The sequence below is a fragment of the Monodelphis domestica genome, chromosome 4 (genome assembly GCF_027887165.1).
Source record: "Monodelphis domestica isolate mMonDom1 chromosome 4, mMonDom1.pri, whole genome shotgun sequence".
Taxonomy (NCBI): domain Eukaryota; kingdom Metazoa; phylum Chordata; class Mammalia; order Didelphimorphia; family Didelphidae; genus Monodelphis; species Monodelphis domestica.
The window spans coordinates 403,234,334-403,306,422 of NC_077230.1; the positions used below are offsets into that span (position 1 = coordinate 403,234,334).

Genomic DNA, 72,089 nt, shown 5'->3' on the forward strand with positions numbered 1-72,089 from the left:
TCATAGAACACTTGTGATGGAAAATCCAAAACATGGACCAGCCTCTGTCTGCAAGGACTTTACATTCTTTTCAGGGGGATAACAGGGCCTAGGGAACTTAACTAGATAACATGTACCTCTATGAAGGGCAAGTAGGTGGAGCGATGGATAGAGCTCAGGAAGACACTTGTCCTGAGTTCAAATCTAGTCTCAGGAACTTCCAAGCTATGTGATCCTGGTCAAATCACTTCACCTTGTTTGCCTCCATTTATCCTCTGTAAAATGGACTGAAGAAGGAAATGGCCAACCGCTCTAATATCTCTGCAAGAAAATCCCAGATGGCATCACAGACACAACTGAAATGACTTAATTGCACACACCCACATCTACGTATATATCTCTATGCCTATAAAGTACCCTATAAATGTTAGCTATTTTCATCATCATTGATAATAATAATAATAAATACTAATGTGTCCTTTATCATCTAGGGCATGCCTTTGCTGGACATCTCTGTTCTTGTCTATGCGGCAACTGGGAAAGTTAGAGGGAGCAGTTAGAGCATTGAACCTGAAGTCAGGAAGATCTGAGTTCAAATCCTACTTCAGATACTTTCTAGCTGTTCAACTCTGGGCAAGTTGCTTAACCACATGCAAATTATAGGAAGAGAACCTGGATCTATGATTTTATCACCATAGATAACTCCCAGATGAGGAAACTCTCCCTACCAATTCATGCTGGCAAATTAAAAAATTAAATAAAATAAAAATGAATAATATGGAAATAGGATTTGAGTGATAATATATGTGAAATTTCTTATCAACTCCGGGAGTGGAGGGGGAGACAACATGAATCATGTAAGTATGAAAAAAATAAAAAATAAAATAAATAAAATAAATTCATGCTGGCACCTTCACTACCATTTGCAGAGTTCCCTTGGGCACTTAGAGGTTCAATGACTAGTCCAGGGTCACTCAGCTGGTATGTATCAGAGGCGGTACTGTGATGATGGGATTAACTTGCCCATTTTTAGATTTAATTACCAGAAGGATATACACCCCACTTATCCTTAAGTGGGGGAGGTTTGTGACAAATCAGAAACCCACCAACTGTCCCCTGGGCAGTCATAAGCAAAGCTATAGCTGCAATTGGTCCACATAAAGTGGAAGGAAGGCACAGGAAGTGATGAAAGGAGGGTCTTTAAAAGTAGCAAGAACTTCCTGTGAGTAGCTCTTTCACCTTGAAACTTGACCTTGAAGGAGTTCTGGCTGGGACCTAGGAATACTCTTGGATTTTCCCTTAGAACTACCACATGGGTGAGTGAAAAAGGTGGACTCTTTTTCCTGGCTTTTGTAAAGATTAAAATTTAGGGGAGACTGAGGCAGTTAGAAATTAGTTTCCCTCTGCAAGTAGTACTATTTTTTATGAGGTTTATTAAAGGTTAAGGACTAAAGAAAATACAGAATAAGAAAGCACATGCCTAGGCCAGAGAGGCCTAGACAAGATAACCTCACATCATGAAAGAGATGCATCTGCTCCAAAACAGAAGTCCAAAAGAGCCTGAGCCTATTCACAACCAGGTTTAAATACCCCATCTCGGCCCAGGTGATAATTCAGTGAGATTAGAGGGCATTCTGGGGAAGTGGAGCAAGGATTTCTGGGGATTGAAGTTCTGGATTTGAGTCTATTTTTACACTTTTCTGGAGGTACTAGAGAGGCCCCTCATCTTAGAGGAAGCCTTGTGGCTAGAACCCTTGTTTAATTAACTCTGAACCCCTTTGCTGGGCTTCTGAAGCCCTGCCTGATTCAGACTGGGCTGGAGTAAGTATTTACTTTCTCTCATTTCCTTATTTTTCCTCTTTCCCTCTATTTTATAAATAAATTGCTATAAAATCATTCTGATTTTAGTAATGATTTCTGGTGACCACACTCATATATTGAGGGTTTTTTCACTTTTTAACCCTTTTTTTACCCTTACAGTACTTGAACTTATATCTTCCTGCCTTCAAGGCTAGTTTTCTATCTATTAGACAGCTAGGTGACTTCATAATGCACAAAGGGCTATACCTGGACTCGGGAAGAACTCAACTCAAATCCAGCCTCGGACATTTCCTAGCTGTGTGACCCTGGACAAGTCACTTCACCTCTGTCTACCTCGGTTTCCTCACTTATAAAATGAGGATGATAATAGCATCTATCTCCCAAGGTGGTTATGGGAATTAAATAGGATAATATTTGTAAATCACTTAGTAGGCACTATGTAAATACTAGCTATTATTATTAGGCTAAATATACACAAAATGAATACATAATAATGGGGGGCTCTCTGCAGATGGGGGAAGTGACAAAAGTTTCCAGTAGAAGATGGCATGTGGGGAAGATGTAAACTCTAAGCATGGGAGATAGAAAGAAAAGAGAATGTTGTGGGTGAGGAACAGCTACGGAGAAGATGGTTCCAACATTGGTGTGGGAGGGGGGCATTAACCATAGTTGGCCAAGGTACCCCCTCAGCCTAGAAAGGGGTCACCAAGCCCATGTTCATTGGCCCACGTGCCCCTCTTGCCCAATGGTGAGACCAAACAGACCAAGGGCACAAGACTCCAGAGATGGAAGACAGATTTCATTTACATTTCTGGGAAAAGGTGACATTGTCTTTGATAGCTGGTGAAAGGAGAAGAGACTATTCTATGGGCTAAGCCTCCAGGACCAATTTAATTAGGGCATGTAGTAAAGCTGGCTGTGCTACCTCTTCGGAGGAGAAGGTCCATGAGTCACTCAGATAGAAAGCCAGAGCTGGGGGGAGACTGCCCTTTCCAAAGGGTGACGGGGAGGTGGGGGAAACGCTTTTATTAAGTATTCGCTTGACCTACAAATTCTTTTCTTTTCTCCATGGTCCAAAGAGAAGAGAAAGGTATGACTTGGAGGAAGTGGGGCTGAGTGATTTAAGGATAATAATGATAATAATAATAATAAGCATTTGTGTTGGCTTTCAAGGCTTGCAAAACACGAGGTTTTCTTCGTTATTTGTTATATACATTGTATATGGTATATGTACCTATATTTGTTTATGCATGTATATATGAATTAAAATATATATATTATATATATATATATATGTACATAAAAATTGTATTTGATCCTCCCAAAGACTCTGGAAGATAAGTGCTATTATGACTCCCTTTTTACAGGTTTTAGAGAAAATGGAGGCTGAGAAAATCTAGACAATTTTCCTAGGGTCCCATAGCTAATAAATGTCTGTGATGGAATTTGAACTCAGGTCTTCCTGAGTTTTAGTACTATGTGCCAACCATTACCACTATCGTTTTAAAAAATCTTTACCTTTTATCTTTGAATCAATACTGTGTATTGGTTCCAAAGTGGAAGAGCAGCAAGGGCTAGGCAATGAGGGTGAAGTGACTTGTTCAGGGTCACAGATCTAGGAAGTATCTGAATCCAGATTTGAACCCAGGACCTCCCCTCTCTAGTCTTGACTCTCATTCCACTGAGCCACTAATTGCCTCTTGTATCCAGCATTTGATCGAATCACTATGGATTAGGAAAAAAACCATTCTTGCCCAGGGGAGAAGACTCTTGTCCTTTGGGCAGAACAAGAGACTCATTCTGATCCCTAAAGCTATATAAATTCAATTAAATGAGTCAGATCACTTAAAAAAAAATCTTTCCCCTTATCAACCAAACCCAACAAAAGTCTGGTAGCTCCTCTTAAGACCGGCACTATATATACTGACCTGAAGAAAAATGGTTCCTGCTTATAGGAGGAAGAAGGTTGACAGCAAGGTAGTCCAGTGGATGTGATATGGGACTTGGAGTCAAGAAGACCCAAGCTCGAATTCTGCCTGATGACCGTGATCAAATCATTTAATCTTTCTGGGTCTCAATTTTCCTGTCTGTGAAATGGGAATACTAATAGCATCTACATCATAGGAGTATTGTGATGATCACATGAACTAACATATAGAAAGTGCTCTGCAAACCCTTTAAGTATGACATAAATATGAATTTGTTAGCATGAGTAATAACAATATTATCATCGTCAATAACATTAATAATAGTAATAAATACTAAGTTGTTCTTTATCATCTGCGGCATCCCTTTGCTGGGCACTTCTGGAAGCTAGGAGAGTTAGGTGAGTTGATGTTTAGGGGACTGGCCCTCGAGTCAGGAGGTTGTTGTTGAATCATTTGTGTCCCCATTTGGGGTTTTCTTGGCAAAGACACTGGAGTAGTTTGCCATTTCCTTCTCCAGAGGATTTTACAGATGAGGAAACTGAGGCAAGCAAACACTGGCATAGTTTGCCATTTCCTTCTCTGGAGGATTTTTACAGATGAGGAAACTGAGGCAAGCAAACACTGGGGTAGTTTGCCATTTCCTTCTCTGGAGGATTTTTACAGATGAGGAAACTGAGGCAAGCAAACACTGGGGTAGTTTGCCATTTCCTTCTCCAGAGGATTTTATAGATGAGGAAACTGAGGGAAGCAGGGACCCTGCCTCAGTTTCCTCATCTGTAAAATCCTCTGGAGAAGGAAATGGCAAACTACTCCCGTTATCTTGAGCCATGTAGCTGCCCATGCAAGACATTTACAGTGATCTCAAATGCCACCTCTACAAGGGGCATTTTTCTGATCCCCCTCATGCCAAATGCCTTCCTTCTGGGATTATCTCCATTCAAATGTGAGCTCTGGAGGGCAGGGACTATACTTTGATCTTTCTTTGTATTTCAAGCTCTTAACACAGCCTTTGGCACATCGTAAGCCCTTAAAATATGATTATTATATTATTGTTATATTATCGTTATTATTGTTGAAAATGATGATCAATCACCATCTTCCTAGTTTTCCTAATGAGCCATGGTGGGAAATCTGGATCTCAGCACAACAGAAACAAATGAGCTCCCCAATGCCAAGAAAGCTTGCAGCCCACTTGAGGCTACCATTTGCCCTAACTGGTGTCGGGTTTTGTCCCCGGCTTAGATTCTCTATGTTCTATCCTGTATCTACACTACTAAATTATGTATCTATGTGAGACTGTTCCTAACACAGAGCCCCCAGACGCAGGGCTTGACAACTCATCAGTTCACCTTGTAAAAGGAAAAACCCAACTCCACTGGCTGCCATGGTGTGCGTCAATCTCCCGGGGATTCATCCATCAGCCGACTCACTGCCCTGGCCACTGCGACCAGCGTCTGACCTGTCCTTTGGGTCATGAATTATCTCGGGCAGTTACTTTTTTCATGCCAGATTTAGAAATTTCCCCGTTATTCTCCTTTGATCCATTCTGTCCACTAGGCAATATGATGGCAAATTTATTGTCGGTCTGTTCTGCTGTCTTGGGGAATGACATCAATGCAAAGTGGCTATTTGGGCATCGTGGCCAATAATGCCATTTTGGGGGGCTGGGGGGCAGGATGACATTGACGAGGTGACGGGACCTTATATAAAGGGGGATGTCGAGAGAGAAAGAAAATTCGAGTTCCGATTCCTCTCCTACAGCAGCCAAGGAGGACGAGTCCTCAGCTTGCAGTCGGCATGTACAAGCTAATATTCTCCTGGGTATTTTTTGTCGGCTTCTTAAGCCCGCTCTTGTCTCTTCCCGTCATCGATTCCAGCGAAATGGTCTATCGGCTCTCAGGTAAGAGATGTCGATTTCCTTAGCTATGGTGGTTCTTAGGTCGTTGGAGCTATGGAAAGAGGTAAGTGGAGAAATTCTTGTCATTACATTTTTGTGATTAAATTGTGATTTCTTCCAGCTACCAAAAAATAAATAAATAAAAATTCTAGGTTCTTTAAAGGACTCTTTCAAAATTAATACCGGAGGACCATTTCTCCGTAGCCTTGGAAGATAATGGGAATTTCATCCCATCTTCACAATTTAAGCTCTTTTGCCTTGGTAAAATGGGAATAGAAATGAATGAATGAATCAATCAATCAGTCAATCGTTTATTCAGTGTTTACTATGTTCGGGGCTGTCTGTGGGTCTAGTTCTGGAGATTCAAAGTATGAAACGATTCCTCTGTTCCAGGTGCCTCCACGCTCCCTTCCAAATATCCCTGAGATCATGGATCACAGATAGACTTTAGAGATCACCTGTTGTAATCCCTTCCTATTGCGGAAAAGGAAACTGAGGTCCAAAGAGATTGGAGGGAGAGGGGACAGGGAATAGGCAAATATGCAAAGAATAAACACAAAGAGAACAAACACAAAGTAATTAAATACAAATGCAAAAAGAGGGTTGCAGCAGCTGAGGGGATGCTCTAAGGCTTTATGCCCAAATTGCAGCTGGAAGGAAGAGCTGGATTCTATGCACCAGGGATCAGGAGGAAGACCATACACACAGGGGACAGCACTATTAAAAACGAATGGTTATATAGCACCTACTAAGTGCCAGGGGCGGGACAAATGACATCACATTAAATTCTCACAACTTTGCGAGGTAGGCGCTGTTATTACAGTCATTTAACAGGTTGGGAAACTGAGGCACAGGCCATTTAAGCTCAGGGGCATACCTACAGCTAGAATCAGAATTTTTCAACTGCATGAGACAAGCATTAAGTTTATTAAATCTTGACTGTTAAAAGAGGAACAAAGACTAGAAGAGTAAATCAAGAGAGTCTCCAAATAAAAATCTTATTTTAGACAAATGATGGACATTTTTACAAGGATTTAAGAAGTCCTAGACGCGTAGATAAATTGTGGTGTTTCTCAGTTGTGTTCAACTCTGTGTCCCCATTTGGGGTTTTCTTGGTAAAGATACTGGAGTGGTTGGCCATTTCTTGCACTAGCTCATTTGCCAGAAGAGGAAACTGAGGCAAGCTGGGGTCATAGTGGTTTTTATTATTCAGTTGTTTTAGTTATATTTGACTTTTCATGACTAGGGAGACAGAAGCAGGCTAATAACCACCCTCCCCTTTCACCTTCTCTTTCTAAAGCAGATGATGAGGATACAAGGCTGATGTTGGAAGACCTGGGCAGAGCTTCCATCCTGAAGACATTGCCAGAGATTTTGGATGCAGAAAGAGAGAAGGATTCCAGGAAATTTGGTAAATAATAATAACAATAATTTTGTACTCACAAGCTGATTGATGCTCCCTGGCCACGGTTCCCCATGCCTGATGGGGGGAGATCATTTCGGAAGGAAGCTTAGGCAACCAACATGTGTTCTTGAGAATTCTCTGGCCTGACTTGATGGCTCTCAGTGCTCTCAATATTCAGCTCCATCCCTATCCCTGACACTGACCCCTAAATCCTGCTCTGTTTCACATATCACCTTCCTCTTCCTACCTTAGCTCTTCCTTTTTTATTCATTCTAAAATTTTTTAAAATAAAAGATAAAGGAGTTTGGTGGTTATAATAAAAAAATCAATTTTACTTTCTATCTTAAAATAAATACTAAGTATTGGTTCTAGGGCAGAAGATTGATAAGAGCTAGGCATTTCAGGTTAAGTGACTTGTCCAGGGTCATATAGTATAGGAAGCATATGAGACAAGATTTGAACCCAGGACCTTGCATCTCCATGCCTGGCTCTCTACCCAATGAGCCAACTAGGTGTCCTGACAATTATGATTTTAAAAATAATTTGGTGGCCAAAATGAAGCTGAGCTTTACTTATAAAAGAGACACATCAAAACTGGAAATCATAGGTTTCACATATAATGTTTTAATTATGCTATTAGTTGGGGGAAATATCATATTGTTTAACATCTGAAAAAATTAATTTCAAAGAAATAGGGATTGTTGGGGCTTCCAGCCAGGAGGTCACATTTCTAATCCCTTTATGTGACAGCTGGAAGAGCCAAGGTTCAGAGATGAGAACTGAGCTGGCTGATATCACATAGCTAGTTTATGGCCTAATAGGGTCTAGGACCCCATTCCCCTAAATGCGCCTTCCTTCCTTCCTTCCTTCCTTCCTTCCTTCCTCTTTCTTTCTTTCTTTCTTTCTTTCTTTCTTTCTTTCTTTCTTTCTTTCTTTCTTTCTTTCTTTCTTTCTTTCTTTCTTTCTTTCTTTCTTTCTTTCTTTCTTTCTTTCTCTCTCTCTCTCTTTCTTTCTCTTTCTTTCTTTCTTTCTTTCTTTCTTTCTTTCTTTCTTTCTTTCTTTCTTTCTTTCTTTCTTTCTTTCTTCCTTCCTTCCTTCCTTCCTTCCTTCCTTCCTTCCTTCCTCTTCCTTCCTTCCTTCCTTCCTTCCTTCCTTCCTTCCTTCCTTCCTTCCTTCCTTCCTTCCTTCTTTCTTTCTTTCTTTCTTTCTTTCTTTCTTTCTTTCTTTCTTTCTTTCTTTCTTTCTTTCTTTCTTTCTTTCTTTCTTTCTTTCTTTCTTTCTTTCTTTCTTTCTTTCTTTCTTCCTTCCTTCCTTCCTTCCTTCCTTCCTTCCTTCCTTCCTTCCTTCCTTCCTTCCTTCCTTCCTTCTTTCCTCTCCTGTCCTTTCTTTTCCTTTTCCTCTCCCCTTCCATTCAACCTCCTCTCATCCTTTCCTCCAGATTCTGAGTCTTCCTATACCTCTCACTCAAGTATAGTGGCATCTCATGAACTGATTTCCACTACTGATGAACAAAGGAGTTCTGACCTCCTCTACTTCTGAACTAGGAAGGGAACAAGTATTTGTAAAGCACTGACTAATGCCAGGCAAGGTGCTGCTCAGAGCTTTACAAATATGATCTTGTTTGATTTTCATGACCTTCAGAGGGAGGTGCTTTTCTCATTCCCATTTTATTATTAAGGAAACCAGAGGCACACAAAGTTAAGTGACTTGCTCAGGGTCACACAGCCAGATTTCTCTTTTTTTCTCAAGCTCATTTGACAGATGAGGAAACTGAGGCACGCAAGTGTTTAAGTGATTTGCCCAGGGTCACACAGCTAGATTTCTCTTTTTTTTCCCTCAAGCTCATTTGACAGATGAGGAAACTGAGGCACACAAGGTTAAGTGACTTGCCCAGGGTCCCACAGCTAGTAAGAGCCTTAGGCTGGATTTGAACTCAGGAAGAGGAGTCTTCCCCACTCTGGGTCTGGTGTGCTATTTGTTGCACCATCTAGATACCACCCACGACAACTTTTGTTGAGCTCGTCCCTCTTCAGTGTTTCAGATTTTGCTGTCTCTCTATTTTGACAAGCATTTCACAGGAAAGAGCATCCTTGGAGGACTCATCTCCGACACCTCTTGTCTTACAGATCTAAGCTCTGCTGTGTTGGACCAGAAGGAAAATGGGAAGAAGGTAAGTGGCTGTTTGGGAGATTCTCTGGCACACAGCTATGCTGCACCAGGCACTGTGCAAAGGGCTGCGGGTGCAAACAAAGACAAAAGCAGCCAGTCCTGCTCTCAAGGAGCTCCCGGGCCACGCTGGATCTGTGCGGCCTCAGTGGGGGTCCCGTCCTGACCCATTAGGGTCTCAAAAATGCCTTCTACACAAGGGAGCATTTGAGCTGAGGGTGGAAGGAAGCCAGAAGGCAGAGACGAGGAGGGAGAGCACTCCAGGCACACAGTCAGGAGTCTTGGGGAAGGACAAAAGTGGACATCTTATTACCTCACTCTATCAGATATCTAGCTTCAGAATGACACATGTTGAGGTGGAGAAAGAAAAAAAGGTTTTAAACAAAGTCCAAAGGAGACAAAGGAAGTCACAGCAGACTGTCATGGCTGCCAGGAGGCACAGTAGATAGAGAACCAGGTCTGGAGTTAGGAGATCCTGGGTTCAAATCTGACCTCAGACACCTTCCTAGCTGTGTGACCCTGGGCAAGTCACTTACCTCCCATTACCCAGCCTTTACCACTCTTCTGCCTTTGAACTGATACACAGCATTGATTCTAAGACAGAAGGTGAGGGTTAAAAAGAAAAGAAGAAGACAGAAGAAGGAGGAGGAGGAGGAGACTACATTATGCCACTGACGATGGGCAGTGGGGAGTGAAGAGAACCAGGAACTGAATAGTAGCACGTAACAAGGAGGAAGTGGTGCCATGATGTTGGAGGATGGAGAAGCCAAGTGGGAGAGGCAGAAGTGACAGGTCTTTGGGTTCTGAGGAATGTGATCTATCAAAGATCTTCTAAAACCAGTGACTCCATCGGAGAGGCATGCGCAGGCTGTGCTGATGCTGTCTTCAACTCAAGGCAGAACAGAAAAAGTCCAGAGAAGGATGCTTCAGTGAAGAAAGGGATGGAGTCGCTTCTGAACAAGACTAGGCTTGGGATAAACCGAAATTCATGTCTTTTTAGAAAAAATGGGAGGCTGAGATATAAGCAAGGCTTATAGAATCATGAAGGGCATCGAAGGGAACTGAAATGAGGAGCTACCCGTTGAGGAAGGCAAGTTTAGGACAAATAAAAAGGACTGTTTTACACAGTGAGTAGAAATGCAGAGAACTTGTTACCCTTGTTCGAATCTGCCCTCAGACGCTTACTTAGTAGCTATGTGGTCTTGGAAAAGTTACTTTGCCTCTGTTTGCCTCAGTTTACCAATCTGTCAAATGGGCTGGAGAAGGAAATGGTAAACCACTCTGGTGCGTCGGTCAAGAAAATCCCCAAATGGGGTCGCAGAGAGTGAGACAAGACTGAACGCCAACAAAGAGCTTCTATTGCAAGGGTCAAATGAGAGAATGATGACAAAGCGCGTAGCGTGCTGCCTGACGCAGCGAGTGCGATACAAATGCCTAGGGTTGGAGAAGAATTGACCCACAGAGAGCCAAGTTAAAGAGATCTGAGGGTGACATCATGGTGGACCATTCTTTGGCAGCATGAGCTTAACCCAGGAAATTCTTGCGCCAGTTTCCTACACCAAAGCCATTCATTTCCCCAAGACCAGGTTTAAGAAATCATCCTGAGCCCCCTGGAAACGGAACTGTGTATCACAAAGTACTCAACCGACTGGAAGAACGCAATGTTCTGGAATGGTACATGGAATATTTATTTTTTTAAAATTACTTGAAATATTCCCTTTCTTTATTCTAAACGTGTCATGCTCAAAGAATAGCTTATACTAGCTCTGCCTTAAAGACTACTGGTAAGTTAAATAAAAATATATGGCATCTTGTTTAATACAGTAGGGCACAGAATGCCTGGAAGATGCCTGGGAGATCTCCTCATCCATCCTCCCTCGTTTAACAGATGAAGAAACTGAGGCAGGAGGAAGTGATTTACCCAAGTGGCTCCTATGTGGCAGAGCTGAAATTGACCCCAGGGTCAATGCCCTCCTTGCTACAGCTTGCCATCTTCTTGTATGAGAAAGTTTAGAAAAGAGAACCGACAAGAAGGGAAAATCAAAGCTACAATCCCCCTCTATTTGGGAGTTCCATCAGGGCAGATCCAATATCAGATTTCATTTTACAATTTCCCAGGGTTCTATCCTGTGGTGTTTTTGCTGTATCCTTTTCTACAACTCGAAGATCCTGAAAGAACAGAGACTTTAGCTAATATTGGATGAAATGCCCTTGATCAAGATGGACATTTAAATTTTTTTTTAATTTAAGAAATTAAAAATTTTAAATTAAAATATTTGAGTTTGGATTTTAAAAAATGATTAAGTATTTTTTTTCTCTCTCCCATTGAAAAAAAAGCAAAAAGAAAACCCTAGAAACAGTTGTTCACAGTCAAGTCAAAGAAATTCTCCCATTGACTATATCTAACAATGGATGGGCCATGCACCCCGAGTTCATTATCACTGTCCCTTGAGGTGGGTAACCTGCTTCCTCATTGGACTTCCAGAATCAGTGGATTGATCAGAGGCCTAGAGAGAATTAATTTCTGTTCATCCCTAGCCTAACATGCCATTCCATTCCATTCCTTTCTTCATTTGAGGCATCATTCTTGTAAAAATGGAGATTTGAACCCCAGACTTCAATCACCAGAAGTCCTTGGCACTTCCCAGAATCCCTATAATATCACGAGAGTCCTCACCTGGGCCGAGAACAAAATGGGTCTTTAAACTGAACTGTACCGCTTACTTGCTCTCTGCTTCCACTTCTAAGTACACAAGTCTCTCTACTAGGCAGGCAAGATGTATGCATGTGTTTTTCTTACTTTGCATTTCTTTATTTCTTAATTCTAATAATTTTTAATAAACCTCTAAAATATAATACTTTTATTACTAGAAACTTATTTTAACTGTTACAATTCTCTTGACTTTTCCTCTTTGTGTAGTCTTACAAGTAGAAGACAACAATGAACACGGTCGGCATGGTTCTATTTAGCATTAGTGCCTGGTTTTGGATTTCTGCCTCTTTGATAAATCATCCCTCAGAATTCAGAGGACTAATTCTGGACCAGCTCATTCTACAGATGAGGATACTGAGGCCAAAAGGGGGAAATGTCACACAGTTAGGAAGTGTCTGAATCCAGATTTGAACTTAGGAAGTTCAGTTGTGCTGATTCCAGGTCAGCGCTTCATGCACTGCGGGCACTCAATTCATCGTCCTACCCTGTTGCCTACTAATGTACCTTGTTCTTTTTTATTTTAGGCTTTCTATGAAAAAGACCCCAAAATCTCACTCCTAGGTCACCTTCTGGCTGGAACCAGGAAACAATTTAAAAAACGCGGGCCCCCTTCTGAATGCTTCTGGAAGTATTGTGTATAAAGCGAGGTAGCTTTTCTCCCCAACTGCTTAATTTATCCTATTTATGACCCCCTTGGAAATTGTAAATAAAGTTGTTTGGTTTAAAAGTAATGGCTTTAAAACCCCCAAGTACATAATTTTTATTATTTAAAAATAAATCCTCTGTTTTGCAAGTAATTAGGTATTTTTTCCTTTAAAAATATATGTATTGTGTCTCATTTCCTTTGTATTAAAATGTGTCCCTTCCACTGACATCCTGATTTATAAAAGTGACAGCAATGAAAAATGATTCAGACTTAAGAGTGGTTTCTAGAGAAAACTTACTAACCAAAAAAAATGTAATTACAGGTAAACAGGGCCTAATTAATATTGAATACTTCAAAGCACTTCATTTTGGTAAGTCCACCTATGTTGGCATTTTTTGTTTGTTTTTTTACTAAACAATTCAATTGACTTGAGCCAGAGCCTCTACGAGTTCTGTCTCAGTTTGGACCATGATCTAGCTTTCCAACCACAATGCCAAAAGGTCCAAAAGTAGGGTTTTGATTCTAGACTATTCTAGGCTCTCTCTCCTTTGGGGCCATTTGTGGAGTTGGGTGTTCTATTCAGCTAAATGCTGAGAATCCCACATTTTGAGTAGCTCAAATCTGGGCATTTTCAGATTACTGACCAAATGACTTGGAGTTCTAAGAAACACACTCAGTAAATTTCACAAATCTGACAGGCCATTATGTACATACCAAAAAGACAACTAAGTACCTTCCTGGGACTCCAAGCCACTCCAAGCCATATTTTAAGAGAGGACTAAATACTTTATCATTTTCAATGTACAAAATACTTATACCCTATGAAATCTCATTGTTTAAAGATGTAGTCAGTGTCAGTGAAAGAAATTTTATGAAGGCTTCAAAGAGGTTCACTGCTGGTTTTATTTATTTTTACTTAAAAAAACCCCCAAGACACCTGGTCAGAATATTCATATATAGTAAAAACAAACAAATCCACACAAAGCTAATTACAAATTCAGTTGAAACATTAAAAAAAATTCAAATTCTGATTTGCCTTGCGATTTATAACCAAGCCTCATCTTTGCCAGAGAATCATTTCATATACATAGCATTTTATTTTCTTTTTTTTTAAAGAAATTCTCACAACACATCCAAGGAAAAAACTGCTGGAGCAGCAACATTTGTGTAAACATTGAAAGAGACAACATATATTTTCAAACAAATTTCTGTAGGTGAGCATGTAACAAATTCATAAAAACACCAAGCAAAAGCTCTAGATTGGGTGGAGCCCCCTTGGGGGGCAGTAACTACACATCACTACTGAACCAACACACTCTTTACTTTCAGCAGTAGTAATTTCACAGAGATAAAAAATCTAAAAATACTATCTAACCTAACACTGAAGTTATCAAAATGTGTTCATTTATAAATGGTTGTAAATATATACGTATATATATATATGCTCCTACATCTGATGCTACACTTCTTTCAGATCAACACACACACACACACACACACACACACACACACACACACACACACCATCCAGAGCTTTCAGTAAACTGTATTCTAAGGCAAATAAATCTGCAAACTTAGATAAAAGTGATCCCAGGAAATAATGAAAAGGAAGGGAGAGACTCCTATTACTATTAGAGCAAGTAAAATAATTGGTTTTTTTTTTTAAACAGCATTCTGTGGAGTACTTGACAGTGTTCATTGTCACAAGGAAATCACACAGTAATGGACACATCCCAGAATGGCCTTTTTTTTAAAAAATAGGAAAAAATTTATGCAACTTTACAAACGGAATGTATGTTTCAGAAACCATCCATTCACTGTAGAACATCAAAGTTCTCTGCTAATAACAGATTTGAATGGCACAGGAATCAATTTTACCTATCAGTGGCTCACCAAAAATCAACAACCTTCCAGTAGGATTTAGTGTTTGCCTACAAAAGGACAACAGCTTATCCTTGTTTATTGGCCTAAACCAATGAGGAAAGTCTCTCCCAGGTGCCACTTTTTTGAGTCATCAGAGGTCACATGCGTTTAAAAATCTAAATAAGGATCACTCTCTAGAGCACCAGGGAATTAGCAAGCATGTGAAGTAAACAGACAATATTTCAGATGGGAGCGACCTAAGAAATCTTGGTTTAGGGCATATTTTGTACTCAAAGTAGAGCTCAGCTGTTTCCCTCTAAACCACGCATCTTCTCATTTCCACGGTGCTGTTCTCAAATGCTAAGAAGTGGACTCTGGTGCTCAAGGAAGGCTCAGAGCTGGTAGGGAAATTGCCTCCAACTCTTATGAAATGAACCAAAGGGGAAAAATGTTGAGACTGACAGTGGCTTAAGTCTGGGAAGGCTAAAACTCAAGAGGATGGAATCTAAAAAAATGCTGATGCTCATGTTCCCACAAGGACAAAAAGGCTTGTCCGTTTGTCTACTAAGGTGTACTAATGTTGACTTAACTTCTGACTCTTAACTTAACAAGGCAAAATTAGTCTGAATGTCTTGCTTAAGCACAAATGTTGGCAGAAGCACCTCTTTGGGATGGAGGTGTAATTTGCCCAATGTGGAGCCTAGATAGGCTGAATTCAAGAGAACAAATATTCCAGGCCCCAAGTTCAGTCTCTTCAAATGCTCCAAATTCAACCAGAAGGGATAGATTGAATGCAGGGAAGGCTCCAGGCTGCCTGGAGTCCTACTCCTTATTGCATCCCCTGTGGGCAAGACTGATTTCATGCTCTGCCATCCACATGCTGTAATCTAACCTCTTTGGAATTGTGATGGCTGAAATGGGAACAAAATGCAACTGATGGTTTCAAGATACTAGGAACATATTTCAAATTTAAGAGTAAAAGATTCTATTTGGAAACTCATTCTATTTGAAAAAATAAAAGTCTATCAAAAATTGAGGAATAAAACTTTTGGATAGCTCTAAGCATTTACTATTAACTGCAAAGTCACTGAAAAGGCAAGATTTTTAGAAGATATGCAAGGCTTCATAAGTGTCCAAAGCATCAAAGCTTTCTGTCTTGAAAAGGCTGTGCAGGTAGATCTTCCTGATCAGTCACCCAAATGTCTTCTTCCAGACTCTTCTCATAAGGCAAAGGCCCAACACCTAGTGAATGTTTGTTGTCACATGTGACACAGCCCTCCAGAAAGGAAAAAGAACAAGGCAGTTACATGATGTTTGTGCCATTATGGTCTAAATGGCAATAAGCTTTTTTTCCAAGGACTTAATTTCTCTCCTACCAACTTGCCATATTATCTAAGACTACAAATCAATTTAATATTCATGTAAACAAAACTACTTAATGAAGTGATACCATTTCATGATTTAATTTTACTCTCAAGAGCATTTAGAAGAGAAGGACTTTTAGAGACATGGAACGGTAAATTAGGCCAGCCTGTTTCCAGAGCTCTACCTAACAACAGGCATCCACCCATTTCTTGAAAAACAGAGAGATGTCTGTCAGTGACTCTCCCAAATGACCCATTCAGGTGATACAATAGATACAAAAAGCCTGTTCATGTGAACCCCCCCCCCCAAACTACAGGGATTTAAATGCCTGCCTGACAGCACCACTGGCTCCCTTGAGCAGGCCACCCTGATAGAACAAGGGAAGCCTTCCCACGTGGGAGGCCTCTGCCAACTCCTCCCCATCTCTGGTGGACTGTCCCCTGCCTCCTTATTCCCATGCATGACAGGGGCTGCTTACGTGGGTATCTATTTCTCGAGGGACCATCTGGCTTTGAATCCAAGGGTGCACTTCGGCCAACTCTTCTTTCTGTCCATCCGTGAAACGAGGCTGGTGCTGCCTCATACTTTCTAGCTTCTCCAGATCCTCTTTCAATACGTCTTCTTTAACCCTTCAAAAAAGTCCCAAACCTTTCATCTGCTTGTCTTTTCATAGGGAAAGGGATCTATTCCAATAAGGTGGACAGTTCTAATTTAAGGACATTCAGATGGAACTTTTTAATATGAATGAAGCCCTGATAATCCTTCCAATCCTATGATAATGTAATAAACCAGTGAGAGTTACTCTTTGTGGGCCCAGGACATTACTTCTCTGCTACCAAAGAATGAACTTGATACACTTCCTAAGAGTATGTTTTTTAATTTTTAATTTTTTTTAAACCCTTACCTTCCATCTTGGAGTCAATACTGTGTATTGGCTCCAAGGCAGAAGAGTGGTGAAGGCTAAGCAATGGGGGTCAAGTGAATTGCCCAGGGTCACCCAGCTGGGAAGTATCTGAGGCCAACTCAGGACCTCCCATCTCTAGGCCCGGTTCTCAATCCACTGAGCCACCCAGCTACCCCCAAGAATATACTTTAAAATACTTTAAAACCAATAACATTACAAAATTACTTCCTGCCATCCAAGTTTAAATAGTCACAAGTCCCTAAAACAATGGAATTCTTTATTGTCTTACCTCTCAGGGACCTGATAAGTCATCAGGACACATTCAGGAGTCTGCTTTATCATTCCCCAGATGGCATCTCTACCTGATTTGTGAGGTGTTTCTTTTTCCTCTGATTTCTGCCTGTTCTGGGAAGTTTCAGAGGAATAGTCGCTGCTTGCAAAGTATTTGCTGCTATCGCTGCTTCCTATGAAAAACCCCCAAAAAGAAGAAAAGATTTGGAAGCATTTCTCAAGGACTGATTTGGCCAAGTGGCCCAGGTGAGCTGGCAGATCACCTTCTCTGGGGACAGCTGCCTTGAGGTGATCTTGCCCAAAAATTTCAGCAAAATATTGTAAGATTTAAATTTAAATAAATAACTCCAAGCTCTTATTTTTCATAAAATTTATTAATAAGCACTTGAAGTAGAAGAAATAAAAAAATTAGAAGTTCAAAGCCTAATATTCTAACTTAAGTATGACCACACATGTAGATTCGCCTGCCTGGCTTCTAGCCAGCTTCTGCAGTCATGTTCAGGGAAGATGAGAGAGCGGGGCAGGGTCACACCAAAATGTTACTCTGTATGTTCACACGGTGTAAGCACGCAATTGGGATGCTGGGTAAGAGTCTTGGGGAGTAAATTCTGTCCCCACAGTATAAACTTCTCGGTTTCCTACCTGTGCCACAACCAGATGTGCCATGGGAGAATGAGCCGTTGGCGTCGGAGCCTGAGGAGTTTGATTTCACAGACCCACTACCTGATGCCACAGAACCAGCCCCAGCAGGAGAGTCCTTTTGAAGTAACAGGGTGAACAGCTCCTTGGCCACAGAATTATGGCTCTTTTTATTATCTCCTGCCTTAGACTGCTAGGAAGAATAGACACAAGAAGATACACCTTCACTTCGTATTTCCAGCATCACATTCTAACATTTTTTGGTCTGACAACTGAATAGCTTCTTATAGCAAATAAGATAAATGACAGAAACGACAGTTTTTCTTCCTACTTCTAGGAAGGTTGCAAAGGTTCCTGCATATGCACAAAGCATCTCTTTGTGGTCTCAGTCCCAGTTACTCACCTTTCTATTTAGACACCTGCATGTTTACAAAGGGCTCATTTGATGCGTGACCTTGTCTGGCCCTCACAGTAAGCTTGTGAGGTGGGTTGGCAATGCAAGCATTATTGTTCCCACTTTCTAGATGAGGAAACTGAGTCTCAGAAGTGATGTGACTTGCCCAAGGTCATATGGCTTTAAGTGGTGAAGACGGGATTTGAATCCAGGTCTTCTGATGCCACGTCCTGGGCACTACTACATCATGCTGTATTTTTGCTTTTAATGCATGGATTACTTTTGTCAGGCGAACTAAACAATTGGGATGCAAAAAAAAAAAAGAATTTTTTTTTATTCTGATGAGATTTCATCAGTTAACATGACTGCGTATTACAAACATGGGGAAAAGCTAAGGTGGAGCTTGCTGTAACACTTGCAAGCCCTCAGAGGATCTGCAGCTGAACAGTTCACTGTTCCAGCCTCCTGGTACCACAGCTGCCCAGCTCGGACTGACCCTGGGGTTCTCAAGGCCTGCTTATGCTCGTGGCGGGCCTGGCCATGCAGGCAGGAGGTGCCCACTCCAAGAGGACTGTTAAGAAATGGTCTCCCGAGGAGGAGCCAATGCCTGCCTCCAGCCCCCTCCCACAACCACCTGTAGGGCTGCGTGCACACATGTCAGAGGCACTGGGCCTTTCCTCTTCACATGGACAGCAGAGGCCCATTTTAACGTCCACTTCAATGTCTGAATGAGCAGAAGCCAACTTGCCACGGATGAGACAGAAAGCATGGCCCCACCCCCAGTGTAGCTGCCGGTGGTGCCTGGCATGAAGCCCCCGCTGGGAGGAGTGGCCATTACTCACATGCTGGGCTCCTGGGTCTGCCTCTGATCCCGTGTACTGCAGAGGCTCAGGGGCCCCCGGCATTTCTTCCTGGAGCAGGTTTAGCTGTAAGGGGGAGCTGCTCCTGGAATGACTAAACAAGGGGTGCTCCTGCTCGCTCTGGAGCGCCCATTCTTCTTCAGCCGATCTCTGGCTAGAGGTGGGGGACGGTGGCTCTGGAAGGTCCTCCACAGGCAGCGCTGGTGACGAGGGTGGTGGGGGCGGTGGGGGGATTTCAGATGAGCCAGGCACACATGAGAATGGACAGGGGGGGGAGAATGGCTGACATGTCTGGGGATAAGGAGGGGGATTGTGTAAAATAATGGTCATAAAAGCACCCACATAAGGAGAAGGGAATGCTGGAAGCGGCTGCATCCTATAGGAAGGGTGCAGTCCAGGTTGAGGCCCCAGTTCAGGTGCAGACGCTGTATACTGTGTTCTCAGAGAAGACATCGAGGGCAAGGCAGGGAAACCAGTCACTGGGGAAGGGGCCTGCATGGGAACTCCTGCTAAAGGAGGGTGCAGCAACCCACAAGGGTGAGGAGGGGTCAAGTCTGAAGGCAACCAGGGTGGTCTGCCTGGAGGCGGCTTCCCCAGCAGAGAAGGAAAGTTCTCACGAGAATCGCTGCTACAAGATGATATTGGGAGCTTCTGGCGTTTGTGTTTTCCCTTTTTACAGCCAGCAGATGTGGCCTGCTTGGAAGGAGCATCCCCTAAACAATGACAACATACATGGTGGTGTTTGCCTGAAAAGCTCTCCAGACCAAGAAGAGCCCTACTTCTAGGCACACTTACAAAGAACATAACCCACAAATGCAAAGTCCAAGAGAAAAAGGCATTATGCCAGAGGCACAGCGGTGTTAGGACAATGACTTTTTTTCAAATGGAAATACTTCCACTATTAAAAAGATAATCAATTCCATCTGATAGAGGGCCAACAGGAAAACCCTAGAAAAGGGACCCCTGAAGTATTTTGTGACAGCCTGATGCCTCCATCCGCCTGGGCTCCCAGGGCCACCCCTAGCACCCAGCAATTCCTTCATGCTCACTGTAAATGACATTGCTGTGTAACCAGGAATATGAAAGATGTAAAAACAACAGCATCGGTACCTTGGATGGTGGCATATTTCATCTTGCTTTTGCCATCTGGCTGAAGGTAGGAGCAATATGGAGAAGATAGGATCTTTTCTCGAAATCTGTCCACATAGTTCTTCTCTTCCTTTTGTGTATGAGCAGAGAGAACTGCCTTTGTGAGTCCTACTTGCTTAAACTCCTCTGGGGCCACTGGGAAAGTCTGGAGACTCAAACTCCGGGCCTCAGCCTGCTCATTTCCTGCAATAACATCATCTCCAGCAGTCACCTCTGTCGAGGAAGAAAAAGGAGGCATTAGTTTCATTAAATTCTTCACCAAGATTGTGACTCTTTTATAGACTTAAATGTATTCTTTCAGAGGCATAGAATACATTATTACAGACTATTCTGATGCAACCATGAGGATATAAAACTAGGAAAACTATTTCTAAAAAAGTGTTTTTTAAAAATGTCATTTTTCTTTCTGACACTGTTTATGGTTGAGCTCTTTAATCTGTATGAATACTAACTTCACAAAATACACATCTGTACAAAATGTGAACATTGCCAAGACATACAGAAACACAGATAGAAATGTGGCAACATGATACTTTGTGATAATATTCATCAAGTATAGTTAATGATATGCCCTCATGCTGAATGTGTGTTGGGTAAAAATGTCAAAATCAAAAATGATGAAATTCTGTCTCATAGTCAAATAATTTAAATGTTATTACTAAGGTTCAAAAACATTGAGAATAAGAGTTTAAAATATTAATACATCTAACCTTTTTGGGATGAAATAATAAGTTTGAAGCCAGGGTTACTTGTAGTCATTTACCCGGAAACAGGGCAAGAAGGAAAATAGAAATATGTGCCTGGCTGTGCCAACAGAGGGGACCAGGCTGGCTCTCCCAGTTTATCATAACCACACTGTAAGTGAGCATCCCAACAGCTCCCACTCCCCTGTGGACTGAGCTGTCAGGTTTGAGTCCTCTCTTCCTTGGTGAGATATAGTGGATCTGCGTTTCATTCCACCAGCCTGCACTGGTTACCCTTGGGCACTAGACAATGACTATGGCCTGTCTTGGCAATCTGCCTGTCTCCTCACATCCCTCCCTCAGTGAACATTACTCTGGAGGCATACATGTTAGGCCAGGCAAAAGTAAATGAAATATCCAAACAATCCAGAACCTTCATTTTAATCATTAACCTCAATAGCCTCTCCAACCAAATTATTACTTTTCCCCCATTCTCAGACCATTCTGCAATAAACACAACTAGTAAAAAAGCTCAAAAGGGATACAGGAAGAGAAAGGACCAGCTAGAAAATTGGTCCTCCAATAAACACTTCTATTGTCAAAGGAGGAGTAACTTTTTCATTTCTTCTATGCTCAACCACCAATAATATTCTATTGTCCTAACAAAAAGAATTTTATGCTGTTCGGCTAAGGGACTCAATGTGACCTTTTCTTTAAAGGTCAGTGTTAACAGCAACTCAAACCAGACCCATCAATAAGAGAACCCCAAAAAACCACAATTAAAATGAATACTCATTCTCCTCCCAGAAACCTTAAAAATTAAGGATAGTTAAAGATCCTTATAACCCAGTGGCCTGCAAGATGAAAACAAAGGTAGCTTTAGTGCCTGAGTGTAGCAATTTGAGATTCTTGCCCAAAGGTGCCTACTCCCTACCTGATTCAGGGTGGGGAACGTGCACCAGGGTGCTCCGGTAGCTGCACTGGCTTGTGGCAGAGAGCACACTCATGGCTTTGGGGGAGAGTGCCAACTCCTCATTGTCAGCCCTTGCAGGTGTGGCCAGGACTGGAATCTGGGGAATGGCTGGTGAAATCAAAGAAACACTGGTGAGAACACCACCTGTCAGCACACCTGCAGACACCAAATAATTGACCTGTGCACCCCAGAAACGCTGCAGAGGTGAAACTGACGGGCTTTGGCAACAGCTTGGGTGGAATGGGGAGTGAAAGCGTGGGGAATCCAGGATGACCGAGGGATTGGAAGGAGAGTGCTGCCCTCCACAGAAGTTTGAGGGAGAAGCACCCTAAATTCAGTTTTGAACATGTTGAGTTTTCGATGTCTAGTGGACATCCAGGGTGAGATGTCTGAAAGGCAGGATAGAGAGAATGGAGGTCGGCAGAGGGTCTGGAGCAACAAAGGTAGACTTGAGAACCATCAGCACAGATGATAAGCCAGAGTGCAAGGGAATTAAGGAGTAAAAGAAAAAAAGTGGATTTAATACACAAAGTACCTATGACGTCTCTAGCATGGGGAACTCTCCAATCTCCCAGGCTTAGTAGGTAGATACTAAACAGTCCCCTGAGATCCATGGTCACAAACCTGGCCATGGCCTAGCTGGGCTCTGAAGCCAGATCTTCTTGACTCCATGTCCAGGACTCTATCCATTATACCTGTGTCATCTATAGATGCCAGCTTTAACTTTTAACCTTCTCAGACCAAATCTTTCCCAAAATGAAAATGAAAGCTAGGTGAAACTGGGGTTATTATGAATCTGTGAAACTGAAACCCATTTACTATCACAACTATTTCCATTCTAGATAAAAATGGGATTCTCCTTACATTCTAGTGCCTGGGCCCCAGCCGGTCTCTGACTGATGTGGTCTTCTTCAGAGGAAGAGGAAGTTGTGTTGGTGCAGGAGATGCACTTCCTCTTCAAGGCAGGGATGTTGTAGCTCTCCAGATACCTGCATTGGGAGCAGGTATCTTACCATATATATGGACACATATCCATAATATACACACACTCAATATACCATTCCAAAATCTAAATTCTCCAGATCCCTGTGGACATATCATCTATATTTTTGTGCAGATGGTCTACTGCTGTTCAAGACTGAAGAGCTGATTTCTCCACAGCAATATAATTAATACTTTTCCCAAGCGAGATAATCATTTATGAGATACCAACAGGATCCCTACCTACCATGAAGTACTTTTTCCTACTATGGAAGAACTGCCAGAAGGTGAAAAATAGTAAAGATTCCTCAACACATGGCAGAGTTCAAAAATCCAGTGCGCCCTTGTGTTCCTTCACAACTCTGATAAATTGTCCTCTTTCCCAATCTGCCATTCTTTCTGCACTGACAATCCTCCCAGCCAACCTACCTGGAAGGGTCTCCTATTGTTCACCACAGAACTCTCATTTATTTTGTTATAAGTCACAGCAAGGAATATGTTTTTTCATTGTCTTCCCTGACTACCACCAACATAATATGGGCTCTAGGCCTTCAGGGAATGGGGCAATAATCAATACAGCCCTAGTCATGACCAGACATCTTGATGTGACCAGATACTCTCTCCATCTCTTATCATTACCCTGACCGATCGCTTTAATTTTAGATTGTTTAATTTTTCACGTTTGTCTCATTTTCCCAAACTAAGTCAAACTGAGTTGAATCTTGTCTTAAGCTACTTTAGATTCCTCTGGCACCTAAGGAGCCTTCAAAGCAGATAGTGGTTGATAATGAAATTAGGGCAGAAAATGTTTAGGATGTATGAAGCCTACAATTATCACTTATTTTTACTTTTATTCCAAAAACTTTTATTCCTCACCTGATAATACTGTCCACACAATTGATCTGTTGATATGATGGAACATGCTGATCTTTTCTTAAATCATCACAAGAATCAGTACCCAAACTACTATTTCTCAGTTCTTGAGATGAAGGATGAGAAGGCTTTTTGTTGCCTAAAAAAGAAAAACCAAGAATTTCCAAAGGTTATTTCAGCTTTTTTTTTCCAGATTATTTTCATTTCAGATATTTCCATTCTTGGACTTCTGTGTTAGGACAGAGACCAGACCTCTCAGAGAAACTGAATAACCAAAAGCATGCAGTAGCTTTTGTTCTCTACAGCTGCCTGGATATAATCAGATGACCAGAGAAGCCTGGTCCTGATGAAACAGTCTCTGGCTCTGACAGGTGGGAGGGACACTGCTGGGCTAGCTAACAGGATGAGACCCTGAGTTTTATCTAGTCAAATGAGGAAATGTCCTTTTGCTTCCAATGTTCTATGGGATGAAGATGAAGCAATTAAGAAAAAAGAGTTGCCTATAGCAATATATCACAAGGATTATTCACTATGACCAGGTGGGATTTATACCAGGAATGCAAGGCTGGTTTAATATTAGGAAAACTATCTGCATGATTGACCATATCAACACAATCAAGCTAACAGAAATCCCATAATTATCTCAATAGATGCAAAAAAGGTCTTTGACAAAATATAACACCCATTCCTATCAAAAAACAATAGAAAGCATAGGAATAAAAGGGTCTTTTCTTAAAATAATACATAGTATTTATTTAAAACCATCAGCAAATATCATCTGCAATCCTTCTCAATAAAATCAGGAGTGAAGCAAGGATGCCCATTATTACCACTATTATTTGATATTGTACTAGAAAAGCTAGCTTTAGCAATTAGAAAAGAAAAAAGAAAGTGAAGGACTTAAAGCTAGGTATTAAGGAAACTAAACTATCACTATTTGTGGATGATGTGATGGAGAATCCTAGAAAATAAACTACAAAACTAGTTGAAATAATTAATAACTTTAGCAAAATTGCAGGATATAAAATAAACCCACATAAATCATTAACATTTCTATATATTTCCAAAAAAAAAGCTCAGTAGCAAGAGTTAGAAAGAGGAACATCATTTAAAATCACTTTACACAGCATAAGATACCTGGGAATCTATTAGCCAAGACAAACACAGGAATTATATAAACACGGCTATAAAACACTTTTCACATAAAGTTAGATATAAACAATTGGAAAAAACATTAATTACTCATGGGAAGGCCAACCTAATATAATAAAAATGACAATCCTACCTAAATTAATTTACTTATCCAGTGCCATACCAATCAAATTAAAAAAAAAACTATTTTACAGAACTAGAAAAAATAGTAACAAAATTTATCTGGAAGAACAAAAGATCAAAAATATCAAGGAAACTAATGAAAAAAAATTTCAAGGATGGTGTCCTAGTGGTACCAGATCTTAAACTGTACCATAAAGCAGTAATCATCAAAACAATCTGAGAAATAGAAGGGTAGATCAATGGAATAGATTAGGACTAAATGACCTCTGCAATCTAATGTTTGCTAAACCCCCAAATCCTAGCTTTTGGGATAAGAATTCATTATTTGACAAAAACTGCTGGGAAAATTGGAAAAGAGTATGGCAAAAACTAGATTTAGATCAATATCTTACACCCTATACCAAGATATGGTCAAAATGGATATACATTTGTCCCTTACTATATCATGGTTCACTTATGGCAGCTTCTCTGTATCACAGGTTTAAAAAAAAATCTAATTTTGTATTGTGGAGTTTTTGCTATACTGCACGATTTTGCAGATGAATACCAGTTTGCCAATGTGAGATTGTACACAGCTGAGCACAAAGTGGGTATTTCTGTATTGGCTAATGGAATGAAAGGCAACCAACCACAGCAGTGTGTTCTGAATCCTGAGCACTGATTGGTTCAGTGTTTATAAGTGTGTGGGAAAAGTTTATAAATCTAGCTTTAAAAAAAAAAGAAAAAAAATATATAAAAATAATAAAATAACTATAATGTCACTACTTTGCAGATTTTCACCTATCACAGGGGTCTCTGGAATGTAACTCTTGTGACAGACGAGGAATCACTGTGTATTTAAATATAAATAATGATATTATAAGTAAATTAGGGGAACACAGAATAGTATATCTGTCAGATCTATGCAGAATGCAAGAATTTGTGACCAAACAAGAGAAAGAGAACATTACAAGTGGTCAAAGGAATAATTTTGATTATATTAAATTAAAAAGGGTTTACACAAAACAAAACCAATGTAACCAAGATTAGAAGGGAAGTAACTGGGAAAAAAATTTTATAACAAATTTCTCTGAAGAACTTATTTCTCAAATATATAAAAAACTAAGTCAAATTTATAAGAATCCAAGTCATTCCCCATTTGTAAATAGTCAAAGGATATCAACAGGTGGGTTTCAGATCAAGAAATAAAAGTTATCAATAATCATATGAAAAAATGTCCTAAGTCACTCTTGATTAGAGAAAGGAAAATTAAAACAATTCTGAGGTACCACCTCACACTTATGAGATTAGCCAATATGACAGAAAAGGAAAATGATAAAGGCTGGAGGGGATGTGGCAAAATTGGGACACTAATGCATTGCTGGTGGAGTTGTGAACTGATCCAATTATTCTGGAGGACAATTTGGAATCATGTCCAAAGGGCCATAAAGCAATGCCTAACTTTTGATGTAGTAATACCACTACTAAGTCTGTACCCCAAAGAGATTTTTTTAAAAAGGGAAAGGACCTGTCTATACACAAATGCTTATAGCTGCTTTTTTTGTAGTGACAAAGAATTGGAAACTAAAGGGATGTCCCTCAATTGGGGAATGGCCAAACAAAATGTGGTATGTGATGGTAATAGAAAACTATTGTAATGAACAGGATGATGTCAGAAAGAAATGGAAATATCTACATGAACTAATGCAGAGTGAAATAAGCAGAACCAGGAGAACATTATATACAGTAATTTTCTGTGATATTGTGGAATGATCAAATGTGATAGACTTTGCTACTAACAGTAACACAATGATCCAGAACAATTCTGAGGGACTTATGAAAAAAGAATGCTATCCACCTCCAGAGAAAGAACTGCTGGAGTAAGAATGCAGATGGAAGCATTTATAAATCATCACTTGTTTATTTAGGCATATGTTTTAGGGTTTTGGTTTTACAAGATTATTCATTTATAAAAATGAATAATATGGAAACATGTTTTCCATAATACATGTATAACCCATTGAATTGCTTGCCAGCTCCAGAAGATGGGAGGGAAGAAGAGAGACAATTTGTATTATATAACTTTGGAAAATTCATGTGGAAATTTATTATTAAAGTTAAAAACGTTTTTTTAAAAAAAAGAGAAGAGCTAGTCTGAGGTTTGCAATAAGGAGGAAAAGGTCATCATATTAGTTAGATTCAATAACATATTCCCCTAGTCCATAAGTTACATGAGGATAAGGAATGTGTCTTGACTAATCTTTGTCTTTGTATTTCCCCTACTGCCCAGTCTAATACCAAGTTCTGCTAATAACTGGCATTTGGAAAATGTTTGCTGAATTGAATAATAATCAAGAGAAGCTAACTCTCTCAGGTGGTGAGAAATAGTTTATCATAAGAGATACAGGAGAGTGGAGCCAGACTGAAATCACAGAGGTGAGTCTAGGTCAGTGCTGGTAAAGACGTGGCACACGTGCACAGCCAACAATTGGGGAACTGCACTGTTCCCCTTCTTCCCAGTGCCCGAGGACATTTTTTGTATGCCCCACTCCTCTGTCCAGCCACCCAAAGCAATCAATCTCTCCCTCAGCTCTCCCCTATAATGTGGAGAGCTCAGAGACAGCTTGAACTTGCCCTCTGGGCACTTGAACTCAGAAAATGTTTGCTAGTGCTAGTCTAGGTGGAGAGAGTCAATGGTCCTTGGTGAGACATAAGGCTGAGACAGGGTGCTAATAAGTGTTTAAGGAGGAAAACTTGGTAAATTTTAGATGTATAAAAGAACTGCAACTGAGAAATGTCTCATTATCAAGGGAATCCAAGAGATATATTATAGGGAAAAAACTTGGCAGGATATAGTGAGAAAGCAAATTAGATAGTTCTAATGGAGATATATTGCCTTAAGAGACAGTGACAAGGGGCAAAAAAACAAACAAAAAAACCCCAGATAGAATACAAGGCCTGGAGTTAGGATGTTCTGGCCTTAAATCTGCCTTAAGACACTTCCTATCTGTGTGACCCTGGGCAAGTCACTTAACCCCCTCTGCCTAGTCCTTACTGCTCTTCTTCCTAGAACTGATACTTCATATTGATTCTAAAATAGGTGTGAAGATTAAAATTAACTCTCCCCGGATTATGAAGATTAAAATTGTAACCCCCTGCCTATTTTTTAGATTTAATCACCAAAAAGTGTAAATATCCTACTTAAAAGTTGAGTATGGAGAGGCGGAGTCAAGATGGCAGCTTAGAAGCAGCAAAAGTTCAGACCTCTGAAAACCCTTCCTTACCGATCACAAACTGAATGCTCCTAGGGTACTGAAATTCAAACTTAACAACAGGACAGAGGCAGGGAACCCTCCTTCTGGACTCAATTCAAAAGGTACACCCCCCCCCAAAAAAGCTGGAATCCGAGAACACTTGGGTCTAAGGGGAAAGCAGAAGGAAGGTCCCAGGGCCCCTACCCCCAACCCAGAGCGCGGAGCCCCCAGCAGCAGCGGGAACCTCTGGGCGGGCAAAGGTGCTGGTCTGGAGGGTGTACCTTGAGAGCAACCTGGGCCAGGCTCAGACCATCCAACACAGGCAGCAGGGAAGCAGTTAGAGAGAGACCGAAGAGCTTGCATCCCTGTGGCTGAGTCCTTCCATCTGGCTCTAGTCTCACCAGAGGTTTTTGCCTCAGGGCACATCCAGACCAACCCAGTTGAACCTAATCCCACCAGGAGTCCTCAGAGCTCAGGGAGGCCAGGACCCCTCTCCACCTAGAGTGCAGGGCCTCCCGGAAGGACAAGAACCTCTGGGTAGGCAAAGGCACTGGTATACCTTGTGGACAGTGCTGTGCCAGGCTCAGAGGGTGGAACACAGGTGGTGGAGAAGCAGCTGGAGAATTGGAGAGAGCCTGGGGGGCTGAGACCTTTCATTTGGCTCCAGCCTTCCAGGAGTCTTTTGTCCTCAGAGCACATACAGCCCAACCCAGTTGAACTTAATAAGAACAAAAGCCTCCAGAGGACAGGGAAGCCAACATTCCTCCCCTGGAGACTGTACCAAGAGATATGACAAAGCTTCAAGAGGGGAGACTGACAACCCCAAAACCAAAAAAAAAATGAGAGGAGCAAGAGCATAGACAAATAGGGGAAGCAAAGAAGGGGTAAACACGAGCAAACAACAGAAAAAGAAGAAAGAAATTACAATAGACAGCTTCTGTACAGGTAACGAGTAAAGAGCGAATGAAACAGAGGGGGAGGGATCAGCAAAGGAAAAATCAGAAATCCCTGCGAATTGGATACAGGCTTTGGAAGAACTCAAAATGCAATTCAAAACACAATTATGAGAGACTGAAGACAATTGGGAAAAAAACTTAAAAACTAAGATAAATCATCTGGAAACAGAAAATAGTATCTTGAAAGCCAAAATCAACCAGCTGGAAAATGAGGCAAAGGAGATGAAAGATGAGAAAAAGGAGATGAAAGACGAGGTAAAGAGGATGAAAGATGACCTCCAAAGAAAATCAGACCAGAAGGAAAAGGATGACCAAAAATCCAGGGATGAAATCCAGTCTTTAAGAACCAGAATACAACAACTAGAATTAAGTGACCTCACAAGGCAGCAAGACATTATAAAACAAAATCAAAAGAATGAAAAAATTGAGCAAAATATGAAGCATCTCATTCACAAAACAGAGGATTTAGAAAATTTAAGAATCATTGGGTCTACCAGAAGACCATGACAAAAGAAAAATCCTGGACATCATACTGCAAGAAATTATTAAGTAAAACTGCTCTGATATCCTAGAATAAGAGGGAAAAGTAGAGATTGAAAGAATCCACAGATCACCTCCTGAACTTAATCCCCAACTGACAACACCCAGGAATGTTATAGCCAAATTAAAGAACTATCAGACCAAAGAAAAGATATTACAAGCTGCCAAGAAGAAGTCATTCAGATACCATGGAACCACAGTGAATATAACGCAGGATCTGGCTGCATCCACACTGAAAAACCAAAAGACATGGAATATGATATTCCAGAAAGCAAGGGAACTAGGTCTACAACCAAGAATCAATTACCCAGCAAAATTGACTATATTCTTACAGGGGAAAGTATGGTCATTCAACAAAATAGAAGAATTCCAAGAATTCGCAAAGAAAAGACCAGACCTGAACAGAAAATTTGATATCCAAGCACAGAACTCAAGAGAATCATCAAAAGATAATTAAAAAAGGAATAAAGAAAAACAAAACCAAAAAAAATTTTTTTTAAGAGACTCAATAAGTTAAAATGATATGTATCCCTATAAGAAAAGAGGTCATTGGTAACTCTTAAAAACTGTTATTCCCTGGGCAGCAAAAAGAAGTACAATTAGAGGGAACAGTGACAAATTGTATAGGATGAAAGGACAAAACATAAATAGGTATATAGATATATTCATGCATAAATAAATATGCATGTGTATGCGTATATATGTATATATACACACACACACATATATATATATAATTAGAACTAAAAAATAGGTTAATATTAAAAGAAATGGGAAAAGAAACAAATGGGGGCAAATTTATATGTCACAAAGAAGCTCATGGTAGGAGGGGGATGAACATCAATACACTGGAAGGGTAAAGAGGTTGGAGATAGGAAATACTCAACTCTTATGTGCTTTGAAATTGCCCCAAGAGGGAAGAACAATCCAATCCATTGCGGCAGAGAATATATTTGTGCCCTATACGGGAGTAGAAGGGTAACAAACGGACTGGTGAGGAGGGAATCAGTACAAGGGAGGGAGGGGGCAGGGGGTTAATTTTAGAAACACTACAGGGAAAATAAAGGGGGAGGGGGACAAAAAAGGGAGGGGAGTAGAAAGGGAAGTAAAATAAGGGTGGGAAGTAGGGGGACTGATTAAAAACAAACACTGGTGTAGAAGGAAATAGTGAAAGAAGAAAAGGCAGGAACAGGAGTAGAAATCAAAATGTTGGGTAATACACAGCTAGTAATCATAACTCTGAATGTGAATGAAATGAACTCACCCATAAAACGCAAGCAAATAGCAAAGTGGATTAGAATCCAAAACCCTACCATATATTCTGTCTACAAGAAACACACATGAGGAAGGTAGATACACATAGGGTGAAAGTAAGAGGGTGGAGCCAAATCTATTGGGCATCAACTGATAAAAAGAAGGCAGGAGTTGCAATCATGATATCCGACAAAGCCAAAGTAAAAATAAATCTAGTTGAAAGAGATAGGGAAGGTAATTGCATCCTGATAAAAGGCAGTATAGACAATGAGGAAATATCTGTACTCAACATGTATGCACCAAATGGCATAGCATCCAAATTTCGAAAGGAGAAACTAGAGGAGCTCAAGGATGAAATAGATAGAAAAACTATACTAGTGGGAGACCTGAACCTTCCTCTATCAGAACTAGATAAATGAAACCAAAAAATAAATAAGAAAGAGGTAAGAGAAGTGAACGAAATCTTAGAAAAATCAGACTTAGTAGACATGTGGAGAAAAAAAAATAGGGACAAAAAGGAATATACCTTCTTTTTCAGCAGCATATGGTACATTCACAAAAACTGACCATGTATTAGGGCATAAAAACATTGCAAACAAGTGCAAAAGAGCAGAAATAATAAATGCAACTTTCTCAGATCACAATGCAATGAAAATAATAATTAATAAGGGAACATGGAGAGGTAAATAAAAAATTAATTGAAAATTAAACAATATGATTCTCCAAAACCAGTTAGTTAAAGAACAAATCGTAGAAACAATAAATAACTTCATTGAAGAAAATGACAATGATGAGACATCCTTTCAAAACCTATGGGATGCAGCCAAAGCAGTACTCAGGGGGAAATTTATATTTTTGAGTTCATATATTAACAAATTAAGAAGGGTAGAGGTCAATGAACTGGGCATGCAAATTAAAAAATTAGAAAGCAAACAAATTAAAAATCCTCAGATGAAGACTAAATTAGAGATCCTAAAAATCTCTAACCCATTTCAGCAGCAAGAATTAGAAAGAGAAATACCATTTAAAATCACCCTAGACAATATAAAATACTTAGGAATCTATCTGCCAAGACAAACACAGGAACTATATGAACACAACTACAAAACACTCTCCACACAGTTAAAACTAGATCTAAACAATTGGAAAAACATTGATTGCTCATGGGTGGGACGAGCTAACATAATAAAAATGACCATCCTACCCAAACTTATATATCTATTTAGTGCCATACCCATTGAACTACCAAAAAACTTCTTTACTGACATTATAAAAAAACATAACTAAGTTCATTTGGAAGAACAAAAGATCAAGGAAGGGAAATCATAAAAAAAAATGCAAAGGAAGGAGGACTTGCAGTACCATATCTCAAACTATACTATAAAGCAGTGGTCATCAAAACAATTTGGTACTGGCTTTGGGACAGAAAGGAGGATCAGTGGAATAGACTTGGGGTAAATGACCTCAGCAAGACAGTCTATGACAAACTCAAAGACCCCAGCTTTTGGGACAAAAATCCACTATTTGATAAAAAACTGCTGGGAAAATTGGAAGACAGTGTGGGAGAGATTAGGAATAGATTAACATCTCATACCCTACACCAAGATAAATTCAGAATGGGTGAATGACTTGAACATAAAGAAGGAAACTATAAGTAAATTAGGCGAACACAGAATAGTATACATGTCAGACCTTTGGAAGGGAAAGATTTTAAAACCAAGCAAGAGTTAGAAAGAGTCACAAAATGTAAAATAAATAATTTTGACTATATCAAATTAAAAAGTTTTTGTACAAACAAAACCAATGTAACTAAAATCAGAAGGGAAGCAACAAATTGGGAAACAATCTTCATAAAAACCTCTGACAAAGATTTAATTACTCAAACTTACAAAGAACTAAATCAATTGTACAAAATATCAAGCCATTCTCCAATTGATAAATGGGCAAGGGACATGGATAGGCAGTTTTCAGATAAAGAAATAAAAACTATTAATAAGCACATGAAAAAGTGTTCTAAATCTCTTATAATCAGAGAGATGCAAATCAAAACAACTCTGAGGTATCACCTCACACCTAGCAGATTGGCTAACATGACAGCAAAGGAAAGTAATGAATGCTGGAAGGGATGTGGCAAAGTAGGGACATTAATTCATTGCTGGTGGGGTTGTGAATTGATCCAACCATTCTGGAGGGCAATTTGGAACTATGCCCAAAGGGCGATAAAAGACTCTCTGCCCTTTGATCCAGCCATAGCACTGCTGGGTTTGTACCCCAAAGAGTTAATAAGGAAAAAGACTTGTACAAGAATATTCATAGCTGTGCTCTTTGTGGTGGCCAAAAATTGGAAAATGAAGGGATGCCCTTCAATTGGGGAATGGCTGAACAAATTGTGGTATATGTTGGTGATGGAATACTATTGTGCTCAAAGGAATAATAAAGTGGAGGAATTCCATGGAGACTGAAACAACCTCCAGGAAGTGATGCAGGACCGAAAGGAGCAGAACCAGGAAAACATTATACACAGAGACTGATACACTGTGGTGCAATCGAACGTAATGGACTTCTCCATTAGTGTCAACGCAATGTCCCTGAACAATCTGCAGGGATCTAGGAGAAAAAACATTATCCACAAGCAGAGGACAAACTGTGGGAGTAAAAACACTGAGGAAAAGTAACTGCTTGACTACAGGGGTTGAAGGGATATGATTGGAGAGAGACTCTAAATGAACACCCTAATGCAAATACCAACAACATGGAAATGGGTTCGAATCAAGGACACATGTGATACCCAGTGGAATCATGCATCGGCTATGGGAGGGGTGGTGGGAGTGGTGGGGAGGAAAAGAAAATGATCTTTGTTTCCAATGAATAATGTTTGAAAATGACCAAATAAAATAATGTTTAAAAGGAAAAAAAAAAGTTGAGTATGGAGATCTGCCCATTTTTAGATCTAATCACCAAAAGTATAAACATCCCACTTAATCACTAAGTGGGAGGTCTGTGACCCATGTGTGCAATAGTGGGTGACAAATCAGAATTAAACTAACTGCCCCTGGGCAGTCTTAAAGCAAAGCTTCAACTGTGATTGGCAGACGTAAAATTCGGGGAAGACACAGGAAGTGATGCAAAAAAAAAGCATCTTTAAAAGGAGCTGTCACTTCCTGTGAGAGATAGTTCTTCATTCTTTGAAGTGGAGGCTAGACCTGAGACCAAGCTGTTCTAAAAATCTCTTCCTTTTAACTGACACATGGTGAGTGAAAAGCTGACTCTTAACTGCTGGATTTTCTGGGAAAAAAAAAAAATCCCAGCCTCAGGAGAGTCTTCCCTAGGTCCTTGGCTTTGCCAAGGCCTAAGGACTAACTCTCTCTGCCCAGGTTGAGCCATGAGTTGGAAGTAAATTACTTAGTGCTTAGGCTATATATATATTACCCTATTCTCTCTCTGATTTTCTTACTTTACTCTTTCTATATTTTGTAAATAAATTATAAATAAATCTCTTTGGAATTAATATAAATTCCTGGCAACCCTATTTTAAATATAACCCAGTCCAACTTTTTTATAGATAACCCCCCCTTTCTCCCTCAGAAAAGTAAGAGTTTAAAGAAAAAGTCAAAAGATAAAAAAGGCTTTTTGCCCATTATATCCTTGAGTCTTAAAAAAACACTAAAACTTCAATTCACCACCTAAAACAAATAGTTGAGCCTGGAGTGTTCATGCAAAAAAAATGGGACAGTCTTAGAGGAAGCAGTGCTATTATCATTAGCTAACCACCTGTCAAAGGAGCAGAGCCTCCTATATCATGTCCTGATAAAAAGTGAGCTGGTATTGCTATCTGGGTTGTCAGAACTAATTCAAAAGAGTTAATTAGTGTAAAGTGCTTTGCCAGCCTTTGGGCACTAAGTTCAGGCAGTTTTTAGTCATGTCTGACTCTTCATGTTCCCATTCTATATTTTCTTTTCAGAGATACTAGGATGGTTTGTCATTTTATCCTCCAATTTCTTTCATAGATAAGGAAACTGAAGTCAATAGGGTTAAGTGACTTGCCAGACTCACATAGCTATAGTATGTGTCTAAGGATAAATTTGAACTCAAGAAGATGAACCTTCCTGTCTCCAGGCCCAGGGCTTTATTCATTATGGCACCACCTAGCTGCCCTCTTTAGATGTTAGTTCTTGCTATTATTGTGCCAGGAGAAAAGAGTGTGCTCCTGCCATTTTTAAAATGAAAGTTTATGTGCCATACAAAATGCTACCAAAGACAATGCTTTCATTTTCATTTCATTTCAAAAAATGTCTTTCAAAGACAAAAACAGTCCAACCTCCAGAGATTAACATTCTGTTCAAACAGAGAGTGAGTTAAAGTACGACCAGGACACCAAAATTAGAGATGGTGAATAACATGCAATTTGAGCACCTCATTTTAAGATTTTTTCCTACTATATCAATGAGTAGCAACAACAATGCAAAAACAAGGGATACCCCAGAATCCATCACCTCACCTCACATCAAAATGGCAGGTTTCACACCCAAATGATATGGTAAATATTCTGATTGTCTGAATTTATGGAAAAGAACAACTTTATTCTTTTCATACTGAATATGTATTTTTTTAAATTGTATTCTTACTGTATTATTCTGAAGCATGGTCTAGAAAAACTGGGTTTCAGTTTGTAGTGAGCAAACTATCAGAAAAAATATCCTCAATGTTCTATAAATTCCTTGGCAGTAATTATTGGCATTTGTCTATTTCCAGAGTAAAAATATCACAGCAACATAATTGTGACTAAATTCTAATATCAGCAAGGTTGAACAAAAAATTATTTAAAAATAGACAAGAGCTTTTAGCCATATCTTAAAAGATAAAGTATTTATTAACTTTATCTATGAGAAATAATGCCAACTCACCTTGTTGCTCTGTATTTGATATTGTAAACTGTTGGTTTGATAATTTGGTCCTTGATTCAATATATAGCTGTTGACCTAGATTTTTGATTCTGTTGACAGTGGCACAGACCTGTTGCAATGTCATCTTGGGAGGAAAAGGGGAAACAATAGGAAAATTCATCAAAATATATTACAGAAAAAAAATCAGAGCACGGACTGATTTAAAGCTAGAAAGGTCCTTAGAAGTTGCTGAGTTCAATGGCCTCATTCTACTGGTGAGGAAAATGAGGCAGGCAAGGTGATATACCCTTACTCAGGGTCACATACATGCTATTAAGTATTTGAGACTGGTTTTGAACTCACACCTCTCTGCCCCAAGGCCAAACACTCTCTTCCCCTGGATTACTATAGGGTATCTACAACCATCTAAGGACCCAAGCACAGGGTCACATGGCACAAACCAATTCTCAACAAACCTAGTTACAAAAACATCCATCTGTGGAAGAAGCCTCAATAATCAGGCCAAACTGGTGTCATCTTGGGTTTTATAGGTCTGTTTCCAAACCTGATTTCACTCACTGAAGTCACTAGTCACTGAGGGAGCCACAGAGCACAGGGTTTGAGGGGCAAGCTGCTGGAGTCAAGAAGACTCAGACCCAGCCTCAGATACTGACTGTTTAGGTGAGCCTGGGGAAGTAGTCTCTGCCTAATTCAGTTTCTTCATCTGTAAAGAGGGGATCATAAAAGTCCTTGCCTACCTTTGGTGGTTATGGGGATCCAATGAGATAAATATTTGTAAATTGCTTAGCCTAGTACCTGACACATAGCAGGTGCTTAATAAATGTTAGCTATTATTGTTATTATGAATTAACCTGGCTACTTCAGCAGGTGCTGGGCTCAGAACTGACACTTTAGTTTGTTCCAATTTAAATTTATAAAAGAAAATTAATTTGAATAAAAATATTAAAGAATGAACTTACTGGCTCCTTCTGGATTTCCTCGACACAGTTTCCACTAGATTCACTAGATGATGCGATGCTAATGTAATGCTCCTGTGATCCATTGCTTCCCAAGCTCCCATAGCCACTGGACCCACCAACATGAACCGGCTGCAAGGAAAATATGTCCCTGAGCTCTTGGCTGAGAAGACACAGTGGAGTACCCAAGTATCCTAACTGAGAGAGGGCCCACCCCTCAAAAAACTTAGGGATCAATTAAGTTCTCCTCTCAAATTCAGTTCATGATACGGAAGGCTTCCCATCCTGTTAGATCTGGTTTAGAACATTACTGGGATGGCCAATGAGAAGGCCTTTGAAGCTTCCTGTGTTACAATAACGGCAATAGGCTGCAAATGAGAACACAACCACCCCCAACATCTCTTTGCAAACTTTCTATTAGTTGAAATTAGTATTTCACGTTTTAGTCCTTCTCTTCCATGGTTCTGGTAAATTTTTATTCCTAGGGAATGTCAATTTGACTTGTCATAAGTAAAGAACAAGACACCCTCCAGACTTTTCAGGAAAGCCTCTTTCTGCTATATGTTCCTAGGGCCACTGGCTCATGGCTCAAGTTCAAGTCCACCAAACTGCTTGATAATTGAGAGATCCTTACAACAATAGCAGCCTTAGGCTCATGGGACCATTTGAGAGAAAAGAGTTGCCCAACAGAAGAGTTTCTAAACCCTAAGGTTGTTAAACCTTTCATTACAGAGGCCCTTGACCCCTTGGGCTGTGTTAAAGGAGAGCTGAGAAGCATCTGAACAAATTAAAACAAAAAATGACCACTTTTTCCCAAGGACCTCAAATAATAGTTTTAGAGCTAGAAGGGATTATAAAGGTGATATGGTCTAATGCCTTGACTTTGCTACTTGTATAACTTGGAACAGGCCATTCAATAGCTTTCTGAGGCCTTGATTTCCTTATTTGTTAAGCCTTAGGGCTTTGGGAAAGTCTGAAAATCAATGGGCAGTGTAATGGTTTCTACTGTATAAATATTTATATCAGAATATACATTGCAGAAATAATTTTGTAATTCAAGAAATATCTGATTCTAGAAATAGGTGCTTTTAATAATTCACTCTAAAGCTTAATTTTACCCTTCTCAGTAACTAGCAAGGGTGTGGAATTTCATATTGCCAATAGACTTTTTCTCTTAGAATTATTAAAAAATACTTAAGTAAAATCCATAAAATCCAGAGGTTGAATGCATTGGTATGCATGGGAGTAAGAGAGAATGAAACACAACCTCCAAGTTATACATAGAATGAAAGGTCGACATCTGATGAAGATGAACTGTAATGAGTTCTCATGAATATAAAGAGGCTGCCTGCCAAGAAAAAGAATAAAAACTATTCACCCCAACAAAAAGCTGCAAAGCTTTTCTGGGATTGACAGAGAAGGGTCACCTCTTGACCATGGTAGGACATGATAGGCAGCTTACTGGAGCTTAGGAAGGCCAACTCCACTGAATCTGCCCTAAGTCAGGATGAGAACCCCTGAGCAAAAAGGGCATCCAGGCCTCCTGGGAAGAGCAAATAGAGCAGCCTGGGTGGTCAAGATTTCTGTACCCATGGCAAATGCGGTGGGGTCAGCTTAGTGGGAGAGCTTGTCTCAAAACAAAACAAACCTCACAGGGATCAGGAGTAGAGCACACTTTCTAGATCTTATTTTACCTGCAAGAGAAGTTTGTAAATTTGATCTTGTAATTCCATTATATCTTTGTCAATACTGCTCATGTTCTTGATTCTGGTGGCAAAAACATCTTCATTTAATGGACTCCTGTAAAATGCCAAGTGAAAGACAGTTCAGGCCAAGCTGGATGAAATCCAGTTCATTAAAAAAAAAGTGTGTGTGTGTGTGTGTAAAGATGGCTCATATGGTTCTTGCAGAAGACTGTACTTTGATTCCAAGAGAGAAAACAGGAAATACAAATTCCACATGAGGATGTGTTCACAAATACTAAGAAAAAGTTGCAATTTTTTTTTCTCATTTCAGTGATTCATGAGGGACACTTAAAATGTGAAGTCTCACTCACAAAATTTGGTCCCTGAAAATCAGTTCTGGCTTCCCAGGTCCAGTTTGCTAACTAGACCTTTTTCCTTCTTGAAGTGAGTCTGTACATTTCTAAAGGGGCTTCAGGGGTAAGAGTCCATCTCTTGGGCTCTCTTAACTATAACAATAGCCAGCATAAACTCTTTATATTGAACAAAGTGCTCATCTGACCCTCCAGAGAGGCAGGCTCCCTTATGCATTTTCCTTGGTTCCTTGTTATTCTGAAATACAACTCATATTTTGGTTTCCAATTAATTTTTTTCTGTAGCCCTTTGTAAAGTGTACTTTTTATAGCATTATGGTCTAAAAAGCATTTAGTATTTCTGCTTATCTGCATTTACTGTAAGGCTATTTTATGTCCTATTATGTGATCAATTTTTATGAAGGTGACATATACTGCTGAGAAAAAGGTATATTCCTTTATATTCCCATTTAGTTTTCTCCAGAGGTCTTATCAAATCTAACTTTTCTAAAATTCTATTCATTTCCTTAAATGCTTTCTTGCTTATTTTTTTGGTTTGATTTAACTAATTCTGAAAGGGGAAGATGAATGTCCCCTAATAATATAATTTTATTGCCCATTTCCTCTGATAACTCATGTAGCTTCTCCTTAAGGAATTTAGATGTTATGCCATTTGGTGCATATGTTTAATTTCGATATTACTACATTTTGTATAGTATCTTTTATCAAGATGCAATTTCCTTCCTTATCTCTCTTAATAAAATCAATTTTCACTTTTGCTTTGTCTGAGATCATAGCTGAAACATGACAGATTCTGCTCCATTTTCTTACTTTTATTCTGTGTGTCTCCCTGCTTTAAATGTGTTTCTTATAAACAGCATACTGTGAGATTCTGACTTTTCATCCTCTCTGCTATCCTCTTCCATTTTATGAGTGAGTTCATACCACTCACATTCGCAGTTATGATTTCTGTGTTTCCCTTCAATCTTACTTTCCCCTTGTTACAGATCATACTTTTATCTTATTTGAGTCATCCATGTTAAAGTAAAATGCTTCAAGATAATTTAAAAATAAAAATAAATGTTTTGTTTCCCAAAAATTATTAAATAAGTATTCTACAGTTAATTATGATTCCACCATAATGAAGACAATTATGATAACATAAGGAAAAATAATCACTTCCTATTTCTAGTTTGAAACCACAGGTAATTAAAAAAATGAGGACTAATCCAGAGAATTAAGGATCAAAGTATCACTGTACTTGGATTTTTCTCCCCTAGTAAAAGCATAATAAATCCTTTATTGAAAGTCCAAATGACCATGAACCTGATAACCCTTAGTGAGCATTGTATATCAAGGTCCTCAGGAGGAAAAGTCTTAGCTTTCACACATTTTAGTGTAAAAACTTTGCTCAGAACACTCAACATCTCCACTGACTTACGTTCGGACTTTATGCCGGCCAATGATGAAGGAAACTTTCCGGCTCCAGGGGTTCACAAAGCTAGACCAGCTGGAATCCAATATAACATAATCTCCATTCTGAGTACAAAATCTGATGGGTGAATGTTCAAAGGGAGGTTGGCCTGCATATTTTAAGACTACAAAAAGCAACAAAATGAAAGCACAATTAGTTTAACATAAAGATACTGGTCAAGAAAAATTATTCGTTTTGTACAACAATATTCATAGCCGTACTCTTTGTGGTGGCAAAAAATTGGAAAATGAAGGGTTGTCCATCGATTGGGGAATAGCTGAATAAATTCTAGTATCTGTTGGGGATGGAATATTATTGTGCTCAAAGGAATAATGAACTGGAGGAATTCCATGTGAATTGGAACAACCTCCAGGAATTGATGTAGAGTGAAAGGAGTAGAACCAGGAAAACATTATACACAGAGACTGATACATTATGGCACAATCAAATGTAATGGACTTTTCTACCAGTAGCAATGCAATGACCCAGGACAATCCAGAGGAACTTATGAGAAAGAACGTCATTCACATTCAGAGAAAGAACTGTGGAATCATAAATGCATTAGGAAAAATATATGACCGACCGCATAGTGCGATGGGGATGTGATTAGGGTTTTGATGTTAAAGAATTGCTCTACTGCAAATACAAATAACATGGAAATAGGTTTTGAACAATGATACATGTATAACTCAGTGGAACTGCTTGTTGGCTCTGTGAGGGGGTAGAAGTGGTGGGGTCACCATAAACTGTGAGATTTAAAATGGTTGAGGTCTTAAACTGTAGTGATTAAAATAGTGGAAGATATAAATTGTGATAGATATAAGAGAGGGTGAGTAAATTTTACCACAGAAATATGTTTCACTACAGTGTCTTGGGTTTAAAATCAAATATAAGATGGTCGCCAGGGAAATATTCCCAATTATTCAAATACCCAAGTCAATTGGGTTTTATAGAGATTTTAATTAACAATACAATGAGTAATCAAAAGAAAGAGAGAGAGTAAGAAAGGAAAAAGTATGAAGGGCCTCAAAGCCAATATGGCCTAGACCTGAGTCTTAAAAGAGAAATCAGTCAGTTTTTTATAACTCACCATAAGATCTAAGTAAGGATTTCTAATGACACCAGGCCAGCAGCATCTCAGCTGCTTTCACCAGCTCCCTCCTCCATCTGAATGTTTCAGAATCAGTCTCCACAGAATGAGTCTCTCCAATCTGAATGTTTCAGAATGACTCCTCAGCTCTTCCCTGAGCTCTTAGTTTTAAGGGCAAAATCTCCTATGTCACCACCCCTAAGTCCTTACATCTACCAATCACAGTAGACGTTTTTCTAAAAGACAGCCCATTTTTAGTCCACACCTAAGAAGGTGTGGATTTTTGAGTAATTCACACCAGGAAAGCTCTGAGTAAGTTTTCCAGTTCTTGGTTCCTTGTAAATTCACAAGTTGCTTGACCTTTATAGGTACTTAGCTTAAGAAAAGTATGGGTTTAAGTACTTTTCATTGTTCAGAAAAGAGTTTACAACTTTATCTTCCCCTAGGGCAGACCCAAGTAGGTAAAGTAGAATTCTCACATTCCTGCTTTAAGTAGAGTTCACTGCCCAAATGGGGAATGGTCTTAATCCAATCTTATAAAGTAGGGTCTGGGAAATTTTAAGGTTTACAGGGGGTAGGAGTGGTGGGGTCATGATGGGATCATGAATCTTTGGAAAAATATTCTAAAGAAAAATTAAAAAAGAAAAATTATTTGTCTATTCTGAAGGTATTTATTCTTGAGTTTTCTAGTACACTGCCTTTAAAAGTATAATAAAAATGATTTGAAATCTTTTATATAGGGCTTATTTATTGCTTATTCTTCTTAAAAATAATTATCTTCAATTGAACTCAAATAATTGGTTTTCAATAAACTCCAAAAGATAAATTACCTATGAAAGAACTCTCCGTTTGATGAGAATTATTGGAACAATTATAAAGCAATCTAGCAGAAATTTATTTAAGTCAACATCTTATACCAAACACCATAACAAATTCAAAATCAGTAAATGAGTTAAATATTAGAAGTCTGGGGCAGCAAGTCAGGCTCAGAGATGGGGAGTTCTGGGTTCAAATTTGACCTCAGATTCTTTCTAGTTGTGTGGTCCTGGCCAAGTCATTTAACCCCATTGCCTAGCCTTTACTGCTCTTTCGCCTTGGAACCAATACACAGTAATGATTCTAAGATGGAAAATAAAGGTTTTTAAAAAATCATTCCATTGAAAATTAAAAGAGAAACAAATCATATATTTTTTCAAGTTATGGCCAAAGGATGAATTCTTAATCAAAGGACAGACATAATTACAAAAGATAAAATAGGTAATTTTCATTCATGAAATTGAAAATAGTAATCGCTAACCTTTATATAGTACCTATTATGTGCCAAGCATTGTGCTAAGCACTTTACACTTTTGATCCTCATGAAAACTCTAGGAAGTAAGGGATGGTATTATCCCCATTTTACAGATGAGGGAACTAAGCAAGTCATAGATCAAATGACTGGCCTATGATCACACTATCTCAGGCCAGATTTGAACTTAGGTCTTTCTGACTCCAGGTCCAGTATTCTATCCATTGAGCCATCTAGCTGTTTCCCCAACCCTCTGGTGGGGTAGCAAAAAGCTTTTGTATGGATAAAACTAACACAACTGGAGTAAGAGGAAATGCCTGGGTAGGGAAGAATCATTTTATTAAATACATACTTAGGAGCTTCAATCCATGAGAAATAAATGAAACCAAAAACTATTCCTTTAAAGATAAAAGGATATAAACAAACAAAATTCTTAAAAGGATTGCAAGCAATCATATGAAAGAATGTTTCAATGACTAATTATAAAAGAAATCAAATCAAAACAACTCAGAGGCTTCTCTTTACATCCAGCAAAAAAGCAAAAATACAAAAGATGGGGAGAGTCAATGTTGGAGAGGCAGGCAAAACAATGCATGGTTGGTGAAACTGTAAACTGCTTTTTTGGAAAACAATTTAGAATTATGTAAAGAAAGTGGCTAATAGGCCCTCACACTTTGTCCGTGGGGTTCCACTGCAGGCATAAATCATAGGCAGAGATTAATGCAAAAAAAATCCTCATAAACCAAAATATTTACAATATTGTTTTCTGTAGTTGCCAAGGATAGGAAACAAGTAACATTCACAGAGTGAAGGATCAGCTCCACAAATTGTAATCAATGCAGGGGAAGCAGTATGGATGTGTAAGAAACACTGAATGGGATGGGCTCCAGGAACACATGGAAGACCTAGAGAAACTGGTGTTGAGTAAAGGAACAGATTGAGGAAAACAACAGAAACAATCACTAGAATAATGCTGATGTGAAAAAGCACCACCACACACAATTGATACTGTGTGAGGAAAAATGGAGATTAGAGCGCTTAGCTCAATGGAGAGACAGGAGAAGGCCCCTGCTGCCACCTCTTCTTCACAGAGGCTGGAGACCAGGTATGTGGAACATTGCAGAAAAGCTTCAGCCTTTTTTGATATTTGGATTAATTTTGCTGAATTTTTCCCCTTCTTCATTTTAAAATATTTATTCATTTTTTTCAGTTACACAAAGAAATAATTTTTGACAATCATTTCTGACATTTTAGGATTCAGATTTTTTTCCTCTCCAAGGCAGTAAATAATCTGATATAGGTTATACCAGTTTTTCCCTTCACTTTAAAGGTTGAATTCTCTGGGAAGGGGAGAAGGGAGCAATACAATGGGAAATGAAGGCGATAAAAAGACAAGAGGTCAATTAAATTGTATTAAAAAATAAACAGCATGATCACATTGATAAGATAGTTGGAATTCAGGACACTGCTAATCAGGCTGAAGGCCAAAGTATAATGATCAGAAATAGGGTAATAGAATCAATAAATGATGTAGAGTCCATATGAAAAAAGCCTTTTTCCTACACATACCCATTCACTTACTTTTTTGGTGGACAGCAAACATCAGAGGACGATCTTCTGGATGCAGGTACATTAAGATAGAGGTTCCAATCAGGTCCTGAGGGAGGTAGCCCAGCAAAGGTACAGCTCTGGGTTGGACATACATCACCATAAAGAAAACATTTGAGAAATGATATTTGTGAACCCTTTCCAACCAAATCTAATTCCCAGTATTTTTTCCTCAAAGGTAATTTTAATTGACAAAATTAGTGCAGAAAACTGTCTATGATAATGGTTATGAGCTAAGACTTTAAGGGAACAAACAAAGATAAACAAAGCCTACCAAGAAGGCTTTGTAAAAGCTAACTGTACCAAAATTTCCTATAGCAGTAAAATGATGAGTATTTTACAGTGCAAATAGTTTCAGCAATTAACACTTTTAAATGAGTTGTATTTGAAGTGCCATACTGAGTAAATCCCACTGTCATGTAAATAAGATATCATGCTATCTCTGTGATGTGTGGTATGCCTTATAACAAACAAACAAAAACAAAAACTAAGGACAAGGCAGTCAGTTTCAGCTTCTCTTTCAGAAGTTAAGACCTTTTCATATCAATCATACTCTATTACCATCCTAACTAATTTGGTGGTTGGGAGGTCTGACAATTTACAGTGAGGTCCTCATTCACGATCTTGTCTTAGACAAGTCTCTCCTCCTTATCAGATCTGTTTTTCTCATATGTAAAACAGGTAATCTCTGCTCTGTCTACCTAATGTGGCTACTGTCAAGATGAGTAGGTGAAGCATTTTTTCAAAGGTAAAAAAGAAAGCATTTTTAGTTAACACAATCACTGGAACAATTTTTTTTAATGTTAAGATCTAGTTTATTAAAAAAGAGAGAGACTTAAGACATACTAAAAAGATGTGCTTTAACAACATAAACCTCAATGTGCTGAATGGGAAGCCATTTTCAGAAATGTATTTCTCACTGGTTTAGGCTTACAGAAGTACCCACCTTTCATCCACTTCAAGAAACATACACCCTGGGGTATGTGTTGTTGTAAAGATCCTTTTATTCACGGGGATCCGGGGAGCTAGGAAAACACATACCTTGATATCTTTAAAATGCCAATAAATATTCATTAACTATTGTAGCTATTTTGTGAATCTGTTATATGTCTAAACAATAAGAGCATACATAAGGAATATAAATCTATTTAAAATAAGTGACAAATTTCACTAACAAGTACTATTTTAAGTGCTGACAATTTTCATTAAAATCTCAGCAACATTTTAATCTATATGATTTTGAAATGGGCAGCAGAGTGGGATAGTTAGACAAAGACCCTATTAAAGCTTCTAATGTGCAAAGTACTTATTTTTTAAAAAGCAACTTAAATTCAAATATTGGATGAAAAAGTACAATGGCATTTAAGAATTGTGCAGAAATGAAATGGTATCTAGAGATCACTAAAGAATGGGCTCATTTTTCACTTAATCAAATAGGTTCTATGATTGGAAAAATTTAAGGAAAGAAAAAATTTCCAAAACCCAAAGAATAACCTTCTGACGTGAACTACAAAAGACTTTTTTTTTTTTGGTATTTGCATTTCTTGATTTGTGTGAATTAAACTGGTAATGTTAAACAGTAGATACTTATGTGGGTTTAGATATATTGCTTTGTCACTCGAAAACAAGTTATACTTTATGATAGATTTCCTAAGAAACTTTAAAGTTAGCAAAACATCCCTGTCTGTACATTCTGTGTTCTGCTTTTAAGGAACGTCAGTAGGCAATATGATCACATTGGTGACCTACTTGCTGGAGTTTGCATTAGATACTTTGTATGTAATTACTGATCCCAGAGTTAGACTGCTCCTAGTATAAAGTCACTTTGAAAGGGGAAAAAAAGGTGGGTATCAGGCTTGTGTGCATGCCAGATATATACTTGGGAAGTAAGTATGCAAGTGTAGCTTGTACAGGGGTTTATTTAAGGCAAAGTTGGGGAGGGAGGAAGAGAAAGAGGTGGGAGATACCGGAAGGTCAATACTCAATTCTTGTACCTGAATGCAATTTCATGGACATACACCCCCCACCTGCACCCCTACACTTGTGAGGTCATAGGTCACAGACATTCTGATTAAATTAATCTCCACAATAGAATGTAAGGTCCTTGAGGGCAATGATTGGCTTTTCTTTGGTAACCTACAAATCTAGCCCAATACCTGGCACATAGAAAGTCCTTAAGAAATGCTAGATGAATTAATTCATTTTACAAGAACCTCCTTGATGAAGTTTTATTTTTTTATTTTCATCATTTCACATGAGAGATCTAAAAAATTAAATGGCTTCCAGCATCTCCCCTTTTTCCCCTCCCCACTCCAGATGAGAACTTTGTGCCTGTACTCAAATTCTCCTCCTAGATCTCTCTACCATACTGCCCCTCAAAGGAAATGACTGAAGAGATTTGTAAATAAGTCACAAAGATAAAGTGTGGGCTTGATCTGGGTGAATCCCCAAAAGGTTAGGCAGCAGGCTGGGCCAGGCCTTTCCTCATCCCAGGTGTCTGATTCAGGAGACTAAGCTCTGCTCTTCATATAGAGATGTGTTTGCAGAGTTATACAGGTACTTCACACACACTCGCCTAATGTGCTTCTATCTGTACAAACTGAATGACTTGCCTTCATAACCAGAGTGAATCTTCTCAACGAGAGCAAGACAGCAGGGTTCTGATTCAGTGTCAGTAGAATTATATACATTGATCAAATACGGGGTGATCCGGAACGGATAATAATAGGTTTCTTGTTCTCGGTCTTTACCTCCCCTGAGGAAATTTTAAATGATTAACTGATTAAAATAAATGTTGTTACTATTTAGAAGACAGATGACCAAAATATTCAAAATTTTCACAGTGATTTCTCAGAAAAGGAAATATATTATATATGTGTCTATTTTCAAAAGTGGAAAATCACGATCTACATTTTGCCCCTATACCCAGTGCTATTTCTTTTTTATCATCACAAATCACAGATTTGGGGTTGTAAATGTAAGTGGTCATTCAAATCCAATCTCCTCATTTGACAGATGAGAAGATTGAGATAGACAACAATGAAGGGACTTGTCTGGAACTCACAGCCAGGAGCATCTCAGGCTTGAATGCAACCCAGTCCTCATGACTCCAGGACGGGCATTCTGTTCACTACTTCACACTACTCATTCTGCCACTTGGCAACTTAAGTGTTTGGTGATGGTGAAGTGAGTAAAACCATAGTTTTAAAACCTAGTGGAACTACCTTACTTTACCTCTCCATCTCCTTAGCATCCAAAATCCTACTTTTATCCCTCTCACTTCTAGGGCTGCTGCTAAGAACCATAGATGTTAGCTTACTTTCAGGAGTATTTTATACTCATAAGTATTTAATCACATAAAAACCTAGATCCTAAACTGAATTTCCCCCTCTTCTCTTGCTCCTTAACTCTGCTTGTTCCTCCAAGGCCAAGATCCCCTTACTTTAAATGTCTTTTGTACATGATTCTCCTCCCCATGCCCCCCAATTCCCAGGAGGAGTGTGTGATAGGAGTCCACCTGAGGTGCATCCTATACTTACCTGATCCTGCAGAAAAAGGGCTTCACTTGAGAATATTCATACTGGGAGGCTGCCAGAAATAAACACAGATTGCAAATGATCACCTCAAGCAAGAATGTTCTCCAAGTTCTTCCTCCTCCTTAGCCCATAACTGTTCTAATTTTGCTCCTTTACTTGGAAGTTGGTCAAGGAAACAAGCTGACTTTCAGAAAAGTCTATACTCACCATTTATATATATATATATGCATATTATATGTAATGTATATGCCATCTCACACACACCTTCTCCCATACTTTGGGGCCTAATCATCTCTTGAAAGAACTTGCATGCAACAATAACTCTGCTTAATTAGACAATGATGGCTTCACATAGCAGCTTGTTACAGGAATGATGGCAAATTAGACCCATTCAAAAGACAATGGGCCAAACATTAAGAATCCTAAGATATTAGACCAATATCTGAAGTTCTGTTCATCACATCTCCAGCAAAGAGGAAATCTCGAGATCTAGAGAAAATCAAATGGCCAAGGTATCATATAGAATTCTGAGGCAAAAAGAATGAGGTCTCTAGTTAACAAGGCAGAAGGGTGAGGCATGATGAAAACTTACAAAGTCATGAGTGTCATCGACGGGCACAGACTTGTTTAAGAGTCCCCAGAACACTAGAATTTGTGACCATGCTCTAACAAATGAATGAGGCAGGAGAAAGATGACAAAAGGAAGAACCATATGACAAAGCACTCACTGGAAGGCAGAAGGACTTGCTGCCTCTATACCAGGGACAAGCAGAAGACAAAGGGGTTCAAGGAGCTCCTAGAAAAATTCCCTGACCGCTGATCCATCAAAAGTCATTCATGGAAAACCAAATGCTTCTGAGTATAACCTCAAACTTTTTTAAAGCAACATTACAGACAGTAGCTACACAAAACAAACAGTGCCACTGAAGGTACCTTTGGTCTGACCAAATGCCAAAGTTCAATTAAATTTAAAATGATATATATACATATATATTTATAGAGTTTACATCTTTATTGTGTGAATCTTAAAAACTACTCAGACTGTACTTTAGAAAATTTGATTTAGCTATTTCCTTATTGTAACAATGGAGATACTTGGTCTAACAAAAATCAGGAATGTCTTGGGAATTTTACATTACTCCACCCATACTTAGACATACTTTAGGGGAAGATAAAGTTGTAAACTCCTGATTGAACAATGAAAGTCCCTAACTCATACCTTACAGTAAAGCTAGAACCATAAGCTAGGTCTATTTTTAGATCTAATACAAAAAGGTGTTAAGTACCTATAAAGCTTAAATTAATCACAAAAATGTCAAGTAACTCACAAAAGGCAAGCTTAACAAAGAAGTGTGAAGTACTCAAAAGATATAATCTAACCAGAGAAGGTGAGAACTAAGAATGGGCAGTCCTGGAAAAAAGCGTCTACTGTGATTGGCATACGTAAAAATTTAGGGGAGGTGACATAAGAGAAAATTCTCTTTAAAAGGAGGCTAAAAGTCAGTTCAGAAGATTCTGAACTCAGTTCAGGAGATTGAGTTCAGTGGAGGACTGGAGCTTCCTTGGAGACGGTCTAGTGGTGAGTGATAAGACTGACTCCCTTTTTCCTTTAGACTCAGGAAGGCCACTTTGGCCAAGGCCTTTAACTACTGCCTGGCTCAGCCTGAGCCAGAGCAATTTAAATTAATTCTCTCTCTCTCTCTCTCAATTCCTTCTCTCTATATTAATTAATTATCTCCATAATTCCCAGCTGACTTGGGTATTTTATTATTTGGGAATCATCCCTGGTGACCAAATTAATTTAGATATTTAAGTCAAAACACTAAAATTATCTTTACAATTGCTATAAATGTAGACTTATTATCTACAATCAAGACTAGGAGGTTTGAGACCATGGACTAATTACTGTATAAGTATCATTAAAAATGAATGACAGGGACATCTGGGTGATCAGTAGAATGGGAGCCAGTACTAGAGACTAAAGGTCCTGGGTTTAAATCTGACCTCAGATGTTTTCCTAGCTGTGTGACCATGGCACTTAACCCCCATTGCCTAGCCCTTACTGCTCTTCTGACATGGAAGTAATGCACAGTATTGATAAGACAGAACAAAAGGGTTAAAAAAAACACCTCATATTAAATGGATTTACAAATACACCAAACTGGATTACATAGCCTGAGATAATACAGAACAGAGAAAGAGATCTATTTTCTAATATCAGAATTCTAAAGGCATCCATTTATTCCATTGCAGAGGGCTGCTTTAAAGTATCCCAGAGTTAAAGAGCTGGAAGGGACTCTAGAGCTTGTTGAGCCCAGAAGCTTCATTTTATAGATTGACCTGGAGAGGGAAGCCTTAGTGGTCCCAGTGCCATACTAGTAGCAATCAATGGATCTAGGTTTTGAAAGTTAAGTGTGAATCAGACTGGATTTTCAAACCCAAATTCAAATTTCAACTTCAAAGCTTTGATATAGTTATCTTGGTAAAATCATAGAGGCTCTTAATTTTTTCCTCTAAAAATTTATTTATATTTTTGTAAAATCACAAAAATGATTCAAGGGCAAGGACTTATTCCTCTAATGCTAGGACACTAGAATTTGCAATTATTCCTTAAACCTTGAATGAGGAATAGGGGAGTAGAAGTCCAATGAAAGAAAATGATTTTACATTGAAGGTAGTGGTAAATCCAAGTATCTCATTCCATCAATACTATGTGTAACCAAGAAGAAATCATTAAACTGAGTGAAACTCAAGAAATGATACTGAGGAAAGACGTGAGCCTCAAGAACATTCCCAGCATAAAGAAAGAGCAAGTACACCAAAGCAGAGACTCAAAAGTAATATGACATAAGGCAAAGACTTTAAGGTCATCAGACCTTTAGGAATTAAGTTCTATGAGGCAAAAGAGATAAGAAATGGCAAATGAGAATCAGGAAAACTGGGGTGGATCACTGAAGAATGCTTGTAAAAGAGAAACAGATGGGGAAGAACACAAAAACTATAAAGCCCTGAATCTTAGCCCATACAAAGCACCCTTGAAAATGTGCCATGCTGGACAACGAGGGCACCGAGATAAATGAAGAATGACAGGGCAGAAAAGTACTGATGATATTTAAAGAATGAGTTAAAAAAGAAAGGACAAAAAGATTGTAAGAGTAATGAGATGAACAGAAACACTTTAGAATGTTGGGAGTAGCTAAGAAAAAGAATAGTCTTAGCCTAGAAAGAAATGGGCAACTTTCAAACAATTATGTAACATTAGACAAAAGACTGATTGCAAATATCTGTAATTGAAAAAGCAAGTATCCAACATTATTCACTGGCTAAAGGAAGGTCACAGTACTTTGAAAAAAAAGTAAACAGGCAGGTGGGGAGAAGACTGGGAGTTAATGAACCCCTAAAGTGGTTGGGAAGAGATACCCTTCACAAAGACAATAGAAAAATACCAAAATATCTTTTAAGATGACTCAAAAGAATGAAATATTAATAAAAAGACACTAGAAAAAAAGGGCAAAAAGAACTTTCTAATTAAAGATTTCTAACACAAGAAAATGGGTACAAGCTTAAAAAAAAAAGATAGCCCTTTAGTAGTTTAGGGACAGGAAAGAGAAAGATTTCACAGTGTTCAATCACAATTCATGAGATTCAAAATCTATTTGAATAGCAACACTGTAGACAAAACAGAGATAAAAATACTTCAACTGTAGTAAGCTAGATATATGAGGGCCAAAATTTATGTTAGTTATATTTACAATGTATATGAAGCTATAAGCTGTCATTTGAGATGCATCTCTATATTCGTAGATTTATATATCTATACCTACAAGCACATATACAAAGTAGAATCAAGCTAGCAACAACCAGAGCAAATTATTAGATTTTTATCCCATTAAAAACCAATTATTTAAAACACTTGCTCATTAGTCTTACTATACTGCATATTTTATTAAATATGCATTCAATTCTAAATTAAAGGCAAATGAATTGTTTTTTTTTTTTAAATGAGAATTAATGGAACACTGCTCATGTCACCTGTTTGGGTGCTGACATTCCAGAATGGAAGATGGGCCTGGGCTGTGTGTGCGTAGAATACCCTCACATCTTGAGGGTCAAGCAGCTCAACAAATGGGGAAGATGCCAGGGAATTCTTCTTACGGTTCAGTATAAGAGCAGCCTGCTCTGAAACATGTACCAACTTTCCCGACAGAAACGAAAAAACCGCCACAAAAGTGTCCTATCAAAGACATTTTTAAAATGCAAACATTTAAACTTTATAAGCAAGAGCCATCATAAGGTAATTTTCTTTTACAACTTATGATGAACAGCTACAACCTTAATTTTTTTTTTAATTCCAAAACAGCATTACAATATTTGGATTATGTGACATCTCATTCCCTGCCCACAAACCATCTTTTATTGTGTGAATCTATGACTTCACTGATGCAGGGATTCAGGATTCAGAAGCTTCTTCCTCTAATGCACATCAAAAACTTACTCATAATCTCTCTCAGAGTTACTTTGGGAATTTAGAGGTTAAGTGATTTGCTCATGGTCACCTGGATATGAGACAGAGCATGTGCCAGTTGTAGAACTTGAACCCAGTTCTTGCCCTGGATTCTGTCCTAGACCATGCAACAGTGCCCAAATGAAAGAACTTCAATAATGTTTAAAGACACCTGTCTCTAAATGTGGCATTTGCTTCCAGCCCCCTTTATGTGCAGTCTTCCTTCTCTGGTTAACCCTCTAGTGCCTGGCTCAAGACAGCAATGAGCTCTTACATCAGGGCATCTCTTTACTTTGGTTGTCTCCATCATCACAGAATTGGTACAAGATGCCCATTTTTCATGGTCACATTCTTTAGTTGCCTCTTGGATATCTGTTATTCCAGTTACTACTTCTATCCCTACCACACCCTGTTTCAAAAGGCATGTATAAAGTATTCAATAAATGCTTGCTGAATGGCCTCTGCTAAGAGAGTAGCACTAAATCCATTAGCTTTATTTTAAATTGAAATTGGGCTATAATTTCAAAACAACATGGCATCATTCATTGATTTCCAGAATATTAAATGATATACAATTTAAGAGGAGGCTCAACTTTTTGTTTAATATGAAGAGATTCTCTAAAGAAACACAATCTTGTCTTGTTTTCTCTGCAGACACAAAAATAGATGGAAACTCCTTATTCCCTAAGTTTGCAAAAGCCTGAAAAAGTAACTAATACTGACAAAAATGAAAATTACCCTTCTAACAGAAAAAAAGTGACAAGGGCCACCCTGTTGAAATGATTTTTTCTTCATTTGATTTTAGACAAACAGGCATAAATACTATGGCTATAGGAACTATACAGTATCCAAAACATTGCAAAGACTAGTCTTTTAGAGTCTCCAAGGCAATGGCAGAAGCACTTTAAATGGATTTTCTCACATTATCTACCTTAGGTTACACTTTTTTAAACTATACAGTTTATTCGATTTTAAATATTTACATATAGACTAAGTCCTGAAAAAGTTGTAGAGAAGGACAGGACCCATCCTGGGCCACTTACTGTGTTTTTAGAAGTGTGCTCTGAAGCAATGGTAGCCAGCTCCTTGAGACTGTACTTAGTTACATCTGTTTGGTGTGCTCCATTTGGTCTGAGAATCTGGAAAAACTCATTGTTGGCTGAAAACAACAGAAATTAATAATTTTTAAAACTGATTCTTTGAATTATATTTATTTTTTATAAGAAATTAATGTTTTGTATTTATAATGATACTACCCAATTAAATAATAAGTTTGTTTTAAATAGTGACTTACATATTAGAAATCTACAAACTCATTTATAGTACCTTTAAAGCAAATGTGCAAACTGAAATTTTGAGGGTTTCTCCAATGGAGATTTTCCACATGAACATTTTCTAGATCATACAGAAAATACATGCTACAAATACACTTAAGGAATTAACCACACACATTTCTAAAAAAGGAAGCAGGCAGTATGCAGTGCTAAAGGAAAATTCATATTGTTTTTATTGCTGGAATTAGACTGCATTTAGAATCTGTAAAGATTATAGGGAGAGATGATATGTACCTGAAGAACTTTAAGGGTATGTTTTGAGGGGGGAAAAGAGAAAGAATAGGAAAGAGTGGTACTAGCAGTTTATTGGCAATTACTAATTAACTGAGTTCTATTTTTAAAAAATGTTTTATACTTGATCAAAAGTATTTTTTAATGTAAATTAAAATCAGTGTTTCTAAAATAAAGGGTATCACTGAAAATACCCATCTTTTGCCAGACAAAATATTTTATATTAATCATGGTCTTACTCATCCAATGTACTTAATGAAATTGATGCATTTGGTTCATTCTGTATATTCTGAAACCATGGCAACAACTCTGGTGGAGAAAGGGCTTACAGTGCACTGGACCAATGACATGCTTCAACTACTGAGTTTTCTCTTGAGTCAACTTTACCTTGAACACTGTTTACACATCGAAGGGCATAGTTGAGGGCATCAAGAATACTTGGTTTATGATTTCTCTCTGATGGAAGATATTTTTTCATTTCCCGGACCACCATCATAAGTTCTTCAGAAGTCTTGTTTCGATCTTGCTGTTCACTGAAAAGCAATAAAAGGCAAAATTCCATTTTCATAAGTTGTTTCTCTTCCTCAGTGAACTGATGTTTCACCACTGATACATAAAGGCCTTGATTCCTTTTATTTGCTCCCCCCTTCCTCCTAGATCTACTCCTTTGCCATTAACTACAGGCCTCTATTTTCTACTACTAACTTTTCAAATCTACTCCACATGAGCTTAATTTTCCTAGATATTTACTGGGAATGAGACTGATTCAATCTGTATCCAGGTTTTTTTCTCTAGTAATTAAAATTTGGTCTCTTTTCTCTTTTTCTCTTAGATGAAGAATGAAAACTGATCAAAATAAAAGCCAAACTCACCTGTTATCAGTCACAGTTTTGTTTTGCTGTTTGAAGCTTTGTTTCCATATCTCATCAGATTCTTTATCAAGGGAATCAGTCCCATTGGATTCTGGTCCATTAAATTCATTTCCACTGGAGTCATTGCCATCAGACTTACTGCACTGCATTTCTAGACCTTTACAATGAATGGCCTTCTTTGACTTCTAAATACTGGTGGTTCTAAATGAATGTGTTCTCTATTTTGGAATCAACAATGATGATGCTCCAGTTATCATTTTGTTCCAAGCCATCACCTATCACAAAATTTTCTGTTACACTGATTTGCAAAATGTGCATGAGTAATTAATTGCTGTCATTCACTAGGGAGAATTTTTTTCTAGAATTGATATTTTCCATAATAAAGAACTTCAGCATCTTATATTTCCACTAAAGCATAACAACTTCAATCTGAAAAAAATCAAAGAAAAAAGGAAACAAGTTCGGATGTAAAATCTGAGTTTGATACCTGAAACTACAACGTCAATATCATAGGCTCCTCTTTGAGACACAGGTATCATGAGATCCTTCAAGGTCACCCAGTCCAATCCCATTATTTAATAGAAGAGAAAACCAATGTCCCAAGAGATGCAGCTCCTTTTCTAAGGTCATCTGAGTAACAGGGAGCAGAGCTGGGATTCAAAACTCAGTTGCTATAACCAAATCCAGGACCTTTTCCATTGTACCAGAAGTTCTTCTTCCAATAGTATTCAGGTTTGAACCCAAGTCACTTCGTTTCAAATTCAGTGCTCATTACACTACCAATCTTATGCCATCAGAGTCCACTAAACACCCTCTATGGTATGGTACTGTGCTAGAAGCTGGGGATACCAAGACAAAACAGAAAAGTCACCTCTGTTTTCAACAAGGGTATAAGGGACAATAATAACATGTCCAGGGGTAAGAATTTTGGGGTCTGCTCCCGTGATTTTTTTTTTGCTTTTATTTATTTATAAACCCTTACCTTCCATCTTAGAATCAATACTATGTATTGGTTCTAAGGCAGAAGAGCAGTAAGGAATAGGCAATGAGAGTTAAGTGACTTGCCCAGGGTGACTCAGTTAGGAAGTATCTGAGAACAAATTTGAACCCAGGACCTCCATCTCTACACATGGCTCTCAATCTACTGAGCCACTTAACTGCCTCCTGACCAATGATTTCATTGGCAGAGGAAACACATATGGTCTCTGGTCAGGGTTGCGTGAGGGCACTTCAACATTAAATATCTTTCAGAGGTCACACACATTTAGTATTGATCAGAGGCAGGATCTGAACCCAGATCTTAGAACACTAGGATCAAAGACCTAGAGTTGAAAGGGACCTTTGCGGTCCTCTAGTCCAACTCTCCTCTTATAAATGAAAGAAAAGCATTTATTAAATACTTTTTCTGTGCCAGGCATTGTGCAAAATGATGGAAATGCAGATATGTCCACAATGCCAAGGAAACTAAGTCCCAAGAAGATTAAAACTAACTTGTTTAAGGTCTCACGGGGAGTTGGGGTGATGTGTCACTTGAAATCTGGTCACTTGTCTCCAGCATTGGTTTTCTCTTTCTATTTCAGATTGTCCATGGAGAGAAAGAATCAGGGAAAGGTTCACATCCATCCCTCCTCCAAACTCCCCTATTTCTGTAGAGGGCTCCACTGTCCTAGTCCCCAAGATTTTCAATTTGGAGTCATGCATGCTTGTCTTTCCTTTCTCAACTCCCATATCAATTAGTGGCCAAGTCTTGTCAATTCTAACTCCAATAGATTTCCCCTCTTCAATCCATCCTCTTCAATATAAGATCACTGATTTAGGATGACCTCTCAAGGTCAACTGGAGGGCTGGCCTTCAAACCAGTCAGATACTCACAAGCTATGTGACCCTGGATAAGTCACTTAACCTGTTTGCCTTAACCTACTGGAGAAGGAAATGGCCAACCACTCCAAGTATCTTTGCCAAGAAAACCCCACTGCCAGTATGGAAGTGCTATGATCCATGGGGTCTGAAATGACTGAACAACAACAGAAGCCATCTAATCCAATACCCTCAGTTTAAAGAAAAGTACAGAACAGTTAAGTGACTGGATCTGAAACCAGATCTTCCTTGTCTCCATGGGGCTCTGTCTATCCTTTTCACTGGCCATCTCTAGGTCTGGAGGGCTCTCCTCTACCCACCTCCCCAATCTGGTTTTCTTCAAGCTCTGTCCCTTGGGCAAGAGACCTTGGCTGGTCCTTCTCTCCCACTCCTTCCTTCTGAAACTACTTCCCATTTACACTGTTTACAAGGAGTATGGACATAGCTGTTGGCATGCTAGCTCACCCATTAGATGGGCAGTTCCTTGAGAACTAGGTCTACCTTTTTATTTTTTAATCCTTACTTTCTGTCTTAGAATTAATACTAAGTATCAGTTCCAAGGTAGAAGAATGATCAGGGCTAGCTAATAGGGGTGAAATGATTTGCCCGGGGTCCCACAGCTAGCAAATGTCCAAGGCCAAATTTGAAGCCAGGACCTCTTGGCTCTCAATCCACTGAGCTACCCAGCAGTCTTTTGCCTTAATAAATGCTTAAGGACTGACTCCTCGAGGGCTGGGGCTGTCTGTTGTCTTTCTCTGCATCCCCAATACACAACACGGAGCCTGGCACACAGCTAGCGCTTAATCAATGCTTAATGGCTCCGGGAGGCGCCTAATCTGTGCTTGTGCTCCTCCTTCCCTTTCAATCTCTAACAAGTTACAAAGGGGTTTTTCAAAGTTTAAAGCGGCCGAAGCCCTAAACAGCGAGGGCAGGACTAGCAACAAAAGTTGCGAGGCCGTGGGAAAGGACCGCCGCGCCCTGCGCCCCCTCCTCCGGGGTGGGAGGGGCGGGGAAATGAGAAGGGGGCTTCTCCCCCGAAGATCTGGGCAGCCTTCTCCCATCCACCCAAGTTCAAGGGCAACTTGTTACCCGCTGGGCCCCGGGGGCGGTTACGTAACCCGCCCTCCCACCCCAGTCTCTAGGGGGTTCCCTCGCCCCACTCCCTGTCTAAAGCGTTTTAAGAAGGGGAGCCAAGCCCTTCGGGCGGGGACCTCCCCGCCGGGAGGGGGGCGTGACCGAATCGCGACCTCGACTCGTCGGGACCCCAGGCCTCGCGCGGAGACACTCACTCACCACCCGGCCGCCACTGCCGCCGCCGCCGCCGGGCCCCCCGCGCGCCTCCGCCCTCTCTCGGTCCTGGCTCGCTCGCGCCGGTCCCGCGCGCAGGTCTCGGGGCCAGCCGCGTGCCGCGGGGCCGTCCCCCCCACAAGCGGATGCCCGCCTGCAACGTGACAGGGCCCCGCCCCCTCCGCGCCTCATTGGATGTCGCGCCCAGCCCAAGTCGCCCCCATTGGTCAGAGGGAGGAGCTTGTGAAGGGAGCGCTCTGATTACATAACCCGCCAGAGGCCCCCCCAAATCCTATTACATAACCAGCGGGGAGGGGCAGGGCGAGTGGCGCCTCTTAGCCAATCCTATTAAGGCCCGGTGGGCGTGGCGTGGGCGGTGGGGTACGAGAGGGAGGCGTGGTATTGCGAGACACGAGTCAGGTATCCAGCTGCCGCACGGGGATTAGATGGTGATGGGCGGAGCAGCTGGGTTAGGGCGGGGCAGCTGTCACTCATAGATGGGGGCGGAGCAGGACAGGTGAAGACTGGGGTGACGGGAGGAGACCTGGCAAGGATGCTTTTCTACCCAGCAAACGAAGAGGGGATTTCATTTGCGGGCCGGGCATCTTCCAGGTTGTCCTTTCTTGGAGTGAGCCTAGAGGACCTTCGGATTGGGCACTGTGAATGGTCCTTGGTTGTGGTCTGAGGGTAGAGTGAATGCACTGAGGATGGGGTCAGCGCATGGATGAGCGAATTCCCTATATACATCCATTATATTATTATATTATTAATATTTTCTTTTTCAATGAACATTTATTTGCTCTCTCCCCTCATTGTAAAGGAAAAAGGAGAGGGAAAAAACTTGCAACAAATATATTCTAGCAAAACAAATCCCCATGTTATTGTTCATATCCAGAAATGATTCATTTTAAATTTTCTGGAATCATTAATTTTTTTAACCTTTACTTCCTTTATTGGAAATCAGCATTTAGTTATTGGTTCCAAGGCAGAAGAGTGGTAAGGGTTAGGTAGTGGGGGTTAAGAGACTTGTCCAGGGTCACACAGCTAGGAATTACCTACAGTCAAATTTGAACCCAGGACTTCCCCTCCCTGGGCCTGGCTCTCTATCCACTGAGTCACCTAGCTACAAGAAAAATTGTCCATTCTTGATTCTAAGGTCTGTCACAGGTGACCTCAACCCAGATGTCACCTTGTCCTGGAAGCTTTCCCCAATTCTCATCTATTCTCTTTACTAGTACTCTTTCACTCGGCAATCAATTACTATTTACTTATCTGTATTCCCCTCCCTTCCTGTTCCTTATAAAATCATAGATCTAGACCAGAAAGAGATTCCAGAAGGTTTTGCCCAACTCTTTCATTGAGCAAGGAAAACCAAGACCCAGGGAGGTTAATCAGCTCACCCAGTATCAGGCAAGTAATAGGCAGAGGCAAGATTTGAAGCCTTCTCCTCCTCTTTCTCCTTCTCCTTCTCTTCTTCCTCCTCATCCTTATCCTCCTCCTCCTCCTCCTCCTCCTCCTCCACCCACTGCCCTCCAAATAGAGAAATTCTTTGATTCTCTGCCATTGACCCCCTTCTCTTTTGTGGGATGTTTTCTCCCTTGGTGATCCCATTGGCTCTCAAGTTCAATGATTATCTTCTCTTTATGCAGATGATTCCCAAATCTATAATCTCTCTCTCTTGAACTTTAGTCCTATGTTACCTCCTGCTTGCTGGACAGCTCCAATTCCATGTCCAGAGGCCCCTGAAAGTCAGTATGTCCAGAAGAGAACTCATTCCCTCTAAAAACCATCCCTCCATCCAATCCCTATTTCTGTTCAGGACACCTCTATTTTCATCACCCAGACATTCAGCTTTAGAGTCATGCTTGTTTTTCCTTTATCCCTCAACCTTCAAATCTGTTCAATTGCTGAATCTCATCAATTCTGTCTCTATCATACTTCTTGCATACATTCATCCTTCTCTTCACATATAACAGACATTCATTGCCTCTCCTTTGTTGTCGGTAAGAACTCTAACTGGATCTCTTCTCTTCAGTCTCTCTCTTCTTGGCAATCAATACTTCACTGGTTCTTGTTCAGTTGTTTCAGTCCCACCTTGATTCTTTATGACCCCATTTGGGATTTTCTTGGCAAAGATACTGGATAGTTTGCCATTTCCTTCTCCAACCCATTTTATAGATGAGGAAACTGAGGCCAACAGGGTTAAGTGACCTGCTCAGATTCATGCAACTAGGAATCGTATTAGGCTGGATTTTGACTCAAGAAGATGAATCTTCCTGACTTCAGTTCCTGCCCTACCAGCTTCACCACCAGTCCTTCACATAGCAGCCAAATGGATGCTCTGAAAGCACAGGTCTGACTGTGTCATTTCCTTGTTAGCAAGCTCCAGTGATTCTAGAATTAAAAAACACACAACGCAAACAGACAAAAACAAGTTGCCCAGAGTTATGGTTTTCTATGGTACAATCTCCACCTACCTTCCAATCTTTTAATTTAATTTAATCTTTTTTTAAATAGACTCCTGTCAGGGCTCTCTGTTCTAGCCAAACTGGCTATTAATTGTTCCCTGAACACAGCATTCCAGATCCCACCTTCATGCCTCTGGCAAAGAGGTTGCCTTGTGAGAATGTGTCCCCTCCTCTCCTCCACCTTGAGAATCCCTAGCTTTCTTGGAAGTCTAGTTGGAGAACTACCTCCTGTACAAGGTAAGTCCAGATCCCCAGAGTTATTGGCCCTCTTTCTCTCTTGATCTCGCTTTGTAGTACTTTGTACACACAGTACTTTACTTCCTCAAGCCATTGTAGCCTCCCAGTATTCATCTTCCTGAGTTCAAATCTGGCCTCAGACATTGACTGGTTGTGTGATCTTGAAATTTGGAAAAGTCACTTCACCCTGTTGGCTTCAATTTCCTCATCTGTAAAGTGAATGGCAGAAGGAAATGGCAAACTATCCAGTATCTTTGCCAATAAAATCCCAAATGGGGTCATGAAGAGTCAAGACAGGATTGAAATGATAGAACAAGAACCAATGAAGTATTGATTGCCAAGAGGAGAGAGACTGAAAAGAAGGGAACCAATTAGGGTACCTGAAATTAGGGTTAGGGTTACTGAAACAAATCAACAGCAACAACAAAATGTGCCAGGCAAAGGGCAGCCAGGTGGGTCTGTGGATAGAGAGCCAGAACTTGAGATGAGAAGTCCTGAGTTCATATATGACTCCAGACACTTTCTACTTGTGTGACCCTGGGCAAGTCACTTAACTCTACCCTTTATTGCTCTTCTGCCTTGGAACCAATACTCAGTAGTCTATTGAGTTCTACTGAAGGAAAACAATATATACTGTTAGATTTATTGGTTGGTCTGAATATTTAATTGGTCGCCAGGGATTTAATTTCTAAACCCCAAAAATGAATTACTAAAGTAAAATGGAATTTATGGTAGTTTATTTTTACAATAGAGGGAAGGTATTAAGGAAGAGAGAAAAAGGGGAGGGGGGAAGAGAGAGAGAGAGAGAGAGAGAGAGAGAGAGAGAGAGAGAGAGAGAGAGAGAGAGAGAGAGAGAGAGAGAGCGTGCTTCAGCTTCCTCTGAGTCAGTTAGAAATTCTAAAGCCCCAACCAGGGGAAAAGAGTCTCAAGATGATGGGCCTTTCCCAGAGGCTCATGCCTCCAGAAAGGGCAAGGAAGGAAGTCAGCCTTTACACTCACCACACTGTCAGTTTAATCAGCAGATTCTTTTATCAGCCTCAACTCCAGCAGGCTCCACTCCAAGTGTCCCTCTTCATTTCAAGTCTCTCTTCACTCTAAGTGACAGTCTTCACTCCAAGTGTCCCTTCACTCCAAGTAACTCTTCACTCCAAGTGACTCCCTTCAAGTCTCTGTGTATGACTCTGTTTCCACTTTTAAAGACCTTTTTCTCTTGTGTCACTTCCCCTAAATTTTTACATCTACCAATCACAGCTGACATTCCACTCCAGGACTGCCCACTCTTTCACACATGGGTCACAGACCTCCCACTCAATGTTTGAAATAGCTGTTCATACTTTTTTGTGGCTAAAATCCAAAATGGGTAGATTTCCATACTCAACTTTAAGTACTGTGCTTTACACTTTGGGAATTAAAATCTAAAAATAGACAAGGGATTACAATTTAATCTTCACAATCAAGGAAGAGCTAAATATCTTTATTGTTACAATCAGGGGAGAGCCAAATCCAATCTTCACAATACCAAAATAAAGAAACATAAAGTAAATACAAAATAATATTGTGGGAGACAGGGTTCTAAAATCCAAAAAAGCCTGTGTGAAGTTGTTGCTTAAGCTGATCTTGAAAGGGAATGAGAGATGATAAAAGTATGGCTATGTAACCCATTTTTAAAAACCCTTATCTTCTTTTTGGAATCAATATTATGTAGTGGTTTGGCAGAAGAGTGGTAAAGGTTAAGCAATGAGGATTAAGTGACTTCCCTGGGGTTCCACAGCTAGGAAGTATCAGAGACCAGATTTGAACTCAGGACCTCCCATCTTTAGACCTGGCTCTCAAATCCACTGAGCCAACCTAGCTGCATCTAGATAATACTTTCTGTGAAAAAGATCAGGGGGGCATAGTTCCAAATTGCTTTCCAGAATGGCTCTCTTTTTCCCCAGTGAGCTGCTATAGGGGGAGATAGGTAAGAGGCTGAAAAAACAAATAATTGTTCATTTTTAATGGAAAAATAAAACTTTTTAATTTAATAAAGTTCTTATTTTTATTTAGCTGTAAATTCAATATAAATCAATTCTGTTGATTTCTTGCTCTTTTCTCCCTCCTATCTCCTTCTCCATGCTAGCTGAGGTTTGAAAACTTATCTCTATGCTAGGGTAAGAAGATAAATTCTGCCTTTAGTTCCAGGTACCTTATTTTAGACAGGATATAAAGAAGCTGGAGTGTATCCAGAGAAGACAACCAAGGAGTTTCCTATGGGCTCTCCAAAGTCCTTTGTTACATTTAATGCCCTTTGTAATAACCAGGTTCCTGTCTATTTTTTCCAGTTAATAACATGTGATTTCTTTTCCTGTACTCTAAAGGCCAGTTTTCTTACTACTCTTTACATATGATGGTATTTCCTCTCTCTTCCATGCCTTTACAAAGATTGTCTCCCATGTCTGGAATTCCTCTTACATCTGCCTCTTACATCTTAGCTTCTTTCGGTGCTCAGCTGAGACATCACTTGCCACATAAACCCTTTCCCCTGATGCTGCAGCTGTTAGTGCCCCTCTCTGCCCCCCCCCCAAATTACCCTGTTTTAATGATTTTTAACTCTTACCTTCTGCTTAGTATTGATTCAAAAACAGAAGAGAAGTAAGGGCTAGGGAATTGGGTTAAATGACTTGTTCAGGGTCATATGGTTAGGAAGTATCTGAGGTCATATTTGAACCCAGGTCCCCCAATTCTGGATCTGGCACTTTATCCACTGTACTATCTAGTGGACTTCTTGCATTAACTTTTTTATGTATTTTGTATATACATACCATATATTTCATCCTAGAAGAGAGTAGGGATTATTTCATTTTTCTCTTTGTAATTTCAGTACCCATCATATACTACCTGGCACACTTTGACACAATAAATGTTTGTTGATTGACTGATTATGCAATACAAACATTGGTCAAAAGAACAAACGAGAAAGGCTAAGTCTTCAAATAGTTTAAGGGTTGTCATGTTGAAGGAGGGCTATTAGACTAGTTCTATATCAGGAGACAGAATGAGGAATGATGAGGGGTAGTTTAAAAATGTTAGGTTTAGACTTGACCCAAGGAAAAACTTCCTAATAATTAGAAATATCTACAAATAGAATGGGCTGCCCAAAAACAAAATTTTCAACATTGAGAGTCTTCCAGTGTAGGCCATGGAATATTGTAGAGGGGATTCCTGCTCAGGTACAAGGTAGAATGACTGTTCCAGCACTAAGGTTCTTTCAAAATAGTTTTTCTTTTTGGTTACAAATTTTATAATTATCAGCAGATGCAAAAATTTCAATATTCAAATACAAAGAAAAAATCATGAACTTGTTACAGTCTTTTAAAGCATATTTTAAATTTAACAAAGTAGTATCAAATTTGCTATTTGTGACCCTTTATCTACTACTTTTTGTATTCTTTTTGGGCTCTGAAAAAACTTCTGTTGATGTTCCTCTTTTTTTGCATGCCTATCTACCCACAAACTTCTACCTTCTACCCCTATCAAAACCCTCCCATATAACCAATCTGTGGCTATATAGTATCTATCCCTACCTACTTATCTACTTCTCTGCCTGTCTATCTAATCTAATTTATCTATCTATCTATCTATCTATCTATCTATCTATCTATCTATCTATCTATCTATCTGTCTACCTATCTATCTCAAAGCAAACTGACATATTGGTCATGATCAAAGTTGTTGTCTCATTATGTGTATCCCTTCTCTTCCAGAAGAATAGTAGTGTGCTTTATCACCAGTCCTCTGAAATTATGATCAGTCACTCCTTGATCAGAGTACTGGCTTTGTTTTCATTTTTAAAATATAAAATTCTTATTCTCTGTCTTAGTAACTATTCTAAGACAGAAGGATAAAGGCAATGCAAAGGGGGTTAAGTGACTTGCCCAGAAATATAGCTCAGAAATGTCTGAGGTCAAATTTGAATCCAGGTCCTCTTGACTCCATCTGCTGTGCCACCTAGCTGCCTCTCTGAAGTCTTTTAAAGTTGTTCCTTTACATTGTAGTGGTTATTGTGTAAGTTGTTCTCCTGGTGCTATTCTTTTACTCATTGTCACATAAGTATCTCCATATTTCTTTCAATTCATCATTTCTTACATTGCAATAATATTCTGTTATATTCACAGAATGAGTTATTCAACCATTCCAACTGGTGGACAACCCATTTAGTTTCCAAATTCTTGCTATAACAAAAAACTGCCACTATGCATAATCTTGTATACATGGGGTCCTTATTCATCTATCCTTGACCACTGAATGGGGTATATGACTATTAGTGGAATCACTGGGTCATATGGCATATTGTAAGGGGTAAGTTTAGGGTTGAGACTGAATATAAATTTAGTTAGTTACCAGGGATTTAATTTCTAAATCCCAATAAAAATACTCATCAGTTTGGGAATTTTATGGTGGTTTAATTAACATAGAGGGAAGGAATTAAGAAGAAGAGAGAGGGAAAATGGTATAAGATTTCTCCGGCCTAGCCTGAGCCAAGGGGAGTTCAGAGACCTTCCAGCCACGAGGCCTCCTCTGAGATGAGGAGCTTCCTAGGAGGAAGGCATTTTTAGGAAAGGTAAAGGAAAAAAAGGAATCAGCCTAAGCTCTGAGAGAGCTCAGGGAAGACACCTCACCTGACCCACGATATTGAGCTTCTCCCAGTCACTACACTAAGGATGCTCACCACAAAACTGGGACAAGAACTGCAAGCATGCCAAAACACCAAGATGCTCAAGATGCCAAACACCACCCAGCACTCCCTACATTGCTGACAGAGACCAACGTCTCCACAAGCGAGAGACAGCAAGAGAGCCACATCTCCATGAGAGAGCCAGAGCCACCTCTCTGGGAAAAGAGGTCTGAGAGAGGAAGTGCCGTGAAATATATATACTGTTTTTTTTTTTTACATCACTTCCTGCGTCTCACATGTACCAATGGTAGTTTGATTTAGGTCTGTCAGTTGCTTCTTATTTGTCACTTTGCTAGTACATGTCAGTCATAGACCATCCTTCTCAACACTTAATCCTTAAGTAGGGGTGTATACATTCCTGATGCTAGACTAAGCAGGGTAGAGTAAATCTAAAATTCACAATATACAGTATAGTGACTTTGGGTATAGTTCCAAATTGTTTTCCAGAATGATTGGACCAATTCACAGCTCTACCCAATAGTTCATTAGTGAGGTACCTCCAATAACCAATATTTTCCCTTTCTAAAATCTTTGCTAATTTAATAAGGTAGAGCTACAGAGTTGTCCTAATTTGCATTTTGCATTAGAAAGTTGTTGCATTTTTTTAAGTGGTTGTTGATATCTTATGGGTTTTTTTCCTTTCATTTGAGAACTCTGTTCAAATCAATTGGCCACTTATCCAACGGGGAATGGCTCTTTCTTTTATGTAATTGTATAAATTATTTATATATCTTGGGATATTAGACCTTATCAGAAAAATTTGCTAGTGTCTTAAATTATTTCTCTTCTAATTCTAACTACATTGATTTTATGTAGTGCAAAAGCTTTTAAAATATTTTATATAGTCAAATATGTACACAAGGCAGCAAAATAGAGTACATAGAGTGATAGAATTGGAGTAATGAAGACTCAAATTCAAATTCTACTTTAGATACTTCTTGGCTGTGTGATCCTGGAAAAATTATTTAATTCTTTTCTGTTTCAGTTTTTTCATCTGTATAATGGAGATAATAATAGCACTTACTTCTCAAAAGGTGTTGTGAGACTAAAATAAGATATTCAAAAAATGAGTTTGCAAACCTTAAATCATTATATGAATGCTATTCACATAATATGAAAGATATTACTTTGTTTTTTTTGTCATAGTAATACTTTTCCTTCTCTTTTCTACTTTCTCTTGATGTGTCCTTTAATATTTAGGTCCTATATCCAATTTGAATTTGTTATGGGATGTAGTATAAGATGTTAGTCTAAACCTAATTTCTGCCAGACTGCTTTTCAATTTTCTTAAGTAGTTTTTGTGAAATAGGGAGCCCTTACCCAATAAGGTTGTATCATTTGCTTTATCAAGCACTATGGTACAATGTTCAATTGCTTTGGGGTTTTGTTTGTCTAATCTTTTCCATTAATCAAGTTTTCTATGTGGAAAATTCAATGCCAAATGATTTTAATTATTGCTACTTGGTAGCAATCTGATGGCATAAGACCTTCTTTATCCCTTTGAACATATTATATGTGATAGAGGCAAGCCAGAAAGAGAGAACTTCAGGCTTGCAAACCAAGCTGAGGACCTGATCTGCAAAATCAAGGGTTTGTCCTTCAGTCTGGGACAGAAACTAAACAATAGTTCTCAGCTTCTTCCTTCTTCAGTCAGGCTTGCCTCCTTTGGTCAGAAAATTCCTGAGAGCCAAAGTTTTCTTGGTCAGTCAAACCCCAGAAAGAGAGACAGAATCAGATCCTCCCCCTGGCCAGCTCAACTGCCTCCTCCAGGAACATTCCATTTGGAATCTTCACCTTGATTGACAGACAGATAATCATCTTGTTCTGCATGCAGGCTTGTCCTGCAAACCCTTGATCTTGCAGATCAGGCCCCCAGCTTGGTTTGCCTCTTCCTGGCTTGCCTCTATCACATATATTGTTTTCTGGAGTCTATAACATAACCTTTTGGTAGTTTCATTGGTGTGGCACTAAATCTGTAACTTAATTGAGGTAGAATATTTTTTATTGTTACTATCAAGTCATGAACAATTGCTGTTTCTTCAGAAATGCAGAAGGAAAACATATGATTGATCACGTAATTCGATTGGGAATATGAATAGGGTTTTGATGTTAAAAGATCACTCTAATGCAAATGTAAATAACATGGAAATAGGTTTTGAACAATGATCCATGTATGACCCAGTGGAATTGCTTGTTAGCCCCTGGAAGGGTAGAGGGAAGGTGGGAGGAGGGGGGGGGGGATCATGAATCATGTAACCATGGAAAAATATTCTAAATTAAAAATATATTTTTTAATTGCTGTTTCTCCAATTGCCTTACTTTATTTCTCTAGCAAGGTGTTTTTTTTTTTATGATGGTATTCATAGAAGATGTCCTCAAGGAAGAGACTTTTTAGACTAAAACTTAAGGGACACACAGTGTAAGTATCTTGGTAGGTGAAATCCCAGATATTTAACATATCTTATAGTTGTTTTGAATAGGACTTCTTTTTCTATCTCCTTTGTTAAGTAATATTCAGAACAGCTGCTAATTTACTGAAATTATTGCTGCAAATAATTTTTAGTTGAATTGCTAGAGTTCTCTAAGCAAGCCCCCATATCATTTACAGTAATGATGATAATTTTGTTTTTTCAATACTTATGTTTATTCCCTCACTTTATTTTTCTTGTTTTATGGCTATATCTAGAATGTTTAGAACTATGTTAAATAGTGGTAAAAATGCCATGTGTGTTTTTAGCCCTGATCTTATTGGAAAGGCTACTCCACTCTGAGATTCTGTGATTTTAAGATCTCATGATCAAATCTAATAGATAGTTTAAACATTTATTAAATATCTACTCTGTGCCAGGTACTCTGCTAAGCAATGGGAATACAAAGACAGGCTTTATTCATTTATTTATTTATTTATTTGTTTATTTATTCATTTATTTATTCATTCATTCATTCATTTATTTATTTATTTATTTGTTTGTTTATTTATTTGTTTGTTTATTTATTTATTAAACCCTTACCTTCCATCTTGGAGTCAATACTGTGTATTGGCTCCAAGGCAGAAGAGTGGTAAGGGCTAGGCAATGGGGGTCAAGTGACTTTCCCAGGGTCACACAGCTGGGAAGTGTTTGAGGCCAGATTTGAACCTAGGACCTCCTGTCTCTAGGCCTGGCTCTCAATCCACTGAGCTACCCAGCTGCCCCCCAAAGATAGACTTTAAAAAAAAATCAGTCCCTGTCCTTAAGAAGCTCACAGTCTAATTGGGGAGACAATATATAAATAACTATGTACAAACAAGCTATAGATTATTGATATTATATAGACATAATCCAGAGGGAGAAGGCACTAGAATAGAAAGGAAATTGGGAAAGGCTTCTTGTAGAAGATGGGATTTTTGCTGTGATTTGAAAGAAATCAGGGAAGCCAGGAAACAGATGAGAATGGAGAGCATTCCTGGAATGGGGGACAGCCAGAGAAAATGCTCAGAGTTGAAAGGTTGCATTTGACACTTTCCTGATCAAAACTTAGCATCTGTAACATCCTGTGTTTTTGCTACCTTTTTTTTTCTATTCATTTAGCAACTTCCTCTTTCTTTTCTAAAGTGGGCTGCAAAAATCTCAGGTCTGTCCTTTTCTGCTGTCTCTGTGTCTCTTAGAAAACATCTACTTTGTCAGCTTCAACTACGACTTCTGTGCAGATGGCTCCTATATCTATCCTTGGCCATATCTCCAATGCCCGTTGGAGATTCCACTTGGATGTATTGTCATTTAATTTAATTTGCTGTCAAAAATAAAAACTCATCTTCTCCCTCAAGGAGTACCCTTTCATAGTTTCTCTGGTGTTCTTAATAAATCCACTAGGCTATTAGATGATTGAAAGGATTAGAGGATTGAGAGAAAGAGCAAGTGATCAAAATCATGGAAGTTGGAAGGAGTACAGACAGCATGTTTGTGAGATAACGTCTGACCTAACTGAGGCCGACTAATATAGGTAGGGCTGGGTCATGTTTTGAAAGGCTTTGTAGAGCAACTAGTACAACAGCTTACATAAATCATCACAATAATGTCAGGGAAAACACTTTTGAAAGATTTTATAAACTTTTTTGAACCCTAACTTTCCTAGTAACAATTCTAAGATAGAAGGGCAAGGGCTAGGCAAAATGGAGCTAAGTGTCACAGCTAGGGTCACAGCTAGGAAATGTCTAAGACCAGATTTGAACCCAGGTTCTCCAATTCCAAGTCTGGTGCTCTATCCATTATGCCACCTAACTGCCCTCAAACTTTTTGTTTTTATTCAAAAATTTTATTTTCCCAATTATATGTAAAAACAGTTTTTGACATATATTTTCTGAAATTATAAGATCCACAGTGTCTTCCTCCCTCCTTTCCCCCTCCACTATGGGAAATTATTCCTAAATTCTTGATGAATGTAGTGATCTCTGTGAAGAATGCAGCTGATAGTCATGACTTTTCAGGACTGATAAGCATACTTCCTTGAGGCAGATAAATGGCTCAATGGATTGAGGGCCAGGCCTGGAGATGGGAGGTTCTGGATTCAAATTTGACGTCAGACACTTAGTAGCTGGATGATCCTGGACAAGTCACTCCCATTGCCTAAGCCCTACCCTGAAACCAATACAAAGCATTGATTTTAAGACAGAAGGCAAAGCATGCTTCTTGCTTCTTGACAGAGATGAGGTCTAGAGATACAGAACATAAGATCTCTTCAGTTAGTCATAGCCAATCTCTTGATTTATTTATGTTATGGGGAAATGGGAGGTGTGGGGGAGAGTCTATTCAGAGAGAAGTGAATTAGTAGGCAGTGACAGAGATGCAAGAAAGAGTGTCAATAAAACAAGCAAAAAATAGAGAAGAAAACATTAAGACAATTTTGTCACTATTTGTTAAATAGAACCTATATACTTAAAAAAAATAAGCTGCAACGGTTTATGAGTTTTTGTATGTTCTGTCTCTCATTTTTATTTGTATTTGTTGATGATGAGGGTCATACTAAATCACAGTCATGTGATATAAAAATATTCTTAAGGATATAGAATGGCTCCAAGTCAGGGGAGAGCACTTAAGGAGTCCAGAAAAAAGGTTGTTACACTAATCAGGCAGTGAGGCAATGGGATTCTTTATTATGATAGTGGCAGAGGAGGAAAGTTATGAGGGATGAATGCAAAACCTCAAGGTTTTTGAACTTGAGTAACATTCAGGGCAAGTTACTAAAAAAGAGATCAGGAAGATGGAGGAGATATTTTGGGGTGGGAGAGATGATAATTGGCCAGGGACATGTTGAGACCAAGTTGACGGCATGGCATTCACTTTTGAGATCCGTCCAGCGATCTCTCTGAAGATTCAAGTTTACTCCATCCAAGTGTGGTGATTTCAGTCGAATAATGGAGATGAGAAACGCTATGTGCTCAGTCCCACATGCGTAGGTGTCACATAGCATATTACCATAGAATGGAGGCTTATTATATAGGTTAGTGATTACATACTTCTTTGACACACAATTTTCTACATATGTTTCCATAGAACTTAACAACAGACATGTAACCTAAGGAGATATCAATGAAACATTGTTGCTATGGATGAATGACATATACAGGGTGATCTAGAGGTTAGTTCTCCCTGACCTAGGAGAATCAATGTTACTTTTGGTCAGCTTTCACAATCAATCACAATTCCTTAGAAGAGGAGATGGGTAACAAAACATTTCATAGCTAGGTACAAGGTTAGAGGGCAATTTAATGACAGACCAGATTTGGGGTTTTCCTCAATTTACAAGTTCTATTTTTCTTGTGTTACTTTAAAGCACCTGGCAATGATGCCTGGTTTCTGTCTGCAGTGGAGTGTATCTTGAAGGTGACATGTTCTTGGCTTGTCTGGCTTGTAATGAGAGTGAATGTAACTCTGTGGAGAGGGAAAGGAGGAGGGGGTAATGGGTAATGATCTTTAGGTTTTAATTCTGTGAATGTACTCTTTTAGGGTAATAATTTGGGGGGATTAAGGTGGGATATGTTTATTCTATAAGTCTTTGCTCTTATATAATTTCTTTTATGTTGGAGAGAGAACAATAATTATCCATTAGTGAGAGAAGTTAGAGAGAAAAGTCACAGAAGGGGATGGGGGGGCCTTATTCTAGACTATGACTGTCAGACAGCAGGGGTGATGGCTCCCCACAATCCACAAATAAATATACAAATAGACTAGTTAGGAGATGACTAGTGTTTGGGTAAAGTGATCATAATGGAGTTGTACATTTGGAAACCAACAAAGGGTTTGAGGCCTGAGAAGAGATGGGGGGGAAATGATCCAATTGGGTGTACACAGCATCAGGATTTCATTTTCCAAGGGCAGTTAAGTTATATTTAGCACCATTTTTTAATGCTAAGGGAATGATTTCAGGAAATGCAAGCAAATTCCTTGTGCCAAATCTCTTATTGAATGACTTCAGCGTGCATTGAGAGGCCTAGCTTTCAAGATTAAGGTGAATTTCCCTATATTCTCCCCTTAGATCACAGTGCTTGGTGTCAGAAGGATTTAAATCCAGATCTGGCCTCAAGACACTTACTTGCTGTATGATCCTAGGCAGGGGAATGATTGCCTTAGTTTCCTTAAATGTAAAATGGGAATATCACCTTTTCAGGGTTATTGTGAAGACTGAATATGTGTTAAAAAGTGTTTAGCTGTGTGTGGCACATAGTTGGTGTTTAATGTTTATTTCCCTCCCCCCCCTCCCCCCAGTGACACTTAATCTGGAGCATTGTGTTCAGTTTTGGACATCATGGTTGAGGAAGGACATTTGATCAAGTTGGATTGTGTCCAAAAGTCAACTAAGATGGCAAAGGGCCCGAGTTTCTAGCGTGTAGGATCAGTTGAAGGAACTGGTAGTGCCTAGCTATCCTAG

At 39.3% G+C, this 72,089-nt stretch overlaps 2 protein-coding genes across 8 annotated transcripts; one reads left to right on the top strand and one right to left on the bottom strand.

Moving 5' to 3' along the window:
* The first annotated feature begins 5,035 nt into the window (after positions 1 to 5,035).
* Positions 5,036 to 12,703, top strand: UTS2 (urotensin 2). Of its 2 annotated transcripts, none has more exons than XM_016422290.2 (4): positions 5,036 to 5,628; positions 6,926 to 7,036; positions 9,157 to 9,200; positions 12,434 to 12,703. In XM_016422290.2, exons 1-4 carry the CDS (start codon positions 5,526 to 5,528, stop codon positions 12,548 to 12,550), a joined length of 375 nt encoding a protein of 124 aa, XP_016277776.2. In that variant the 5' UTR covers positions 5,036 to 5,525; the 3' UTR covers positions 12,551 to 12,703. The 2 variants fall into 2 exon arrangements, with proteins under 2 accessions (XP_016277776.2, XP_007492176.3); XM_007492114.3 differs by having other exon boundaries at positions 6,929 to 7,036.
* A 737-nt stretch (positions 12,704 to 13,440) lies between these two features.
* On the bottom strand, positions 13,441 to 57,901 carry PER3 (period circadian regulator 3). Of its 6 annotated transcripts, none has more exons than XM_007492111.2 (22): positions 57,771 to 57,901; positions 54,621 to 55,049; positions 54,136 to 54,281; positions 53,227 to 53,342; positions 51,712 to 51,913; positions 47,683 to 47,731; positions 46,756 to 46,898; positions 45,090 to 45,168; positions 44,117 to 44,223; positions 40,125 to 40,281; positions 38,343 to 38,448; positions 36,652 to 36,780; positions 35,693 to 35,816; positions 23,534 to 23,669; positions 22,541 to 22,665; positions 21,638 to 21,784; positions 19,982 to 20,233; positions 18,854 to 19,584; positions 17,621 to 17,807; positions 16,977 to 17,151; positions 16,262 to 16,412; positions 13,441 to 15,694 (listed from the first exon to the last, which is right to left on the bottom strand). In XM_007492111.2, exons 2-22 carry the CDS (start codon positions 54,767 to 54,769, stop codon positions 15,560 to 15,562), a joined length of 3,546 nt encoding a protein of 1,181 aa, XP_007492173.2. In that variant the 5' UTR covers positions 54,770 to 55,049; positions 57,771 to 57,901; the 3' UTR covers positions 13,441 to 15,559. The 6 variants fall into 6 exon arrangements, 4 of the variants coding, with proteins under 4 accessions (XP_007492173.2, XP_007492170.2, XP_007492172.2 ...); XM_007492108.2 differs by having other exon boundaries at positions 17,621 to 17,810; XM_007492110.2 differs by having other exon boundaries at positions 17,621 to 17,810; positions 57,767 to 57,884.
* Between the last annotated feature and the right edge of the window lie 14,188 nt (positions 57,902 to 72,089).

Bases quoted from the DNA above. Each gene is read 5' to 3' on its own strand.
- UTS2 (XM_016422290.2), top strand. From the start codon at position 5,526: ATGTACAAGCTAATATTCTCCTGGGTATTTTTTGTCGGCTTCTTAAGC. The intron at 7,037-9,156 runs GTAAATAATAAT...CTTGTCTTACAG, and splicing joins GAAGGATTCCAGGAAATTTG to ATCTAAGCTCTGCTGTGTTG. The intron at 9,201-12,433 runs GTAAGTGGCTGT...TTTTTATTTTAG, and splicing joins AGAAGGAAAATGGGAAGAAG to GCTTTCTATGAAAAAGACCC.
- PER3 (XM_007492108.2), bottom strand. From the start codon at position 54,769: ATGCAGTGCAGTAAGTCTGATGGCAATGACTCCAGTGGAAATGAATTT. The intron at 44,224-45,089 runs GTGGGTACTTCT...TGTCCAACCCAG, and splicing joins TTTCTTGAAGTGGATGAAAG to AGCTGTACCTTTGCTGGGCT. The intron at 17,152-17,620 runs GTAGGAAACCGA...GGTTTTTCATAG, and splicing joins CACATCTGGTTGTGGCACAG to GAAGCAGCGATAGCAGCAAA.